The following is a 72,089-nucleotide window of genomic DNA, read 5'->3' on the forward strand; positions in this document are numbered from 1 at the left end:
GTTATTATACTATATATATTATATATACTATATAACAAATAGTACATTATTATCTTAATTTATTTTAGGAGAGACTAATGTGAAAAGCTAGAAAGTTTCAAGGTTGTATTACCAATATATTACTTGGAATAAACTAAAGCTGTCTTTCCCTGTCTGCATTGTATTCCAAAGACATTTAATAGTTGAAGGTGGTGACTCCTTAGGTCATGTAGGTGTAACGCATACCTACTGGCAGAATGGAGCTTTCTTGATAACCGATCAAACTAAGATTTACATATTTTGGCATAGAAGGCAGTGCACGGCCTAAACAGGACATGAGCCCAAGTGCGTTCGTTACGCTTTCTTTGTTCCCTCCATGTCTGGTTTTTAGTATTGGCACCTGTTTCAACAATATGCCAAAGTGTCTTCTTAAAGCTGAGTAATTTAATTTGATATCAAAAAGACGCAGATCCGTTCCACTCCATCTGTAATCTGTATACTGGAATTCGTCCTAGATAATAATACCTCCCAGACTCTTCTAGGAGTAAGTTTAAGTATATATACGTACATATCATGATATTATACTCTTATATATCAGCGAATCCTGCTTCAAAGCCTTTTAAATTTCATAGGATCAAACAAGATTTTATATACCTATTATATAATAATTATGTTAACCTTGTCACGCGGTTAGAGAATTAAAGCTGTTAGAATGGCAAATCTTTGGATTTTGGGGATCTTATTTGTTTTGACAAGCGCTGAAGTCTACTCTGTCTGCCGAAATTTGGATAATCCCTTTCGATTCGTAATGGATCCCTGAATTTAAGATTATGAAAATCTATCGAAAGCACGAGCTCGCATTAATAACCAGTTGCATATCTGTCAGTTAAAGTAAGATTACGGTTACAGATTAATCTTTGACATCAATAAAAGCTAAGTGGGTTATTCAGTTCACATCCGTGAGTAAGGTTTGAAGTAAAATTTTGATCCTAAATCAGCAAACTTGATTTTTATTTAAAATTCAGTGAATATGAAACTTAAAATTATTTCAATTACAGGTTTAATGTAAAATATGCACTTAATAGAAATAGAAACACAAATAAAAAGTTTTACCTACTTTTGAATCGGTCAAATGCATCTACTATTGGTTCCATTCCAGAGTTTCTTGATTTACTTACGCTTGTTTGAAAGAAATTCAAAAATTTATATTAATTACAAAAATTATATGAAGTTGTCTGTCGCCTCTACTCAGACTGTCAATGGCGAATAGAGGTAATATGCCTCTACATCACCTCCCTACGGAGTAAGGCACAAGAGAGAAAACATAATTAATATTTCATTAAAAATTTAAGTAGAGATTACATTAATTTTTCAGGAGACTCTGTGGAGGCATAGGTACTACCTCTACTCACCGCTGACAGTTGGTTGAATAGCGGTGATATGCCTCTACAGAGTCTCATGATAAAATTAGTTTAATCTCTACTTAAACTTTTGAATTATTTTCGAACAACTCAGCCTAAGCCAGTTATGATACTGTAATTTCAAGTTAATAACAAAAGTTTCTTCAAAACTATGATAGCTACCTAATCTTGAATCTCTTTCCTACTAGGTAGGTTCTATCCCACCAGGTATTTTTAAACAAATGCTGAATTTTAGGTTTATTTGAAACTCTGACAGAAATCTAGCCCGCTTTAGTCCATATGTCTCATGAATAATTCAGGCATGGCAGCGGTTTGTCCCGCGCACAGGCGTATAATATTATGTAGACCGTACATGAGAATTATGTTAGCTTCATTCACTCGGGACCAGACTATATTTTAATCATATTTATATGGAACGAGAGGATACCCAGCGTATGCTGCGACACGAAAAAAATAATGTGCCTTGCTTTAGAGGTCTAAAACCTTCACGTTATCGCCTTTCTAATGAAAAAAAAAATTTAATGAAAAAGTTAGAAGGTGTGCGCGCGGGATCGAATCCCCAACCTCCCAAATGAAGGAGATGGACGTCCTAACCACTAGGCTATCACAGCTTTTTACCTATGGACCAATCAGGATTTACGAGTTTTTTAAAGTTTGAACTAACTACTACTAACTAACTAAGTTTGAACTAACTAAACTACTGGGCCGATTTTGATGAATAAGGTCGAGGAATGTGAGGAATCGATTCGTCGTCAGGGTCCGGGTGACATAGGCTACATTTTATACGAAAAAATTGACGAAAAGGATGTTACATGAAAAAAGTGAGGGTCTCCAAAAATTTTTTTTTGCTATTGTATCGAGTGGGGTGTCAAATGAAAGAGGAGAAAATTCTTAGTTCATAACTATAAATTTACTACAACATTAAAATATACCAAGCGACAGAAAAACAATTTTACTTTAATATTTCAGCTTTTATTAAGACGATCGCAGTCGGGTTTTAGTTTTCAACTTTATTAATCTAAATGAAACTGTAGTGTTCTATAAACTATGTTATCCTTTAAAAAAGACTATCATTATGTTCTAGATAATATAATAAGAACGCTGTAGGTACCCATTCATTTAATTCCATTGGTTTTGATAAAAGATGTTAAGTTTAATTTGTTCATTTTGTATTAACGAAGTGCTCTTAGTAGATTTATTCGACAGGAATATATTTTCATTGAACGGATTTCGGTTTCAATGGGACACAGCCGTCAGAATGCGGGCAATCAATCAGAGCTTTTATGCCGGCTTCCATCTTATCATACTATGAAAAGGTTCTGGTCATTCGAGTGTAGAATCGGATCCGATATGAATAAATTAAAATCGTTTCGATTTTTAAAAGACGAGTGAAAATTTAAAATTTATAACACCCCCGACAAGTGAAGGTTACCGTAACTAGAAAAGAGCTGATAACTTTCAAACGGCTGAACCGATTTTCTTGGATTATAGCTAAGAACACTCTCGATCAAGCCACCTTTCAAATAAAAAACTAAATTAAAATCGGTTCATTCGTTTAGGAGCTACGATGCCACAGATAGATACACAGATACACACGTCAAACTTATAACACCCCTCTTTTTGGGTCGGGGGTTAACAATAGAATCTTAATTTCTAATATTTTACTCTCTCCAGTGGTTGATGATTGAGGATCGTGATCACCATCATGGAGAGTACCTACCTACTAACCTAAGCTTGTGTTGTAATTTCCCATTACCAATCTGCATCCACGGAGTCCTATCACTCACTATACTGAGGACGTCGTAATAAAAAAACTCCTGCTTCTTATGACTTGGTTAGGTCTTTGAATTGCAGAATAATATTATCAGTTTTTACGGGTAGACTGAGCATTGAGTCAAACAGATCTCCTCAGTGAATTGATTCCTGGAAATAATAATAATAATAAGCCATTTATTTCCCAAATTATTACAATTATTTCTAAGTATAGGTGCTTTTTTACATTGTTATTATACAGACTAGTTTTATATGTTATCTATAATATGTTATACTTAATTATATTATATTATGTATATGTTACTATTTATTCCTGGAAATACCTTATATAATTAGGTAAGCATTAGGTATTATTATTTTAAATCAGTCTGTTACATTAATGTTTTTAGCTTTTTACCGCATCATTTTTACCGAACAGAGATAGCTTGCATCCCGGGGATGGAATAAAAGAGTTCCATTTGTATTTTTAAAAAATCTAATTCCACGCGAACAAATCACGGGCATCATGTACTTAGGGACAGTAGGTAATTTAATGAGGATAGATGTGTGTATTTTTACCTCGTCAATAATCTGAAAATACTGAACTCTTTTTAAAACCAAATTCTTACACCATTAAAAAGCTATTTGACTTCGTCTGTGATGGCGTTTGCTGGCGCGCGTGCTGTGCTTGTTTGGAGTGTTTTTTTTTGTTAAGAGTGGCTGGTTTTTGTGTTAGTTGGTGTTTTTTGGTGGTGGACCTGACTGGGAAGCGCTCTAAAGGGGCGCCGCGCGTATGTCAGCGGGCGCCGGCACAGACGGAGTCCATACTTGTATAAATTCAATAACTTGAAAATATCACAAACTAGACATTGGCTAATCAGAGTAAAGCCAGATTTAAAGAAAAAAAAAAGCTATTTTATCCAGAACTAAAATAGACTACTTATATAAATTATTATGTATGTAGAAATAGAAAATAATATATCAAATTTCCCCCGAGCGAAGCAGGGTGAATAAGCGGGGTGATAAGTATATTATAATTTATAATATAACAGTCCCGCAAACATTTCCTGGCTTAGATTTCACAAAGCTTTCACGTTTCCTTATATACTTGAGTGCACTTTACGAGGTTAAAATCTCGCGTGGCAAATATACACGTCAACACGTTAAGTGTTTATGCGTTTTCATAAACTGGAACAGAATGTACGCGAAGTTTCATTTTATAGCAACATGAATTTTTTATATAGCAAAAAATAGTGCCTAATATTTACTTCATTTTAGAGGGTTGGGTATGAGTTTATGAGTATGTATCAGTTTGTCTGTCGGTTCATCGGTTCTTTCGTATTGCAAAATGAGTGTGTTTGCAGTGCAGTGATTTTGATAGGTACCTAAGTGAGATTCCCCATTTCGGCCCAGACTGCTGGATTCCTATGGATTCCTACCAATGTTAAATTGGTTATAATGTTGAATTTCCAAAATGATGCGTCCCATTTTGGTCGATATCCGATCTAACTCGTAACTACATATTTTGTCAAATCGAAATCTGTGTTCACTATATACACATATCAGATAACTGCATATTTTGCGTACGGAACTCCTCTGCAAGTCAGGTTTATTATGCCTCTACCTAATAGCGGCGTTGGTGGAATAATTTAAACTTATACGTAGGACGTAGTTACGCGTATGGCTGCTCAGGGTTATGAGCTCGTTGTGCACAAAATTATTCATCTGAAAAAATTAACATTCTCAATTCAAACGAATAGTATGCTTTAATTAAAACGCATAAACACAATTATTAAAGTTCGTATTCTAAAGAACAAAAACATGTTGTCATTAAGTTTTTAATTAAGAAATGGAATTTTTAATCTCGGCATTTAAAACGTGACCCTTGTGAATTCCAGACCTTTTTGAATGTTACTCTAGTGAAATAATTGGAATTTTATTCATAAAGTTAAGTATTCTAGACTTGTATTTAATTACGTTCAACGATTCAACAGAAAAATTAGCGACTTCTCATTCATTGTTATATTTTCGTAATTCATTCGTCATGCTTGATCACAATAACTAAACCTGACGGAAAGGGATGGTCTGTTAGATGGGACACGTCTTTTGCCTCGTTGAAATACAAGTATGCTAGAAGACATAGGTACATGGAGTACATAATGACAGTTATTTTTGTACCGATTCAAAGCGACCCTCCGATCGTGCCAGGAATGGTTATCACGTTGACACTATGTTAACAGATGTCTCATCACTTACATTTAGTTCCGAGTACGCTGACATGACGCTCACTGCTGCTATTAGGCCAAAATGGCGAAAATCAAGTTGCGTCAAAAACAGGTTGGCAATTGCAGGTCCAGCGTATGTATATTAAATAAAGGTCAGTGGTTTGCCTAGAAGATGTTCTTGCTTTTAAAATACTTACTCGAATTGTAAGTGAGGAAGCACTTATTTCGATGGGAAACAAAGACAGAACCCTGGAAAGATATTCTATATCATAGCCATAATTTAATTATGTATAAAGAATGAAGACGCAAAGGGTTTCGTGCGTGTAGATGGAATATCAATGACGTTTAGAGGAACTCAGCCGGACAGCCTCATGAAGGAAAGAGTTTCTAAACCTGATCTAATGAGGAGGAGATCCATAGAATTAGGTACTTGAGTAAAGTTGTACCTGTGAAGCAATGCATAATACGTACTAATATTATAATGGCGAAAGTGTGTTTGTTTAACTATTTACTTTTCTTGGACTTTAGACGGATAGCATGCTTATTGGGAACAGACATAGGCTACTTTTTCAAATCAAAAATTAAGGAGTTTCCTCGAGTATTTTCAAAAACTTAATACGCTCAGATGTAGTCACAGATCATCGAGTGTACTATAAATACTACCTGGAATAACTGTCTACTACCACATTTCTAAAACCTAATCACGAAAAATACTACGAGGAAAATATTTTATTTAGCATCAAAAAGTTGTACTTAGTAGGTTACAAAAAGTACCTAGATGCTGTGCTTATCCACAGCAATTAGAGTTGTCAATTAACAAGCTAAAGTAAATTCAAAGCGTCCTTGCTTTTGCAATTTATTAAAACCAAATCAGTTGGCTTAAAGCCACACGGTTTAGCTAGTTACAAAACTAACAATATGAAAACACTGATGAATAAGGGTATTTACTTTTAATTACAGCTTGCCGCAATTAGTGAGGCTTGACTTTGTAAACACTGTTGTTTGGAAAATTATTGTTGTTACTAAAACTAACCCAATTTAATGCTTACTTTGTAATAAGTCAAAATATTACAATAGATATTACTTTGAACAGTTTTAGGTAAGCTTTCTGGGTTGAAATGAGAACAAAATAAGAGCACTTTGAATATACAACTGGATTTTTTTTACTTTAATTTTACAAAGTTATTAAAGTTTGTATTACTTTGAAAATAGGTACAAACAGACACGCTTTCCCCATTTAATCCTTTTGGAAAATCCCTTTCATTCGATGGAAAATTAACCCTTGACTACGATCTCATAGGGTGGTACAAATGACAATGTAGTTTAAAATGGAAGCGGGATAACCTGAAAGGGGTGTAGTTTAATTCAATTCAATTCAATTTAGTTTTTTGCAGACACAGGTATTTGCGGATTTGCGGATAAAACCAATATTCCTAATCGGTTAGTACTAGATTGCTAAATCACTGGCGGCATATTTTGGCTGCTGCCAGACCAGACCAGACGAAAGCTAATTTAGAAATTATGAATTTCCAAATTCAAAAAATTCCAGACATCGCCAGAAATCAATACCACTTATAAGACCACCGCCACAACAGGAAGGTCATCTAAAAACGAAAAATACTTACCAACAACTCGTCTTATAGCACTGCTCAAATATATTACGAATTTAAAATGTAAGCTGTGATTCCGCACTGAGAATGCAGCGGTGGAGGATACGCTTTTCATATAAAAATATTCTCAGCAATGCAGAGCTGGTCTTCCTTATTCACGGTGCGCGCACCTGCCACTATCGCAACTTGCGATGAAAATTTGTCGTCCTTTTGCCAAACTTCGCCTTATTTTTCCTAAAGTGACGTTTTATTTTATTTAATACTTTTAACCCCCGACTCAAAAAGAGGGGTGTTATAAGTTTGACGTCTGTATCTGTGTGTCTGTCTGTGGCATCGTAGCTCCTAAAATAACGAACCGATTTTAATTTAGTTTTTTTGTTTGAAAGGTGGCTAAATCGAGAGTGTTCTTAGCTATAATACAAGAAAATCGGTTCAGCCGTTTGAAAGTTATCAGCTTTTTCTAGTTACTGTGACCTTCACTTGTCGGGGTGTTATAAATTTTTATTTTCACTTGTGATCTTGTGTACGCGACCCGTCGAGATGCCAATCGGGGTATGAGGCGGAAGGATGCCCCGCACACCCGTACGTCATTTGCGCTATCCCGCACCGAGTTTGCGCGGGGGCTGTGCGGGTGTGCGGGGTATCTTCATCCCGATTGAAATTTTGACCTTTCGCGTACTATAAGTACCTCTAGCCATTTTTGCGGTTTTGTACGCAGACGCGCATGTGATAGCCTTGCCTAGTGGTTAAGACGTCAGCCTATTCTAGATTATTTGGAGTCGGGGGTTCGATCCTAGGCACGCACCTCTAACTTCAGAGCTAAGCAATCAAATATCACTTGCTTTATCAGTGAAGGAAAAACATGGATCAGACCAGCATAGCGGACTATAGCCCAAACCCTTCTTTTTCTGAGAAGAGACCTACCAGTAGAGGACGGGTGATGGGTTGACCATGACGATGATAATGATCATACATACGCAAACGGTTTCTCACTGTGCAGCATTTCTCATTAAGTTTTAAACCCTTCCGTTAATCTCATAAAGGGGTTTTCTAAGTACATTAGTGCGGGTATGCTGATTATTGGGATAAACTTTTTATCCCGTCTCCAAAGAAAGTGTCAAGATCAACGAATCAACTGTTGAGTAGTTTCTTATTTAAGAATCTTAGGAACTTGGATATTAATGTACCTATATTTTAGACCTGGAATGCTCTATCTTGTCAATTTAATATTAAAGCCAATCTTTCCCATCGTATGTAGGTAATTTTGATACATTTCCTTTCATGCCAGTATTTTTCGCCTACTTCATGGCGATATCATAAGGGGCCGGCCCTTAGCTCCGGTAGTAAAGTCGAACGTTACCAGCACAAGTCTAAATCGCTTTTGACCCTCGGCATTAATGACCGGGTGCCAAAGCGTCGTCGCACATTTGCATAAATAAGCTCATCTGTATTCTGCATGATATAGAGTAGCTCATGCAGCAACATGCGCCATTCAATCTGTGGACCTCCATTATTAATTATTTATAAGCAAATTTATAAGCCAACTAGCTCATACCCATGATTTCATCCGGGTGAACTACACAAATTTCAAACCCCTATTTTACCCTCTTAGGGATCGAATTTTCAAAAATCCTTTCTTAGCCAATGTTTACATCATAATAGCTATCTGCAAACCAAATTTCAGCCCGATCCGTTCAGTAGTTTGAGCTATGCGTTGATAGATCAGTCAGTCAGTCAGCTATTCCTTTTATATCAATCAATAAATATAATAGACTAGTTGGTGCCCGCGAGCTCATGCGTGGATTTAGATCTGTAAAAGCTCCATGGAAACTCTTTGATTTTCCGATATAGAAATAATTTATTTCTCATATTTATTTGATTCTTGGAAGTAAATAATTTACCTGAAATAGAGCTAAAAGCTTTTAAGTAGTCCTCCAAATTACTTATAATAAAGAATTCGGGTTCTATGACTTATTAAAACTTTTCTGAAATATTAAATAACCTTAAGCGCAATTTAAATAAACTCTAGTTTAACGCCAGTTTAAGTTTTTTTTATAAGCCCCTCAGTTTTCGACAGCAAAATTCACATATAAAAAACCTTTCACACAATATTTTCATACTCATACGTATATTATTATGTATAGATAATTAAGTTTCCAGCTATGTCATTGTTTGGTAAACTGTGTACAAAACGACCCTAAAGCTAAAGTAAAGCATGCGAAAATGTAATTAAGTGTAGTAGGTTAATTCCTCTTTTACGTGTCTATACGAGTATCTGAGGTCATAATCCATAATGTAAGTACATACTTCTAGTATCACAGAGTAAAGATAGGATAGTACCTATGCCTCAACTACTCTTGGGGGTGAAAGTTGTCAGACATGGCTTGCTATTGTTTCTTAACCCTCGACCCGAAAAGGTGTTCTAAGTTTGACGTATGTATCTTTGTATCTGTCTGTGGCATCGTAGCTCCTAAACTAATGAACCGATTTTAATTTAGTTTTTGTTTGAAAGGTGGCTTGATCGAGAGTGTTCTTAGCTATGATCCAAGAAAATCGATTCAGCCGTTTGAAAGTTATCAGCTCTTTTCTGGTTTCTGTAACCTTCACGTGTCGGGGGTGTTATAAATTTTTAATTTACGCTTGTAAAAAACTTAAAATCTTTCAAATTCGAACAAAACCTTCGACTGCACCAAATTTGATAATTCTTACCTTGTGTTACCTAACTCCTCTTAAACGGCTGGACCGATTTGTATGAAGTTTTGTGTGTATATTTCAATGTGTTCCTGGATGGTTTGAAAACACAATTGGACCCAGTAGGTGGCGCTGCTGTTGACATGTCAGTAAATTGGATTTGCTGAACAATTGCTTGCCTAGCTAGAAAGAATTGAAAGAATTTTTTTTGGATCCAAATCCTGATGCTGCATCGCCACTGCCCGCCTAAGATATGCTGATTCTGCAACTATTCATAGTAAATTAATATTGTAGGCACCAAGCTACGACTTCATGATTAGACTCCAACTCCCCTTCCCTGATGATTTTTAAGTTTAAAAAATCTGTTAAAAGTATGCTCCTGAAAAAAGCTTATTATACAATCGAAGATTATGTAAATGACAAAAAAGCTTGGATTTGATTCGCTCCAGCAATATACGGCGCTGCAATTGCTTGTATACAGTATGGCATATTATTGTAAATTGTACATTTGAAAAGAGCAACCGCCGAGTTTCTTGCTGGTTCTTCTCGATAGGAACAGCATTCCGAACCAGTGGTAGATTATTTTGACGATTCAAAAGCACTTGTAAAAGTTTAATTGAATAAAAATAATTTGAATTTGAATTCACTCCTAAATTATTCGGGAACTGTTGCTTGTGAAATATGATTTAAGGTACCAAGCGATAGCATTGAATGATTCCTTTTTATTTTTTATACATAGATTTTTAACTTTTAGTAAACGTCTTATTAAAAAAAATCTCTACATATACAGTTTGACCTCTGCTATTCGTCCAATTTGGTCAACATTTTCTGAATTTAGTAATTTAGTTCTCACAGTGAAACGTTTTCAATAGGTCAAATCGACGCGTTGAAATCAAATCAATTGACGGATAGGCAGCTGATTGATTTTGATCGAAATATTTCCAATGGGAGCGATGATTGATGAGTACAACTACAGCAATATAGAAGCCAAAGGTAAACGGGCACTTTACTCTGGCAACCATACCCGTGCCGGCAGACACAAGCGAATTTAACAGTATATATTCAACTAGCTTATGGCCGCAACTTTGTCCGCGTGGACTTTTCAAATTTCAAATCCCTATTTTACCCCCTTGGGTATTGAATTTTCTAAAACCCTTTTTTCCGTCATAATAGCTATATCCAAGCTGATTCTGTAACTGAATGCGTGATTGAATTTATCTCTCGGAGAATACGTTAACTCGCCGAAATCGTCCCATAGTAGGTATTATCCCAAAAACCCTTCACTAATAAATATTAAACGAAATAATGGAAGAGGTCAAGATCCTCCCTATTAACTCACAGAGGAGTAGGTATATTTTGATTATTATTGGTATAACTCGAACACAATAATGATCCATAGAGTTCCAATGTTTACACAAGCAATTAAATATACTCATTGTTCCGCATTCAAATGGTATCTGAATCACATAAAGGGGATTCAAGTAACTCAGCTACTTACCTCCTACTTAGAAGTTCCAATAAATATTATATTCAATACATATACATATACTTCTACATATACTTGACTGACTGATCTATCAACGCACAGCCTTCACCGCTGGAGTAAAATTTTTGCAATAATGGGCATTGATTTTATGTCGTAGGTAAGCGCCTTAGTAAGTGAGGGTGTTTTTAAATTCCATCCCTAAGGGGTAAATAGGGTATGAAAGTTTGTATAAAATTCCATCATTTTTCGCAACCCGTCCTCGTACGATAAGTTTTACCCCTATTGCCATCTTGATCTGTCGCGTACTATATTTATAAAATTAGTAATTGAACTTTTGGTTAAAAATTAAGAAACACGTGTTTCAGGATTTTTGTAATTCCAGGCCCAAGGGGGTTAACGGGGGATGAAAGTCTGTCAATTTTATAGTTATATCTATGAAAATTGGTGTTTGGCTTTCGAAAAATTTGAAGAAGTATGTAATTAAGGATTTTAAGAAATTGCAATGCAATCCCTCGCCAATTTTCAAAATTCCATTCAAGCAAAGCCAGGGTGGATCAGTTAATTATGAAGTAAAATAAATTAATGATCATTAAAGTCGTTATTTAGTATTAGAGTACCGTTATATCGCTAGTATTACGATACTCTAAATTAAATGTTTACCATAACATATTCTAAGAGAATTTCCAAGGAGACTGCCACTTTCAAATAGAACAAATTTTGCTGTGCTGTTAATAGTAATAACGTTAGTGCAAATGGGTAAAGTTTGAACATTTAATAGCTAGACACGTTAGCGGTGCAAGAAAGTGGTTGAAAAGATATACTTACTAATTTCTCAAGTAAGAAACTTACTACACTGCATTTTACATTTAAAAGACTAATACTACACTTTAGACTTTAAAAGAAATACTACAAGCATACCTACTCAATTTTAATAACGAGGCCTAGAATCTATATTAAAACTTGCCTTAAAAGTACGTACTTAAGTTTATATGCAGTCATATAAGTAGCCTATATCGCGAGGTCTTCAAAATATACGTATATATGTATACCCGCGACTTCGTCGTGGATGTACGTGGATTTTAGTTTTTTCAAATTTTGTGAGATCTTTTTAATTTTCTAAGATAAAATTAGCCTATATTGTACGTTGCAAGATATCTTTGTACCAAACGGCAAAATCGATTAAGCGGATGAACCGTGAAAAGGTAACAGACAGACTGTATACAGACACACTTTCGCATTTATAATATTAGCATAGATGAATAACTAAATATGCTAATTAAAATACACCTAATTAGTAGTAAAAACAAAGATATTTACATTGCAAGAGAAAAACGTGGAATTTTCAAAATTTCTGGTAATTGTATAAAAATCTCTGCATTAAAAATTAATCGGTAGGTAGTTAGTTACCTACGCAAAAATAAACAAAGAGTAATACAAAATAAACAAATCCATTCAAAATTGATTATTCGATTTGCTTGATGAATTTACTATGAACAATACTAAAATATTTTTTTTTTTCATTCATGTTTATTGTTTTAGGATAGGCACGAGTACCTTTATGTTTTATTTTCGTTAAAGCACTCTTGATTATTCGTGGCCTACTTGGTATTAAAATACCTATAATATTAATTCATGTACAATTTCACGTCACTGATAGATAGAATTTCCTAATCCAAACGCCCGTATCCGAAGACGAATTGAAAATGATTATTTGAAATCTGCATAAATCGATAGAAACTAGAAGGGGAGGCCTTTAGTGCAAACTATCACTACCCCTATAATAAATGTAAAAATGTGTTTGTTTATTGGTTTGTCCTTCAATCACAACGCAACAGAACGTAACTGAATAACGGATTGATGTGATTTTTTGCAAGGTTGTAGTTAAATACCTGGAAAGTGATATAGAGTATTTTTCATCTCGAAAAAATAAAGTTACCACGAAATTTTATCTATTAAAATATATTCTAACAGGTACTTAATCTATAGATATAAATGAGTAGTGATAATAATCTACTACTACTTATACTTAGGTAAAATATTTTGCTTTATTACCCATAATAAATAGAGATAAAATAGTTTATGTGTTTTATTTCACGTCACTTATATACCTATAGAAAAACTAAATACGTCACTGATAGATAGAGTTTTCTTATCCCAACGCCCGTGCCCGTGTTCAATGACGAATTGAAAAGGATTATCCGAAAACGTATTCCTGCATAAATAGACAGAAACTGAAAGGGGAGGCCTTTAGCGCGTGTCATAACAAATAAAATCCCACTTAATACAGAAATCCTAGGGGAAATTTATGCCACGTCGCACAGCCTTAATGCTGAGGCCGTGACAATGCTTACATATCAACTTTAGTTTACTGGCGTGAAATTCCATGTTTCAGAAGCTTTAGCATTAACTTTTATACAGTAATTAACCTATTGGACAAGTCTGTGTTGGCTTTATTATAGCTCTCTGTATGAGCTCTGTATATAATATTTTAATTAGTGATGCCTACTAATTCTCGCTTGCTCATTGAATGCAGTTCATTATTATTTTACGGTGAGTTCGGAAGTAATATTACCGAATGTTGGGAACAATAATAAATAACTAATTAATGTTAAATTGAAATTCAAATACTTTATAATATTACTATTGTTAAAATAGAAAATAAACCTGAAATCATTAAAGTGCAATATTCCATGGAAACGGAAGCCGTAAATAAAATAAAGAACCTACTTGTATAATACTTTCACTGAAGGATCCAATATACCACCTACGTTTGGTTTGCATTTAATAAAATATTATAAAGTTGTTACTGCACTTTATTTAAATGGGGTCTGTCAGCATGTCTATTTGTATGTCTATCTCTTTCTGTTCAATTTCTAGACGTTTTATTTTTTAATTTTTACCGTAGTATTCATTTTGTATTTTTCAATTTCTTGCAGTGGATAGCATACTTCTAATCGGCGACTTTGCAACTTGTACTGGAACGCTAATTCGGCAAAAACTTACTAATGTTTGGTAGTAGTTTTCTTAGGTAGGAAACTTCTCGAGCAGACTGAAGTTTGCGTTAGATATCATAAATTCCTAAATAATATCCTCAATTAAAAACCTTTTTAAAACAAGTTCTTATTTAGACTATTCTATTACTTATGCCTGCAACTACGTCCGCGTGGACTACACAAATTCAACCCCATATTTAACCCCCTTAGGGGTTGAATTTTCAAAAATCCTTTCTTTGCGGATGCGGAAAGAAGGTCTGTAGAACAAAGTCTGTAATGTATAAGCTGGTTATTATTTTACTCTAGTCTTAGACTCCAGATTTTAACGGAGATAATGAACAGGAGATGAACCCGTACCAGCTTGGTATTACCGTGATTGTGTTTGGACCGTGAATAAATCCGATTGTCTCACAGTGCAAGTGTTGTAGTGTATTCAACCCCCGTCCCGTATAACCGGCATAGTGGTCGTACACCATGATGATTGCATTGTCATGACGTGTTCCAAATTTCGGTTCAATCGGTTGGAACTGGTCTAAACACGAAATTCTTTTGTATTTGATCACATATTATTAACACAGCAAGTTAACAAAAACTTGTGAGTACTCAGCCTGGAACCTGGCTTTTCCTACTTATAAGATTTTAGTTCTCATTGCGCCAGGTAGGTCGAAATTTTTCGGTGAAAGGTGTTTCGAAATATTTTTCCTTTGTTTTTTATGTACAGTGCATGAGGTTATCGCGGTGGCGTGCGCGACGGAATGAAAAATATTGTGCTAACGTCGTGTTTGTTTAAAGGCCGGCAGACACAAAACGCGGTGCGTGACGAGTGACGACAGCAGCATGGCATGGCAACGTTGCGCTGAACGCGTGCGTGGTTTTGAAGTGTATGAAAGCACATCACACTGTTGGAGTTTTTCTTTACCTGTATTTTTTTTATGCATAAAGAATTTCTTACTGTAGAGCGGAATGCGGGGAGCAACACAATTCTATATGCATTTAATTATATTTCCATGCTTTATGTATCGTAATATAATTTTCATATGAGTATAATTTTTTGTATACAATTTGTCAACCCCCAACGCAAAGGGCTTTATACTCGTAAGTTTGATCGCTTTGTCTGTCTGAGGTATTACAGCGCTTAAACGGGTGGACTGATTTGTTTGTTTTTATTCGAAAATGTGTTTAATCGAAATGGTTCTTAGCTATAACTCGTGCGCATTAACATGGCACCTGGCTCGAACACAATTCCTCCTCCCACTTCCCCGCGCGATGCCCCGCTCTCGCCGTGCCGCTACTGGTCTCGCACGGCGCGGCGGCACGGCGAGAGCGGGACATCGCGCTTGGAAGTGGGAGGAGGGTTGTTTTCGAGCCAGGTGCCATGTTAATGCGCACGAGTTATAGGTTTAATGAAATTTAGTTCAACCATTTAACAGGGCTCTCTCCGTCACTCGTTTCCACTCGTTTCATACAATCGTAGTTCCAATTTCATTTGAATATTAACCAACCAAAGTCCATGAAATTTTGCAGACATATTTTAGAAACTAATATCTGTGTCTGTGGTGTTTTAGATTTTTCTAAAAATAAGTAGTTTTAAAATTACAGGGGCTCCAAGATTTGTATGAAAATTTTAAGACCGCGTAACTTTGAAACCGAATATTTTAACAGAAATCTGGAAAACCACAGACATAGATATTAGTTTCTAGAATATGTCTGCAAAATTTCATGGACTTAGGTTGCTTAATATTCAAATGAAATTGGAACTACGATTGTATGAAACGAGTGGAAACGAGTGACGGAGAGAGCCCTCTTAAGGATTATTATTATCAGCTCTTTTTTCAGCCGAGGGGTATGAATCTCAGTCATACATTGATATTCATGCTACTTCCATTTGTCTAATCCACTCGTTTGGTATTTAATCTCGATGATACTGTAATGAAATACCTTGATTTAGGGCTGCAGCAAAGACAGTCTGTGGACTATCTAATTCCTCGATGACTCACAGCAGATGTATGGTGTTTGCGTTTGTTGATTTGATTTTGTCTCGAGAAGGAGGGGGCTCACAGACCAATCAGTGACAAGGGCCTGATTATGGAGCAGGAAGGTGGATCTGCAAACAACATGGGCATAAAGCAACGTAGTGGGAGAAAGGTGGTACTTCGCGGTAAACTAGGTGCGACTGATGAATTGATTGATTGCACAGTAGAAATATCCTCGCTCTTATTAAACTATGCACATTCTGCTCAAAATGTTTACCGGCCACTGTGAGAGGTGTTTATCAACCATGTGTCTCTCATACATTTCACTAGTGGGGCGTGATTAAAATCTTTTATTTGTATTTGTTGTTAAGCTGGAGTCATGGATCCCTGCAGTGTCGCGTTGTGTGTGTCCAAACCTTAAACAAGGTTGAACGTAGGCGCGAGTAATTTATCGGCGGAGATAAATTTCAACCCTACAGCGAGTCGGGAAACATACAGCTCTTATTGGCGGTATCAGCGCAAACGGATGATTTAACTGTGTTGTATACGATTTATGGATTAAACAGTTTAAAATTCCTAGCCTAAAAATCGAATTTTTTAATAGCCGCCCCTTTGCAATAAGCTTGCTTAAATTTGGAAAGTATAGGAAATCAGTGTGCTGAGAGAAAAGAAAACTTGGATTGTTCAGTAGGAAAACGCACTATTCTCTGACGACCTTGATGTTATGCAATGGACAAAGTGTGTGTGTGAGGCCCTGCCTCCTAATGAAGTGAAAACTGTATTTCAGGGGGCAGTGTCCTCCCACAATCTATTGTAACAACATACAACCACTTATTATAATAACTCAATTTGAACCAGGTACTTAATATTGATGGTTATTTATATTTAGTATACTAATAGCTATGTGTATAGTGTGTGTGTGTTGTTTGTATGTGTAATATTATGTGTGTGCGTGTTTGTGAGTGTATACGCGTGAAATGATATATTTAAAATATAACAATTATATTGATTTAATTTGTTATTCCTTTGAAGAATAATCTCTCGACACTCTAATATAATCGTTATCTAGTATACCTAGATAATAAATTCTTACCCACAAATCAAAAATAACTTTCTTTGTTAAACAAATGGGTACAATAAAACTCTGTTTGATTGCCCGCATTTTGTCGTCTCCTTTCCAATCGAATCGAATCAATTCACTGAAGTATATCCGTCCAATGAATTGCAAAAGATCTAGGTACATTTCTATCCCTCGCGTCTCGATATTGTAACTTTTTCTGTAATCTCTCAGGATAAATAAAAGATTATTATTTTAATAGTGGACGTTCATGGACATCCATTTAAAATAGTGTCACAGATGAAAATGTTACATTTGTATGATTTTGACGGTGACAGTATACAAAGAAAAATTACATTTTCTCTTTCTTTTTTTATTCCTTTCATGTGATTACATGAAACATTAAGAGAAGTTAGCCTAGCGCGATTTCCATACGAACGTGGCTGGTTTCTCAATTGAATAATTATAATAAATAATCAATCAAACTCAATCTCAATCAAAAAACTCAATCAAAAATAAATACTCTTGTTTTAAATAAACTATTTGAATGGCACGTTTTCCTTTGTAGTACTTAATTAAAGCAAGAAAGTAAAATCAATGTTGAGGTGCTTGCTGGTGTTTAGAGAGATGTTTGGATTTCTAAGTGGTATTTAATTCATTTAAGTGTCTACCAACACTTAGAATAGAATAGAATAGAATAGAATTAACTTTATTCATTGGATCAACATACAGGTAATACAAAACACACTTAAAATATAAAACTTAAAAAATAAATAAAACTTAAAATATAAAATATAAAACTTAAAAACTAACTTAACTTAAACATGGTGTTGAGTACCTGCTATATGTTGTGCCAACGAAAAGGCCCGACCGAACTCAGCTTAATGTTGTGGGTACACAATGTACCCACAACGCTGGTATTCTGTTCGGGCCCAAACGAAGGAAGTTCTGGAAGTTCTTGTAATCCTGTAAACTGTTAATTCAAAATAAAACTAAAATAAAACATGATTAAAAATAAAAAATTACTTATGATTAAAAATAATAATTTCTCTAACGTAATATTATCTAAAAGTTCTATGCGAAAAAATGTCTTTCAGGTGTATATTGTTCAGACTGCCACAAACTAGCTGACTGACTTTTGAATTTTTAGTAAATGGGCACGATATAATTTTTTGAAAGTAAATTTGGAGCACTTGAAGGAAATTCCTCAATATTTTCATACCTAAAACATCTGCGATCAACAATCAGTTGAAATTTTTTTCAGGAATACATTGAAAACTGCAGTATCGAATTTGTATCTATATTATTTTCAATTCGTACCTATACCCAGATATGATCAAAATGCACTTGATGAATCCAATCCAATCCAATCCAATCCATCAGCCTGTAAGCGTTCACTGCTGGACATAGGCCTTTCCAAAAGTGCGCCACCAAACACGGTCCTCCGCCTTCCTCATCGCTACCTTCTTAAGGTCATCGGTCCAGCGGGCTGGAGGTCATCCCACACTGCGCACTTGATAAATAGTTTCAGATAACCTACCTCCTACATCCAAACCTACTTTCACCGTCCTCTTCATAATGATAGTGTAGAAAATTCTACTCCATTTTAACTACTGAATCTGAAGATGGCACTTGCGCCGTGAAAACTGACATAATTAGAATACTTTTTACTTCGGAAAACGAAGGGCCTCTGCAGGTTTTGTCAATGTAATAAAGTTATTCAATTTTTTAAAGATAATAATATAAAGATTTCATATTGTAGTCACACCATACCTACGTACATACACAGTTAATATTTATTATTTATCAGTTAAATACCTTGTACAAAAATTTCTTGTAATTATGTATTCTCTTCATGACTATAGTTTAGCTTCGATTCAAACTATCAGCTGTTTAGCCGACTAGATTAATTATGAATTAATAGATAGCGTGGTTCAGTCCGCTGAGAATGAAACCGACAAAACATAACACTTAAGTCGGACGGCGAACGGTAAGCCACTTGCTTGAATAATTCATGAAGCATAATATGAACTAGAGCAGTCTGTCTGGATTTCAGGTTGGAGTTTAGGATAGAAATTAGTAATATTTTATTTGAACACGAAAAGAAACAAAATCTTACTACGATCATTCATTGAAAAAGTACAGTGCGCGATAGGTTGAGATGGCAACCAGCCGGGCTAGCATGGGCAGTAGATAAAAATTATATCCCCGTGCTAGCCGGGCAGGGTGAGGACGCCCCGTCCCCGCGCTAGCCCGCTGCGGGTATGGAGGGCCCGCCTCATACCCCGATTGCCATCTCAACCTGTCACGTACTATACCAAGTTGAAATTGACGTTTCAGGCCAAATTGATAACAAAACTAAATATCAGGAACAAACCCAATTTTGGAGTCAATACTTTTTTTTCTGCTTCGCCGATACAGTTTAATCAATCACAACATGACCGACTTTTATTAACATCACGCCAAAAGGGTGCACAATATCACCACACATCGATGTCAACGTTAAGTTGACTTTAACTTAACAAAGTTGGTAATCACACTTGTGGTTAACGTGTGAAAGCTTGGAGCCAAAGTTTCCTCTGCTCTTTCTCTTAAGATCAAAGGAAACTGGCTGCGGCTCAAATTCTCTGATTTGTACGGCTTTGATTGCAACTGGTTACCATATAAGTTATGTTTACAACCATAAAGCTATAGATACTAAGTACTTAGAGTCTCGATAGCTCAACGGTTGAGGAGCGGTCTGAATTCCAAAAGGTCGGCGGTTCAAACCCCACCAGTTGCACTATTGTCGTACCCACATCTAGCACATGCTTTACGCTTAATTGGAGGGGAAAGGGGAGTAGGTATTAGTCATGATTACCATGGCTCATGTTTTTTATATAAAAAAATTGATACTACTACTACCTAAATTAAACAAAATAGGCAAGTCAAGACTGAATAGGTAGGCATGTACTAGGCAAGCGCGCTCCATCTTAGTTCCAAGCACTAGACTATATAAAAAAACTCTATACTTACTTGTGGCCCTATTAGAACTCTTTTTATGCAATATGTCAAGTTAATTTAACTCATGCTAAGTTAATTAACTTGACATAGCGTCACAGAATATATAAATTATAAAAACTGTTATATGTAATAGGGATGGGCAAACGACGTGATTTGACATCTCTAGGCAAAGCATAAACCTGGCTCAGGTTCTTTATAAGATTTTATATCTTGACTAGCTGATACCCGCGACTTCGTTCGCGTGGATGTAGGTTTTTTAAAATTCCCGTGGGAACTCTTTAATTTTTCGAGATGAAAAGTAGCCTATGTGCTAATCTAGGGTATAATCTATCTCCATTCTAAATTTCAGCCCAATCCGCCCAGTAGTTTTAGCGTGAAGGAGTAACAAACATACACACACACACACACACATACAAACTTTCTCCTTTATAATATTAAGTATGAAGTCTTAAAGGGCAAAGTTATAAGTGTTTATAAGATTCCTAACGTAACAAAAACCTACTTCAGTATTCCCGCTTTGAGACAGTTTAAATAACAGTACAGCAAATAAACATCTTGTGCGGTGACAATTTAAATGTCACATCCCCTGGGACAACAACTGACCATGACCGACTATTTTAAATAAAAATAAAGATTCTTTCTTGCTTTCTTTCTTTGCATGTGACACAGATCTAAATATGTATAATAAACTGTTGTTACTAATAAATCGCAAATCACTACTACCCATATTACATTCGTAAATAGTTATATTTTGTTTGTTGGTTTGTCCATAAATCAATCCACAACGGAGCAAGGGATTGACGTGATTTTTTTGCATGGGTATAGTTAAAGACCTGGAGAGTGACCTCGCTTCCTTTTTATCCCAGAAAATTAAACGAGTTCTCACGGAATTTTAAAAACCTAAATCCACGCAAACGAAGTCGCGGGCATCAGCTAATAGATATACATATATAAATCTCAGTATTGGTACCTTTGAAGAATGAGTGTGAATTTTAAAAATTATTATTAGATACTAGCTGACGCCCGCGACTTCGTCCGCGTGGATTTAGGTTTCTCAAAATACCGTGGGAACTCTTTGGTTTTCTGGGATAAAAAGTAGCCTATGTGCTAATCTAGAATGTTATCTATCTCCATTCCGAATTTCAGCCAAATCCGTCCAGTGGTTTTTGCGTGAAGGAGTAACAAGAGCATACACACACACACACACACACACACACATACACACAAATTTTCGCCTTTGTACTATTAGTGTGAAGTGTGAAGTGTGATAGTGTGATAGTGTGCATATAAAGTAGCCTTTGTCATTCTCCAGGTCTTTAACTATAAGTAAGCATGTAAAATCACGCTGATCCGTTGTTTAAAGGACAAACCAACAACCCAATAAACCAAAAAAACAAACACTCTTTCACATTTACAGCTACATATCATAAACTGCATCGTCACTTGACACCAGGTGAGAACGCAATCATACTAACTTGTAATGAAATAAATAAAACTGGATATAAAAATAAATAAGTAGGAAAACTCATTAACTTGCTACCTAGGTACAGTTCCAATTTACTTGGTTGGTACTATTTACAAATCGTTTATGAAAATCATTACATTTTTATCAATTATAATCAAATATAATATACTGAGTCGCGGTTTTCACCAAAATTGCGAAATACTATCAAAAAGCTATTAATATAATAAAGCTACATTTTATTTACTGGCGTAACCAAGAGAAAATTAAAATCGGTGGTTTTATTGGAATTGGTTTTGACTTGATTATTCTGGATAAGAACTAATTGGATTATTTTTACTTTTAAAATAATAATTGAAAAAAAAATTACAAATATGGCAGCGCTGCTAAAAATGATCTTTTGTGTAGTATTTTCTGATTATGACACAACTACCTTTTTTAACCCCCGACCCTAAAAGAGCGTGGTTATAAGTTTGACGTGTGTATCTGTCTGTGGCATCGTAGCTCCTAAACTAATGAACCGATTTTAATTTAGTTTTATTTTGTTTCAAAGGTGGCTTGATTGAGAGTGTTCTTAGCTATAATCCAAGAAAATCGGTTCAGCCGTTTGAAAGTTATGTCCTTTACTGTAACCTTCACTTCTTCACTTATCGGGGGTGTTATAAATTTTAATTTACACTTATTTACATTACATTTTCTTTAAAAATAATATTTATAATTAGGAAAGTACCTAAGCTACTCTTTCCATTTAGTACAGCAATTTTAGTTTTCGTCATAAATAAACATGACATCAGTGTATAAACATCCTAATTTACAAGGATAAACAAGTTAGTGTGTCGACGAAGATGCTGGGATTTAATGCTAAGCGAGACTACAACACTCCACGAAGTTTCTGCAAAGAGCTTATAATCTGAACATGCAAACTACAGTTTTTGAACATAATTTATGCATGCTCTTAGTGTTTAAATGAATTCTACTGTGCATCATATTCCTCATTGCTGAGGGTAGAGACCCCTTCCTATTAAAAATAATAGTAGGAGTTTTTTTGGGATAATAATGCGGTGGGTTCCCGGACCCTTCCGCAAAAAAAAGATTCCGATGAATTGAGAACCTCCTTCTTTTTTCGAAGTCGGTTAACAACTCGACTAAGAGAATAGTTAACTAGTGACTAAGCTTCTAAATATAGAGGAAAAAAAATAATTCATAATTACATAAGTGTTTAAACAAACTTACAGTACATTCATATACGTATCTGCATAGATGGGAACTCTACTACTCTCTTCCGTTGTATTTGCTCTTCTGTGTACTATACTACAAGAACCTCCGGCAATGGAATAGGTACGTACGTGCACGGAAACGTAGTTTCACATAAAGGTTTATATATAAATAACAATTGTAATAAAAATAAGCCCTAGTAATTAGTAAGCGATTTCACCCTCACCATCCGTTGTGCTAGATTCTTTTTCCAGGCGCAAACTGTGGAATGAACTCCCTTCGGCGGTGTTCTCATTAGAATATAGATGTTCCAGAGGCGGACCAATAAATTCCTGAAAGGCAGTCAATGCTTTGGCGGTTCCTCTGGTGCTGCAAGGTGTTCATGGACGGTGCTAATCACTTAACATCAGGTGACCCGCCTGCTCGTTTGCTCGCTTTAACTAAACTAAACTTAACTTTATTTAAAAAATTGATAAGAACCCCGGATGAACATACTTTGAGTTTTTAATTTTCTAGTTAAGTGCCAATTTTACGGCTCACATTAGCTATATACAAAATTTTGCATAAGTATTATATTATATTCTATTTCAAGAGTGCTGCATTATATCCCAGTCAAGGTGTTTTAAATGTTGTGTATTGAACCAATTCACAAAGAGAACTGAAACAAGGTAAATAAAATTAGTAAACAGACAAAACTGCGTGGATTCGAGGTGCTTTGATTTCGTTCTACCGTTCCGTTTCTGCTGTTTTCCAAAAGATAATAATATGCCAAATAGAAAAAATATACATTAAATAGCATAAGTATCTAACAATATTATTAGGTGCAGCTCAAAAAATATGCTATAAGGTATTTTTTAAAACACTTCATGTAATTTCCGATCACCCCTTGATCCCAGAATAAGTCCATGAATTACGATTGAAACATTACAACCCTTTGAATTTTTTGAACCCTTTGATTGAACACTAACAATTACGATGTACATTCACAGCTATTTTGTTTCTGAAATGTTTATTATTTATGTGTTACTATTCCAGCTAATTTGGTTTCAATACGTACCGTGTTAATCTGTATACCACTCCAGCTAATTTGATTTCAATTATACTAGGTTAATCTTTACAGACACAAAGGGATTATTATTTTCAACATAGACAATATTATGTATTTTGTAATTTCAATTTAACATTAATTATGTTTCCAACAATTACTGGTAGCATCCATGATAAATTAATATTAGTGTCTGAATTCGCCACAAAATAAATGCAGAATCAATAGGTATTTCACAATCAATGGATAATACCAATGATTTCAAATGCAATGTTTTCAAATGTTACATTAATTAAAACATATTTTTAAATAGCAAAATAATTGCGTTAACTATGTAGATATTATTTAATCTGACTGTTTGGAATGAGCAGGGCCTTAGTTTTAATGAAAAGGGGCTAACAAACAATAGATTTTGATTTTAACTAAGAATTACTACTAGTGCTGTCACAGATGTTTTGTTAACAATGTTGAATTCAGAGTTAACTCCATTCAGCAGACGCTTTAGAGAAGTTGCTAGTTGCTAAGTATATTCGTGCCATCAATTATAACTACAAAATTCATGGTTTTTGCATTTTTTTCCTTTTTACTTGTGCTATAAGATATACCTTCCTGTTTTTCGTGATTGTAGGTCAACGGGAAGTAATAAGTATAGACTATAAGTTTTCGCAGACGCGACAATGCACAGATAAAAAAACAATAAAGCGATCCTATAAGGATTCCTTTTTTCTTTTGAGATACGGAACCCTACAATGCGGCTAAATAGAGACAAGCTACTTTGGAGCATCTGAATATTTTATATTTATATAAACTGTAAAACACATTACCTAAGTAATTACTGTCTTTGAATCGCTAATTTTATTATAGTCGGGTAAAAATTAAAGTAACAATTTAATTTGCAAAACCTTACTCACCAATTTAATCGAATAGGACGTTTAAAGCGTACCATAAGTCTTTCATAAGAGCTACAAATATCTATCAGGTGATAATGAATAGCTAGCATTTCTGTGACCTAGATTTGTAGACTAAAAGCGTGGGAGAAACGCTTGGCCGGATTTAGTGCTTGCACGAATGCCGCGTCAGCCTTAAACTGTGAAAACACGGATGCTGTATAAAGCTCTCCGCTTTTCTCCGTCATAACGATTCGTGTTTTGTATGTGAAGCTTTTGCATTTCAATTAGGTAGTTGAAGTAAAAACGTTTTTAAATTCATGCCTGTTTCATTAATGCGTTGCAATATTTATAGCCTCGGCTGATATGAATCTTAATAAGGTTTTACTTTTGCTCGATTACCCCAAAAAAGGAGTGTAATATTTTCAGGTTGTTTGTGAGTTTCTTTATTCCACCATAACTCCTAAATGCCGTAACAGATTTCGATGTATGGGGCATCGTTAAAATCCTTACAGCATTCCAAATATGGCAACTGTATGGCACTATTTCCAAATGTGAAAAGGTTTTTCAGTTCGTTTAATGGTAAGGCGGTTGCTATTTTCATTTTTTAACAAGTGTAAATTGAAAATTAACCCGACAAATGAAGGTTACAGTTACTAGAAAGAGCTGATGATAACTTTCAAACGGCTGAACCGATTTTATTGGATTATAGCTAAGAACATTCTCTATCAAGCCACCTTTCAAACAAAAAAACTAAATTAAAATCGGTTCATTCGTTAAGAAGCTACGATGCCACAGACAGATACACAGATACACACGTCGAACTTATAACACCCCTCTTTTTGGGTCGGGGGTTAAAAATAGAATAGGTTTCCCTAGCATCACTTTAAGGATAGCTCTTTGAGCTCGCTCAAGTCGCAAGAGTAGTGTTTTTCCGCAATTAGCCCAGATTGTGATACAATAAAACAGGATCTACTGTACCAGAGCAAAATAAACAACTTTTAAGGTCATTGTGTCGAGTATAGGCTCGAGATCCTTGAACATACTTATATATAATATCATTTTTCTAGCTTGGCGGACAAGTTTGTCAATTTGTAGAGCGCAGGATAGTGTACTAATCATAAAAACTACTCCTAAATATTCCAAACAGTCAACGTGTTCCATTTTACCACAGTCACAGTTAGCAAGATTAATTAGAAATGACTTGTAAGGTCTAACAGCTATAGAAACATAAACTACTTATCTACTTAGCTACCGGGAAGCTTTAAAAAAACTCAATATAAGCAATTTTAAAACAAAACTTTTCAAAAACTTGTTAAACAGGTGCTATTACACGGTAAATGAGTTCTTTGAGGATAATATCAATACCATAGTATAATATTTTGTTACTTTGTTTTGTCTCTTCTATTGTGTTGCGTAGATACAGCTTAGGCCAGGAAAGGACGAATGTAACAGTCTCTTACCGTTGAGCCGATGCTGATGCAGGTGATAACCTATGGAATCCTGTACGGGGTACCCCAAGGATAAAACCAGCATCAGCATCGGCTCAACGGTGACTGTTACATTCGTCCTTTCCTGGCCTAAGCTGTATCTACGTAACATATTGTAATATCTATTTCTTGATTTTTATGAAATTTGACGTAATGTACTTGACTCCTAATTTTGTTTGACATTAATTTAATTTAATTTATTTTGTTAAGTATCTTAAATATTTGCACACTATTAATTGGTAGAAATTAAGGCCTCTAATTATTATTTTTCATCTTACTTGTACCAACTTTCTGACAAATAAATTATCTTATCTTATCTTACCGATTTGCCCAATTGTCTGACAATGAATTGAAGGGTAGGTACATACACTACGAGTGAGCAAAACCACTAAAAATAAATTTTTCATAAGCGTGTACAGTGTAATTCAGTGCACTGAAAATTGCTGTGAAGTTTTAGTGAACGGAAAAACTGCCTTGAAAATATTTTTGGTACGGTTTGTGTTTCCAATGCTTTCGTGTTAGAATAAAATCTAAAAAAAAACCTTGCTAACGTCATTTGGATCCGAATCGAACCGACAAGTATTACCTACCTACTTACTTGGTTGGCGTTCCAGTTCTTTGCGTTACTATTTTTAGTACCTAGAACAATTTCAAAAGAGCTTTGTGTGTGTGCTTTAAAAGAGCTTTTAGTAAGTATAACAATTTTGGCTTCTGGCTTCACGGAAGACCAGCGCTGTGTCTGCGTTCCTGACACAGGCGCAGACAATGTTGAGTGGAGTCCATTTTGATACCACACACCACGCATCTCATCTTATTCCGAGTTTAAATAATGACTACTATTTTCAGAGCCTCGATAGCTCAACGGTTGAGGACCGGACTGAATTCCGTAAGGTCGGCGGTTCAAACCCCACCCGTTGCACTATTGTCGTACCCACTCCTGGCACAAGCTGTACGCTTAATTGGAGGGGAAAGGAGAGTATTAGTCATGATTAGCATGGCTCATATTCTTTATTAAAAAAAATAAAAATAAAAATTAGTTGGTATAAGTAGTAGTTCCAGTCATTAGTAAGTATAATGGGCTTTTATGTGTGCCTACTATATTTCTAATTTCCTACCCATCACCACTCATATTATTAATGGGAAAGTGTGTTTTATTGTTGGTTTTTTTGGACATTTAGGCTATTTTATCCCAGAAAACCTAAATCCACCACATTAAAGTCGCGGCATCAGCTAGTAAAACCTAAGCAAATGCTTATACCGAATTATCTGCAATGAACGAATACTATGCGCTGATCTTTGATGACTTCTGAAGTTGTGTATACTTATATGAATTTAACTAGGTTTTCAGTATTTACACGATCTTGATAAGTACATATTTGTATTTGAAATACGTGTATAGGTGAAACACGATTCGTCATAAAAGTATAATAATAGTGGGTCGGGGTTGCCGCAACAACAGCGGTGACCTACAGCGCGCGCCGCCGCGGCAGTCTTCAGTCGAGCTTTCTAATGACCTCAGGCGTTCTGTGTTGCGCGATAAAACATAATATACTCACTCTCAACTGATAAAAACTTGTTCATAATTGAGCTTGTTACTCGTGTGGTGAACCTTAACTCCCCAAGGACAGGCGCACTCGGGTCCTTCGGGCAGTTGCGTCACAAAAATGAACTCTAAACACTGAAGCGTAACTTTGTTTATAATTATCGGAATATAGGTAAGCGGGTTTTATTTATAGTTCAAGTGAATATCTAAAGTAAATATGAGATTTGATTAGTTTTGCTATGGAATCAAAAACATTAATGTAAGTTGACAGGATCGAAGACGTGTTTACTGCAGTGCGTCGAAATTGTTTGCTAGGAATAGGTACATCAGTTTCAATTTATTTACTTTTTATTACAAGTTAAAACATTATGTAGGTTATTTTAAGGTTTATTCTTAAGCATAAATACCTTTTTAGGTCAGATTTTTTAGAATAAAGACCAGATGAGATTCTTTGATAAAGAAGGAATACGATATTTTTAATCGAGCGATATAGGTACCTATTCGGGAGCAAAAGTTATTAAGTTGTATTTATGGAATTTCAGCCATTAGAGTAATGAATATAAGACTACAATTGAGTACTTTATTTCTATGAAGTTTCTGCGGTTTAAGATTTTTTGGGAGCGGCAGACCGCATAACACATAGGTACCTGCTAGTAGGTATTTCAATAATATACTTATTTTGTTAATAAATTAAGAAAACCTAATTTGACTTTTACTACGCTAAGCAGCTTTCTCCGGCTTCAAAAGTTTGAAGAAACCATAAATAATAATATTATTATATCTACCTATATCTAATAAAGGAACCTGTTCAATGGAAACTATCCGTACACTTGAAAAACATCCGTTTGCTTTTTGAGATGCTTATGTTCTTACAACTAGAGAGGTAGGATAGGTTTAACTTTGGATAACAACAAGTATACTTTTTCACCTTTCCACGGTTCTTTGTTGCAGGTATAACAATGCGACGGAGGATATGAAAAAAATAATTACAATTATAATGTAATTATGAAAAGGATTTTCCGTTTGGAGACAAAGAGAAATGAAAATGGCGTTCTTCAATTTTTTTCATTGTTTCTGTTTTCACTTCCAATTTACGGAGCTCAAAATACCTTGGAATGTTCTGAGATGATACAAAATAATAAATGCACATGTTATATTTTTGAAAATGGTAAGAGCCGTTGTGTTTTTTTTTTGTTTACGAAGGAAATGACCACTTATGAAGACCTGCTTTTTTTCAGCTGTATATCTTGATTGCCAAGATACAAGCATAAAAGATATAAAAAATGCACTAAAACGTGTAACTGATGTGCATACTTTTTCTATTTATGACCTCGACGTTAGCGAAGAAGATTTGGGACCACATTTTATACCACAAGGCGCTTGTATCAAGCATATTCACATATCGCGAACAAACATAAGAGAGATTGACGATGAAACATTTATGCCGCTGAGAAAGTGCCTTGAAACATTAAGTATTGTATCGAGCAAAATTAAGTTTATACCACAGAAAGCACTCTCCGGTATGCTTAAGCTAATTTCAGTTGAACTTATTTCAAACTATATCGAAGAGATTCCAAGCTATAGTTTTTATGGACTTCCATTAATTAAATTAAATATAAAAGGAAATATCGTTCGTCATATATCTGACACTGCTTTCACAACTTTGGAGTTATCACTAACAGAAATAGACCTCAGTGAAAATAATCTCACTTCATTCCCAATAGTTTCAATAGCTAGTTTAAAACACCTCAGAAATTTAAAATTAGCATGGAATGAAATTTTTTCAATTGAAAATCCAGATAACACAAACCTTATAACATCCTTGGAATATTTAGATTTGAACTCCAACAATTTTGAATTTATTTCAGAAGACTGCCTTAAATTTAGTCCGTCCCTGAAAGAGTTATCATTTCATTTTAATTTCATTGCAAATGTGCATCACCGAGCGTTTTACTCACTTATGAATTTAAAATCTTTGGACTTGAGCCACAATAGAATTAAAATATTACACACAAATATTTTTCAAAACAATAAAAATTTAGAGTTGATTGATTTAAGTCATAATCATTTGCACCATATTCATGGCCTACTCTACAATATGCCGTCTCTTAGCATTGTATTTTTAAGTCATAATAATATTCTTGAAGTGCCAATAGATTCCTTTTTTAATTCTAGTAAAATTAGCGTGATACAATTGGATAAAAATTGCATACATAACATAAATAGTGAGAGCTTTAGTGATTTAGAAAACTTAGAAGAACTGCAATTAGATTTTAACTATTTAAATGAAGTGCCACATAGTATATTGATGAATAATAGAAATTTAACGAAATTAAGATTAGACAATAATAATTTTAGTGATATAAACAACAGTACTTTCACAACTCTTAAAAATCTTAAAGAAATTAGATTAAATAATAATTGGCTCAAATTTATTTCTAAACAAATCTTCAAAAATTCTATTGCTTTAGAAGAAATATACCTAAATCATAATAAAATAAGTTTCATTGAATCAGGAACGTTTGCAAAAATGTTGCATTTGAAATATATTGCTTTGCATAACAATAATCTAGTAGATATTACCGACATATTACCAAAAATAAACTCAAAGTTACTATTAGTATACCTTGAGTTTAACCAACTATCTTCGGTAAATGATAAAGTATTCGGATCACAGAAAAGATTACATCAATTAAGCTTGAAAAATAACCGCTTAAAATTTATCACAAAAAATACTTTTAGCAACTTAACATATCTAACACGCTTAGAGCTTAGCAGTAATGAACTTTTAATAATTGATGATTTCTCATTTCAAAGATTGAACTCCGCGCGATATTTAGATTTACAGAACAATATGATAAAAAACATCACAAGCTACACATTTTTTGGCCTAAGTGAATTAGAAGATTTAGATTTATCACGCAATAAAATAGTATTTATTTTTGATATGGCATTTGACACATTAAAGAAGTTAAGAATTATAAACTTGTCCTTTAATCCATTGAAAATTCTTCACAAAAACCTATTTCAGCACGGACTACCACTTAGTTCACTATTGTTAGATAACTGTGAAATAGAATTCGTAGAAAACGGTACATTTCATGGTTTGAACAACTTAAAACATCTCTCTCTTAAAAATAATTCGTTAAAATCAAACGACTTACTATGTCTTGATATACCAGGAATAAAACACTTGTCTCTATCATACAACATACTTGATTATCTACCTGTTGAGGTATTTCTAAATTTACCCCTTTTAGAGATAATTTTTCTAGAGCATTGTAATATTGAGAAAATTATTGAAGGTACTTTTATTAATAACAAAAATTTAGAGAAATTGAATCTAGCACAAAATATTATCAGTCATATTCCAGAAAAATTGTTTAGTGCTTTTAATTCTGTATCAGAGTTGAACATAAGTAATAATTTTCTTGACTATGTGCCATATGATATGTTCGATAACTTTACATCAATTGAAACTCTTGATATAGCTGACAACTTAATACCAAAAATAGAACTTAGCGGTTTCGGGAAACTAATCAAACTAAAATCGTTAATATTACGTAAAAATGAAATACAACTGATAACCAGTAGCAAAAGAGTAATTTTAAAAGAATTAATACTTTTTGATATAAGTTACAACAGACTAGATCATTTACCTAAACAATTATTTGAAATTTTTCCAAACATACAGAATATTAATATTTCCCACAACAACATCATGCATTTTGACTTTTTAATGTCTTACAAAACATTAGGAGTGTCACTAATTAATATAGATCTCAGTAAAAATCCTTCAGTTAGTTGGACTACACCGAATAATATACAAAACAATACACTTGTCACCAGTTTATACGAGTTGCATATTTGTTTTACGAATTTAACTATCATAGAAGATGTCACTTTTGAATTATTTACGACCTTACAACATCTTTATTTAAATTTTAACAAAATTCGGCGTTTATCAATAAGCCCATTTTCCAAATTAATGTTTTTAGAAAATTTAGATTTGAGTTTTAATAGAATTACTCATCTTAAAACCAGTAACTTTCGCGGACTTATGAAATTGAATACTTTGTGCCTATCCAATAATAATTTAGAATCAATGGAATCTTTTGACGAAGATTTAAGTAATTTAAAACTTTTGGATCTTTCTTATAATAAATTACAAAATATAATAAATGAACATTTCATTTATTTAAAAGAATTAACTGTTTTAAATCTTGCTCACAATAATATTAAATATCTATCAGCCACTTCATTTGATAACCTAAATAAAATCATACAAATAGACTTGGAGCATAACAAACTCCAAACAATACCCCTGGAGTTACTAACTTCAATAGAAAACCATGTACAAGATATCTCAATAAAAGGTACGTATTGATAGTATTGGTTACTATTTATTTTTGAAGGTGCAAAATTAATAATTCAAATATTTTTCTGCTTATTTCAGACAATGTAATAATTTGTCGATGCCAAAAGAATAATACATGGACATGGATTCAAGATCATCCCAAAATAATAAAGCCTTACTCAGTAATTTGTTTTAACGATGATTATCCAAAGGAAAAGTGTGATTTTCCTCTAATAGTTCATTTATCTATTGACAAGCACAATGATAATTCTGTCCTAGTAACATGGCTAATAAGAAATCGCACAGCATTGAAGGCGCTTAAAATTTTATACTATAATGAGAATGTGGACTCTAATGTAAGTTTTATTTACCTAAATGCTATACACTAAACGTAAATGTTTGTCAGTCTATTTGTTTGTCACCTATGCATTCGTGCATCGATCATCCGATTGAGTTGAAACTATGTTTATATTATGTTGTTGGCGCTTGGGTGGAGATTCTTGACATTGTACCACCAGCGTATAATAGGTGACATTTGCTACGCATATCGGGGATTAATTAGTATGTATATTTATTGTTATGAATTTTGTAGTCAAATCTAAAATAACAGACAAACAACATCAAAAAAGGAATTTTGATCTAGTTTTAATTATACCTGACATTATCATACAAAGTTTCTGTTGCCTGTTTGATTTAAAGTTGGTAGGAGTAAGATAAGTTATACAATACATCCTACAAATACTGATACCATGTGGTTTATTTGATGTAACAAATACTTGTTTTTTCATAGGTAAAAGTAAAACACGTGAATAAGAATACTGTGTCAACTCATATCACCGACCTGCAAACCAACATGCATTATATAGTTTGTGTATTAACAATGTATGAAGATTCTGAGATTTTCGATGAAGATAATTTTGTGTCTCTCAACGATACAGATATAGAAACCAATATCACTTCAAGTATGGATCGTAATGTTATTAATGCTTTAATCGCGCAATCGCCTGCAAGTGAATGTGTTTCTTTCGACACAATGAAAAAACCATTAACTGTAAAAACGAAAACAAATAAGGGATTTAAAATGTCTTCATTACTAAACCGACGTACAGGATTGATTGTTGGATGTTGTTTAGGTTTTGTAGTATTTTTTATTATGGTCACCGTTTTACTGTATACCAAAGTAAAAGAGAGAAAGAGAATTGCCAAGTCCGATCCTGCGTGGTCAGAAATGAATGATTATCATTCTATGCAAAGTAAAGAAGACATTCAAGAATCTACAACCGCTTCAACTGACAACATTTTATTAGGAATGGCTAAAAATCGTATATCCTTTGACAAAATGAAATAAATATTTACCTAATCTTTTAAATATATTTATCATAATTATAGTGTTTCTAATGCGTGTTTCCTTTGGACATAATAGTTAATAGTTAGAAACTCAAAGACAAAAGATGCTTATTATTTTGGTGCCTAGTAAATTGTAGGTGATATTGTTGCAAAACGTAGTTTATATTATATAGATAATTGTGTAGGTAAGTTATTTAAAAGTTATGAACCTAATTATTTGAATTGTTTATCAATTGAGTAGGATGTAGGTGAGAAGTATTTATTAAATTGTTGCTACATAACATGCCTTTTTTGTTTTATTAGTACTTAACCTGTTCCGGGCTCACAACTCACGAGTAAAATCTTTTCAGCACTCTTAAGCGGGTATTACACTATCAATACCGTATCCTGGTATCGTGATATTATTATCGCGGCAGTATTGATAGTAGGCTTTCAAACTATCAATATTATTCTCATCAGTACTGTGTTCGAAATCGTAGAGGACAGTCGTGCCACAAACTTAAATGGCTAACAGAAAGAAAACAGCTGTCGCTATAATATTAGCGGTAGCGTTTAAATTAAATAAATAAAAGACAAAGACAAAATCCATAATATCTATACACTAGCTCATAAATACGGAAATGTGTCAGTTTGTGTTACGAAACAGTTTGACGGCCCTCTGTTCAATAAATTTTGACAAAATTTCGTACAGAGAAATGTTGCATCCCGGGGAACGAGTAGACTTAAGTAGGTAGATACGGGAAAATTAAGATTTGATTTCAAAGCGCAAAATCAATACGGACGAATTGCGGGCATTATCTAGTATGGGAATATATAATTAATTTTGTGAGATGTTTATACCTACATCAATTTTTTGGCAAGAAAATTTTGAAATCCATCAATATTATCGCGATACCATCAAATACCATCAATATTTGCATACAATACTGATAGTCTAATAGGCCCCTTAGAGGCATTGTTTTCGGAGAGCCAGACACAGTGGTACACTTTATCCTTGTAGTCATTTTGAAGAATCTATTTTCATATTCTTTACCTTTGTATTATATTTACTGTAGGTAACTTAGATAAAGAACGTTCTTACAAAGACTTTCATTATAAGCAAGTACAATGCAGATCGCCCACGCTGTTCAATTTGAACTTCTAATCATTCTTATTGTAGAATATTAATATTTTGATACTTATTTTCTCTTACAATATGTACCTACTGTTTGACTTCATCAACAATATTACAACTTGGTAATTAAAAGAGTTCCGATAATATTTTTTAGCTGCATGCTTGTATTGTATAAACAGTACTCCAACGTCAAATAGCAATATTGCCTATCGAGTATGTACTTACCGAGTAAATAAATACAAAGTTATAGTAAAATTTAAAAAAAATACTTGTTTTTAAAAATTCTATATATTACGTAAACTTGGTGTAGCAGTTATTACTACACAATTATAGGCTAGCTAGAAACCGAAATAGGCTTGCGACTCCTAAACTTCGCCTCAGGAAGGTCCAAAAGTCATTTGTGGGAATGGGTATAATCTTTTATAAAATTCTGCAATCGATTTTGGACTTGCCTTTACAGAAGTTTAAAAATGTATTAAAGTTATACTCCTGGAAAAAGCATATTATACAATCGAAGATTATGTAAATGATAGAACTACGTTGCAGGCAGTTACACTGGATGCGCACGTATTATATATACCAATATATTTTGCATCAAAAAAATATATGAAAAAAAACATTTTTTAACGTACTATAAATAAATATATATAATATATAATAAAATACGAAGGAGCTATTGAAATATACGATTTGATATGAGCATTAAGCAAATCACGTACTGCAGCGTGTACTACAACTATATTGTGTCGTATGCTTCAGTGTAAACGCATTCATTCAAGGTTATAGCTTCCACGAGCCGCATTCACTGCTGTAGCACCGTCACGTGTATATTTCAGGCATATTTCAGGTTTTCAAGTTAGGTAGTCATTCTAATTGACACAAGAGCTCATTCACACGGGCTGCGTATGCGTAGACGTAGCGCGTACCATTGTGTTGTAATGTATGGAACTGTATGAAATATGGCATACCGCTTGCGTGGCGTGAACGTTCACGTAGACGTAATGCGTGCAGTTACGTCTATGGGTTCACGCGCGTCACTACGCAGGTGTCACGTGTACGTGCTGCATACGCAATTGGTGTGAATCGGCCATAAGAGCTTACACCATGGGAAATAAGCTAATGTACCCATTTACTACTGATGCCTTGGATTACCAACATGACATTTAACGTATAAGCCGATAATGGAAGTATCTAGTTCCAAATTGAGTGTTAGCTGTTAAGGTAGTTGTTATATTGGGTATCGGATGTTATACTAGATCCTTCATAAACTTGTAAATGAAATTTATACTCGGGATTTCACCTAGTTCTTACAGTTGATTTAAGCATCCTAAAAAAAAATTAAAAAATTGCCGCTTACTTATAAAATAATGTTGTAGTAAAACGATAGGTATTATTAAATTAAAGTGTATTACAAGAATTTGTAATACACTTTAATTTAATAATACCTAAATATAAATATAATAAAATAATAAAAAAAAAATAGAACTCTGTGGAACAAGACTTGACAAAATATTTTTACAGGATTTTCTACTGCTCATCGAGGACAAAATATTTTTTCCTTAAGGAACCTGTCCAAATCGTGGAAAAATGGTATTAACTTACATGTTAAGTTGAAGCCTGCTTGAAGAGTACCTCCGTATGATGAAGGAAGATTCCTAAATGTAGCTCCTGTATCAGCAAATAAATAAATTGAATTAAATTGAATAGTGTTGAAACGGTTTCTATTGTGCAATGTAAGGTCTTGCCTGTTGGGCATTCAATTCATATGGCACTTATTTTTCTTTCTTCATTCTGCCGATTCGCAAAGTTGGCATGTTTGGTAGACCCCTCCACTCAGATGGACTCGCAGAACGAATCCCAAGTAAACGCTAGATCAAGGTGGTATGTGTGGAAGTTCCCACAAGAGACCTATGTCTAGCAGTGTGACGATGTGTACACTAACTGACAAAATAAATGCCCCTCACGGTTGTGTGTAGCCAGGAGCTCAGATTTCCTGGCCCTAAAATATCTGTGAATAAACCTTAATTTGCCTGTGCGCATTGGTGCCGTAACAAAGTTTTTAGTCTGTGATTTGTAGATATTTACCTACTGAAAAGATTGTATGGATCCCATACTAGATAAACCCTTTTTAGTACTTATTGATCTCAAAAAATAAATAGTTAAGAAGGAAAAAATAAAGAAGGTAAGTAGCTATCAAATAAGAAATGTTCAAAGCACCAGAGCTTGTGTTAAAACATTTTCTTGGACCAGGTCAGATTTAATTTGTGCCTTATATAAGTCAAACTCGACCTACTTCGAAACCTTAGGTACTCTCATATTGCTTCTAAGATTTTATGTCTCTACGAATATGCACCTAGAGATTATTTTTGTAAGTTTTATAACAATTCACGAAACTAAAATATGAATAATATTATTTTAGTCTACTTGTTGAAAATCGATTCTATTCTATTCTATGAGGGGTTAAGGTTAATGGGTCGTTGTACATTAGATCAAGGCCATGGCCAGGAATCGATTTCGGGATGAGAGAATAACATTTTTTCGATTTGGAAGTAGGAATACCTGGTTAATGAAATTTTACCTTTCAATTTGACGACGGTACGATAGAATTCAACAGCAGATATGAGCGCTAGTGCAGCGACCGCAATTTTTTTTGTTTTTGTAGAGAAAAATTTTACCGAATTAAAGCGAAAAGGGAACGAGTAACAATAACTAAATTATTATGTTTTTAAAGCACCTTTTAAATGAGAAATCCATATCCAGACTAATATTATAAATATGAGAGTGTGTCTGTCTGTTATATTTTCATGGCCTATCTTCTCAATCAAACTAATAAGTATACAGAGATAGCTTGCATCCCGGAAACAGGCATTGTAGGTTACCAGCTATTTTTTATCGAAATAAATGCGAGCGAGTTCGAAATTGTTTACATATTTCCAAAAAAAAGTTTTAACTCAACTTGGCTACATCGATAACCAAAAAGACTTATACCATCAGATGGAAGTAAAAGCACGTAAAAGCAAGCATTGGTTAGTTAAAACTCGGTGACTAGAAACGGATTCATGGAAAATCTTCTGTAAACACCCAGACCCACAAATGTGCTCAAGCACCAATGATAATAATAAAATGAAAATTATGTCTTTTTAATCTAGTTAATTTAAGTAATTTCTTATCTGTTTTATTCTAGGTCGAACATGGAAACCGCATTTAATTTCTTAATTACATAATTCCTATTGCAAAACCGAATTTACCAAACACATACAATCACATCAACGTCTCTTCGAAATGCAATATCCGTTCAATCTGTTTTGATACCTATTGGTTCAAGTAATAGAAGTTTAGCACGCATGAGAGTGGGAGCATAACATCGATGCCGATCTTCTATCTCGTAGCTATCAGCTAATAGATTCATTTGTATTCAGGCTGCAACTAAGCACTGTAACGAACATCGAGGGAGCTGACGTTCAGAGTACAATTACCAGTGTTAATATTTACCAACTGATGCCAGCGACTAATTGGTACGGCAGCCACCGCGCAGTTTACCTTTGTGCTAAATTGTCCACTAAAATCCTCTGTTTAGTACTGGTAACTTACCTATTTACGACAATAATTAAGTACTATACCTACTAGCTTTTTCGAGCAACTATGTCTGCATGGATTAAGTTTTTAAAAAATCTTAATTTTTGTGGAATAAAAAGTAGCGTTGTACATAGTAGATAAGCGAATAGAGAACCTATGCCCGAATAGTTTCGAACTAATCACGCGAGTTTTGAGAGTCTGTCTATCTGCTATGTATGTAAGGTACAGGTATTAAAATCTCTATTTTTGATTCACGTTCTGAAAACGTAATTTTATATTTTGCCATGAACTAAATCAGATAAAGCTCTGAGGCAGCGGCCATTCGCTCGTCTCGTTAAATTTTCACATGCACTTGACGGCTTGACCTCGGTTACATTAATTATTAAATCTCATTTTGGAGTGAACCTCCAGCTGAGTTATTACTCCTGAAATGAAAGTTTGTGACAGATAGTGAAATTTTATTAACCTAATTCAACTAAATTTTTGTCCGAATTTTACCACATTTTAACTTTTGTGGTCAACGAAGATAAAATACGGTTTTATAATTTTACTAGCTTGTAACTTGGTTGGCATGGACTTACTTTTTTTATTGCGATGCCCTCTTTTATATATAAGTAACCATAAATTTAGTAACTTTTACTCAAAAATACTTTTGCCAAGCAAATGTTCAAAAGTCATTGTTCAACCCTTTTCGCGCGCTTGATTTCGGTGAAAGTCATCGTAACGCTCACCCAAAACACTCGACTCGGCGCGGATGGTGGAGGGAAGGGCCAGCCGGCGCTTCTTTATGCCGGGGATCTCTTTCTCACACAATGTTAGGTTAAATAGCAAACAAAGTACCCACGTGCGCCGGTAATTTCGGTCGAGCTTACAGCGTCACCTTAATGTGATACACAAAACTTTTTTATTTTCAACCCCAATGTTTGCACAAAAGATAAAATCAAACATACCTACATGGAACAGACGACGTGATACCGGCGTCGATCGCGATCTTTGCTCTTTCGGTAAATGGATTCATTCGTATTCAGGTTACAACTGAACGCTGGAGTAAGGCGGGGTTTCCATTGTGCCACGCCGGGTGTCTTTCACGACTGTCTCAACGGGAGAGTTGTTATTACTAAGAGATCATTGGCCTTAGAGGACTTCTTCATTAGCAAAAGCATAACGCCAACAATATTGCCTTTATAGTTTTTGTCTCACAAGTTACAACTTCAGACAGGTTTCCGTCGTGCGTTCTTAATCAAGCTTAACTATTCAATCACAGTTCCAATCCAATCAATCTATCAGCTCGTATAAATAAAAGAAAGAAAAAACTTTTATTTTTGAAAGCTGTGCCACACATTTCCACCTACGGGTTAGGTAATAGGTTATCCCGGCGCTACTAATACTTGAGCATTAAAGTCAAAAGATCTCAAGCAGTATGCATCCGCTACGGGACATAGGCCTTTTCAACAGTCCTCCACCTTCCTCAATCCTCATCCACCCACTTCCCTGCACCTTCCTCAAGTCATCGTCATTGTCGGTCCAGTGACCTGGAGGTCATCCTGCACTGCGCTTACCGGTACCCGGTTTCACTTTCGTAATACGTCTACCTCTTCGGCCGTCGCGTCGGTTACGCGACAAACAGGACCCACCCACTGCCACTTCAGGCTAGCAATTATTTGAACGGTGTCGATCGCGTTTGTTATTTTGCCCTCATTCTGGATTTTATCCCTGAGAGATACTCAACTCGCTCCATAGCGCTCTGAGCGACTTTTGATTTGTGCACGAGGCTAATTACTGTCAGTGTCCACGTTTCCACTCCATACCTACGTCATTACAGGTAGGTCACATTCACTATTACTGTCACAACATACTATGCCCCAATGCAGAGGTTTACAAAGCAGTGAGCTGAAAAGGCCTGATATTTTATGATCTCCACGATAGCTTATTATGACAACATTATATTTATGACTTGATGATGCCCGCGACTTCTTCCGCGTGGATGTATGGGTTTTCAAAAGTTCCCTGCGAACTCTGATTTTCCGGGATAAAGAGTGTCCTGTGTCTATCTCCAGAATTCAAGCCATGTCTGTACCAAATAGATGCTACCCGCGGCTTTGTCTACATAGGTTAAGATTTTCCCGTGGAAATTCTTTTATTTTCCGGGATAATAAGTAGACTTTGCCTATTCCTGGGGTGCGAGCTATTTCTGTACCAAACTTCGTTGTAATAAAAAGTTACGTTTCCAAATTTTCAAGTGAGCAAAATATTATGAGTACAAAATTTACTCAAATATGATCCGTAAAATATTTTAAACGTGTAACAACTTCAGGCTATTGAATTTCATCTGAAAGTTATTAATTGCGCGGATATTTTCTGAAACAATATTATGTTAGGGTTTATTCTACCATAATATTTAAGAGTGGGCACACGGTAGCAAAGCTCGAAGCATACACAAGAGTCGCAAGACCCGCAACAGCCGTAAAACAGCTACTTATAAACTCAATACTTACAGTAAATTAATTTATAACACCCCGGACAAGTGAAGGTCACAGTAACTAGAAAAGAGCTGCTAACTTTCAAACGGCTGAACCGATTTTCTTGAATTATAGCTAAGAACACTCTCGATCAAGCCACCTTTCAAACAAAAAAAAACTAAATTAAAATCGGTTCATTAGCTTAGGAGCTACGATGCCACAGACAGATACACAGATACACCCGTCAAACTTATAACACCCCTCTTTTTGGGTCGGGGGTTAAAAATTAGCACAAGCAATAAATAAAACATCGAGTGCGCTGTCAAAATGTGAGATACCTCTTGCCAGTGTTAACGACTGCTGCCCACATTGCCATTTCTTCATTGATCTATAATTACTAAGATGACAGGTCACGAACAATAACTCATCGCTCAAGTGGTCAGATTTGCATACATATACACACACATCTATGTTTCTTATTAGGAATTGTAGGATTTTTTTATAATATTATCAATATCTTTATCAGTATATAAACTTTAACACTTGAACATAAAGTTTGCAAACTGAAAAACTTGACGCGCATTGCCTACTTCCTGATCAAATGCTTTTCAGCACCTGAAGTGGCTGATTTTTAGAAGTCCAAACGCATTTCATAGTATTTTTAGCTCGCGTTAGCCACGTTATAGACTTTTGAGTTGTGGTAGACAAATACTTTACCAACGTTTCGGATTGTATTGAGAAGAACTAGCAAGAAACTCAGAGCTACCAATTAAAACCTTAAATATGAGAGGGAAACGAGAATCGACATCGATTCCCTAACTCGGCACTTTAGCTAATAGAATAATTCGTATTCAAGTCAGAATGGAGTCCTGTAACAAACATCGCGGGTTTGACATTCGGTATACAATTATGGGTGTTAAATATTTACCAACCGACGCCAGCAACTAATTGCTTCGTCTGCAACCTAATGTGAAGCTTACGTTACGTCTGCGTGCCATGTAGAGAATCTCAATGCTGGAGGAAAATTGTGTCGTTAAAAGTGCTTACCTTATGAAAATGATATTAATTGGAACACTACGTTCAAAGGCATCCGCCAATATACTAGGTACAGCTTTCACTTTTTTGAGAGCTAGAGGCCAAATTAAAAGTGTAAACTTTGTAGGTATTTATTGCAAATAAAGAGATTATTTATTTATTTTATACTAGTTGATACCCGTGACTTCGCCCGCGTGGATTTAGGTTTTTCAAACATCCCGAGGGAGCTCTTTATTTTTCATGCGCTACATTTCCAACCTATCTTTGTCAAGCCATTTTTTCGACTAACCACATTCAGTTCCTCTAGAATATCATTATACTATAAAACCACCTTCACACGACTTCAACACCGCGGGTTTTTTTGCAGCATGAATCTTACAGAATATCTATGTAGTCGCGCATGAATTTCTATTCTGTATACATGAATGAATGAATGAATGAATGAATATACTTTTATTTTATACCACAAAATTAGTACAGAAAAAACACATACATACCATAACAAGTAGCTACAATTTGGCGGCCTTATCGCTACCTAGCGATCTCTTCAAAACATCTCTTCGAAATACATACATAAATAAAATAAATACAATATACAATATACATATATAAAAGGAAAAGCTGACTGACTGACAGATCTATAAACGCACAGCTCAAACTACTGGACTGATCGGGCTGAAATTGGGCATGCAGATAGCTATTATGACGTAGACATCCGTTAAGATAGGATTTATGAAAAAAAATCCCTAAAGAGGTGAAACAGAGGTTCGAACTTTGTGTAGGCCACGTAGATGAAGTCGCGGGCAAAGCTAGTTCAGTATAAAACTGATCAAATCATCGATGTATAATTAAAACTATTATTGTTTCTGTAAGTTATGCTTTACAGAGATAATATGTTGGATATTGAGAAAATAAGGCTATTGAAACATATCCATGTGATCAAACTTTGGCTACCCACTCACGTTTAATTCAATTGGAAATTTGCCAGTTTCCGAATTTGCGCGCGTCGTGTCTTTAAATAATAGAATAAGCGCCACAATAATTTAGAAATCTCCGCCATGTTTAATTTTACTTTAAAATAACTTATGTGCTTCAAAAGCATAATGGAAAGCCAAAGCGCAATAGCTGCCATAATCCGCTGGCTAAGTGCGGATTGGCAGATTTCACACACCTTTCAGAACATTATGGAGAACACTATCAGGCATGCAGGTTTCTTCACGTCTATGTTTTCTTTCATCGTTAAAGCAAGTGATATTTTAATAGCACATAACTCCGTAAAACCTAAAACACCCGACCTCCCGAATAAAAGTCGCCACCACTAGACTATCACCGCTTCTTTTAAAATAAGAATTAATGCGGTAAGTACGTGTATCGTTTAGCAGTTGAACTCGTAACGCTGTGACCGGATAAAAAAAACGGTCAAGTGCGAGTCGGGCTTCGCAGTTTTAGGGTTCTGTACTAAATGTTAGGTTTGTTACTCTTTTCATTTCCGAGCTAGAGACCTGTGACCCGCGGTCAGATAGACAGACGAACAGACAGACAGAAAGATAGACACATAGCAGAGTGACATTAATAGGGCTCCGCTTTCACCTTTTGCGTACGGAATCCTAAATGTAGTACAAGAACTTTAAGATTTCATCGGAAAAAATGAGTTCAACAGACTAACCTAAACATATTGTTATGTTTGGTTTACTTTAGCTACGGTTGACTTACATGCCAAGTTAAAGCCAACACAGCGTTTTCAGGTGCAGGGTGCATTATTACATAGGTATTTTTATCTATTCTGTGACCCTAATTCGAAATCGAGAATAGGTTGGAACGAAAAGTTACTATGGAATTTGTAACACCTGATTTCTTTTTAAAAAAGCATAAAGCTCTTTAGGTAGGTACGGCATTTTCTTTTTATTACTAGTGAACCTCAACTGCTTGTACTGCAGGTAGTTATGGTTCTTAAGTACACTAAATTCATACACGTTAGTGTACCTACTTCGTAGTTAGTATTAAGTATGTGCCTAATATGTGTGTATCTTAGACGTATACCCTATATAATATTAATAATATAAGTTCACCATAACATCAGTACTGTATAGGCTGCGAGTGAGTAGATAACGCAACTGAATCAACATGCTGCATACAGTGAGATGATAGTAATATTATAGTGGTTCAATATTAGTTTATGTACTTAGCAGCTCTTGATTCATCCAACATTGACGCTGTTTAAATTATAAGCAAAATATATATTAAACTCCGTTGTTTTTGACTGTGGCTTGGATAATGCAGTCTAAGGTTAAAATCTATAGAGTAAAGTAAAAGTAAGAGTGTACTTTGACTTTGCTTAGACTTAAGTTTCTGTTAAAACGAGACAGATTTAGACCAACGGTATAACGCTGTCTCTTTTTAACCGAAGCTTAAGTCTGAAAAAACTCAAAGTGCGCTCTATAGATCTCAGCCTAAGATGCACCACACAAATCCCAACACCACTCGAAACGCGCGTCGAGTGGTGTTGGAATTTGTGTGGTGCTGCATGGTGGTGGTGCGTGTGGCTTGCTTGGTGGCTGGCTTTTCCTGCATGTTTATCAGTGGGAGGGCGGGCGGTGCATGTCGCATGCTGCATGTTGCACCATACAAATTTCGTTGGTTGGCGGATTATAGCAAATTAAGCTTTTGGTTCTTTGTATATCATGGACTTCCACAAAATAACACCTGCTTCTATAATAAATTAAGAATAAGTATGGCAATTTAAACAAAGCCATACCCCAGCCTTCGCAGATGTGATAGTAAATAGCCCCGGAGGTATCCTCTCACCAGACTAAAGTCCAGAGCGAAACTATTTAGAAATTGTAAATTCCTAAATTGATTTTGCAAAAAATTGAACCGTTCTTACACGTATCTCGCTGGTTATATGCCTACCTACCATAAAAAAACCGGCCAAGTGCGAGTCGAACTCGCGTACCGAGGGTTCCGTACTCGGGTATTTTTTTCGACATTTTGCTCGATAAATCAAAAACTATTATGCATAAAAATAAATAAAAATATGGTTTAGAATGTACAGGTACAGCCCTTTCATATGCTACCCCACTTTCGGATTTATTCCTTTACTTGTGCTATAAGACCTATTTACTTGCCAAATTTCATGATTCTAGATTAACGGGAAGTACCCTATAGGTTTTCTTGAAAGACACGACGGACGGACAGATAGACAGACAACAAAGTGATCCTTTATGGGTTCCGTTTTTCCTTTTGAGGTACGGAACCCTGAAAATATCGTAATTTGTTGTGGAAACTTTAAGTATAGTCTCGATAGCTAAACGGTTAAAGGAGCGGAGTGAAATCCGAAAGGACGCCGCGCGCCGGTTCAAACCCCACGAGTTGCACTATTGTCGTACCTATTCTTAGCATAAGTTTTACGCTTAATTGGAGGGGAAAGGGGAATATTAGTCATAATGATAAACTTGCCTAATATTCTTTTTTTTTTTTTAAGTATGATATTCTTAATCAGACAGATATAAGTGTCAATCTTGTGTCAATATACAGTGTTTGTTAACATTTTAGTAAGTAGGTAATTTTGAGTGAATCGTGTGACAGTAATTTATTTATTTTTAACTTGGGAGGTGACAAAACTTCAACAAACGCATAAAAAAAAGATCTAATAACGGCAAAAAAATCACTTTCAGGAATTTAATAGTAATAAAAAATGAAGCCTGAAAAATCTGTCAACGGTTCTCATCTATCACTCTGCTGAGCGATGTCTTCGATATAAAATTATACAGCTCACAGCCTTGACGAAATGAAAATAAAATAGCGTGCAAGACCACAATGCGCCGATGTCGCCAATATTAAATTCCGTACTTAAATTATGGCTTGTTTCTTTTATGCTTAGAAGAGCTTTTCATTTTCATGATTTAATATACTATGTACTTAGCTAAAGCAAGGGTTTCAATAAAATGTTTTCGTAGTAAATACGTGCTTCGATTTAATATCAGCATTTTTGTATGCTTCAATATTTACTTGTACATGGCAATAAATATTTATACTGCACGAATTTATTATCACTTGTTAATTTTCCCCGTATCAAAAAGTTCTTGAATAACAACCATCCAAACTTACAAGCTCTCGTCTAAATAGATAACAAATAAAATATAGTTAAAGGAAGCATAGATAAAAAAAAAATCTTATTCTTGTCTGGCTGTCTTTCCACGAAAACTATGAGTGGTAAATGCATGAGACGATTCAAAAGTACTTGTAAAAGTTTATTAGAATGAATATATTTCTATTCTATTCTATTTGATTATACTTATTCTAACCTATTATATTCTTACTCACTTCTGTACTCGCGTCGGCAGTACATATACCTAAGTAGGTATTCCTAGTTTGCGTATCCTAAAGCTTCCGGTTCAAACAGTTTTAGTTTCATAGGAAAAGCTTTAATAGTGTTTCGAATAAAACCTTAGTTATTATAGGCATAATTACCAATAGTATAGAATATGGATTCATGGAAACACTACAGTCGGAATTGCATCACTACACTAATTAAATAAGAAATCAAAAAGGAATGCAGATTATTTTAAAACCAGTAAAAACTTTTCATGTCAGAAGCCATTACTCAGACGTAGGTTCGCTCTCAAATGAGATTTCATAATTAACGTAAGCCAGGTCGAGTCGTCAAGTGCATGTGAAAATTTAACGAGAGAAGCGAGTGGGTGCCGCCCCAGACCTATCTCAGTGTCATTGCTGTGAAATATATTACGAATTCATGCTAATTAAAATAACAGCCTGTTTGTGAATCTATTTTCTAAAGTTTATTCATAAAGATCTATAAATAAACCAGACTCTTCGTAAAAATTTTACTAGTTATTATAAAATGAGAGTAAAGACAGCGTACGTTCGTATATTCGTAGCATATTACATTCGCAGTTAAAGTCAAGGTTATTCCTCGCATTGTTTGAAAATTATTCTAGTGTATTTTAAACAATAACTAATATTACAAATGCGATAGTGTGTTTGTCCGTCTGTTAACTTTTCACGGCCCATCCGTGTAAACGATTTTAACGAAATTTAGTTCATAAATTGTTTAATTTAGTATTTAATATATTTATTTAGTACTTACATCGCGAAAAAAGACGTAGAATCACTTTTTATCTCGGAAAATCAAAGAGTTCCCGCGGGATTTTTTAAGGCCCATTAATGTTTAGTATTGAGATAACTCGTATCTCGAAGACGGGCATAGGCTACTTGTGTCCCGGAAAATCGAAGAGTTCCTACAGGATTAGCACATCGAATCTGCTTTAATTTTTTTAAATCTCATTAATTTTTATATACCCATTTAGATATTGGGCAGCAACTTTGGGCAAAAAATTAGTTTGGCCATCCAAAGGGATACTGCCAGCATCCTGAGTACAATACCTCGATGAGGTTTTAGATTTAATTTAATTTAGTTTTCAATTTAATATTTTTTTTAGTTCTAATTTAGATTTAAGTTTATTTTATAGAATTGTTAGTTATTATCTATACCTAATTCTGTATGTTGATACTAAATAAAATAAAATAATTATTTATTTAAAAAAAATTGATATTTCAAACATGTAATTTCAGAAAAGTTATCATAATTTAAAGGTACATAGTACGTTGGGAAAAAGCTTTTTGCCGCTGGGTGAACTTCAATTGGTAGCTTGGCTGCTTCCCAATTTTTGTGGGGCAAGTCCTTTGCAAAGTATTCAGCTATGTATTATCGAAACAAAGCAGTCATAATTTCGAGGTCTCTGAAATTCACACCAATTTCTTCGTTTAGGAAATATTGTTTCAGTAAAAGAAGGCACTTTCAAAGTGCTTAATCTGTACCATCAAATAAATTTCAAATGAAAATAAATAATATCACCTTTTAAGTAGGAAGTATCTTAATTACAACGTCACTAGACCTTACAATCCCGGCGATATTTTGCTATTCTTATACGTGAAAAATCAAAAAGATCTTACGGCATTTAAAACAACAACAAAGAAACATAAATCCATGTTGATGAATTTGCGGTGATCATTTTGTATAATAAACGATTTTCCAATCCACCTTGGTCTATGTATTTACTTATAGCTTCTTAACCCAACCTAAGTTGATTGCAATACAATTTTCACCATTATAATATAACGAGAAATGTTTTAAGAGGGGTCTATCCGTCACTCACTCTATACAAACGTAGTTCCAATTACATTTGAACACTAAGCAACCAAAGCCCATGACATTTTACAGACATATTCTAGAAACTAATATCCATGCCTGTGCTTTTCCAGATTTCTGTTAAAATATTCGGTTTCAAAGTTACGTGGAAAAGTTATTAGAAAATTATTTAGAAATCGTGCAGTTGTAATAATATACACGAATTTTCATTTGTCAGTTTAAACGTATGCAACTCTTTAATAGATATTACGAGTAGGTATATCAAGGTAGGTTGCTCACGCATCGAAAGAAATGTGATATAGAATTATGTACGTAGGTTAGGTTAAGCAATAGATTAAATTGAATAGATTTTATAATTATTGATTCATAAGCCGGCACTTAGTAAACAGCATCTTTCACCGTTACCGTATTTAAATTATCTAATATATACTAGCATGACTAGCATCAACATATTAGTCAGTTACAATTTTATTAGTAATGGATATATTATATCTAAAACTACCATAAAATCTAAATTGAATCGAATGCATATTGAATTTTATTCGCTTTGTTAAATAGCAGATCATTAGTGAAATTTTTCCAGAAGCTTATGATCTTAAGTTTTCACAAAAGGAACAGTTCTATTAAAAGTCGACGACGCTAATTTTGAATAATGATTCTTCTTTCATTTTGGATTCAAACCAATCATGGAGTGTTTTATATTTAAGTTAGCTATCGTCAGCGGTGGGATGAATTTTCGTGAGGTTTTAAGTTGGTCTGACATAGCTACTGTGCTCCCTCGTGGCCAGTGGTATCCATACTGTGATGGTACGCTGTGATCGTCTATACTAGTGGTTAAGATTAGGCATTATGAAGAGATAAAATAAGAAATAAACTCAGCTGAATTATAGAAACACCTAGGTATTTAAGTCATGAGTTATTTACAAGTAATTAATTGGTACAGTACGTTGGGTGAACACGTAGACTTCTCGACCAGCTAACAGGTTTACACGGATTGAATTATAAAAAATTAATGTAAAATTTCAACTCCTCAAAATAGATATAATGAGTGGAGAGATTTGCTAATTTAGAACGTCCTGTTAGTGTGGAAAATCAGTTGATACGTGTATTTGCCTTATTTAGGCCATCGGTTTGAGACCAACCGGCATTCCTCAAGCACGGGGGGAGCCCTACACTGAAATCTCAGTCTTTTAGCATTGTTATCGGGGCACAGCACTTGGACTCTCCTATTTCGCTGCGAAGCGGTTTCAATTTGCCTAGGTACGGAAACCTAGGTTCTTTTCAATGAGCTCTGGGCTCGCCCCAAAACCATGGTATTTTTGTATATATATATATATTTGTTTGATTGATTGTCAATAAATTGGCCAATTTATTAGTTCGGAGAGTCCAGCTGTATAAAGACATGACGTGTTTGCTTTGTGCCGGAATCTCGCTGCTGGTACGTCACCAATCAACCATGTACCATATAATATCAAGCAAAGGAATTACAAAGTACAGCAAAACTAGTATTTTTATCTATTCAAAAACTCGGTGATTCACAAATTCAGCTGGCGTCGGTTTTAACAGATAATGTTACCTAAAATGCTGTTTGGGAAAGATCGGTACACCATAAAAAAAAGGTACCTACCTGCCTCGCCATCTGTCCTCCGGAGGCAGCGTGTATTCCATTGTCTCGTTCAGGGTATTTTAGTAGGTAGATGAAATTTAGCTGTTACTCGAAAGTATCCTCGACAAGGTCCCTTTAAGGTGTCTTTAGCCTGGGATTCGAACCCAGCCAACCCTATTATCTTTAGTAGTGGAGAGCATTCTTGGTATATTAGTACTAATCGTTTTGTGATAATAAAAGTATAAGGAAAAACCATCGTGAGAATTTCACATAATGGTATAAAATACCATATGATGAAGGTAAACTTGATCGAGAGTTCTCTATGAAGTCCGCGCTCAGTAGTGAGCCGGTGAAAGCTGTTCATGTTGATGAAGACGATGTTTATACCGCGGTAGCTAGTAGTTTATAGCACACCACCTTATTTTAGCTATTGAGTAATTTTTCTACCAAATCTATAATTGTAACGACAAGTGTCATTCCATCAGACTGCATTAGACTGCTAATTCAATTTTATTCCCTATTTAATGCTGAATAAGAGCTAGTATTATAAATAGGTGCACTGCTGAAAAAAAAAAAACCTAACCTAATTTTTACTTAATAATAGGAATTGTGATTGGTAAATAGGTCATATGAGAAAATCTTAATATTGGAGCTCAAGTTAGTTCGATACATGGTTTCTTCGTATCTTTGGCTTTGTTAATATTACAATACGATAGTCTAGCCTCCAAACAAATTGAATCTCCATTATTAAATGTCTAGGAAAATGTATCTAAATATAGCAAATAAAAGATGATAGTTATACCCAAGTGCATTTATTTCTGGTAAATAATTGTTTATTTACTCATACAGTTGAGTATTTAGAAAAAAAAAGAGAAACTGAATTTATTATTTAGACTGGGAATTAAGTAACTTTATTACATTAATTAATTCTCGGCCGAATATTTGCTTCCTAAGCCATACTAATTATTGAAAGGGAAAAGCAAATATTCAAACAAAAAAACCCTTTCGGCTTTATATAATATTATGTACACCATTTTATCTAAAATACACACATGCCCACATAATCAATAGAGATATTATCTATAATTCTTATTTCCATAATAAAGTAAATTTTAAGGACACACATTATGCGTAAATTATAATATATTCATTATTTATTCTAGATATATTTGAATCCTAGTTCCACAAAGAGAAATGTCCCATTTCTATAATTTTGGATGCAAATCTAATAGTTATACACAATATTGTAACACCTCCTAATATCCAAATAATAATATCATCTCTAATTTAGTTTGTAAAATAATTCTTTACTCAAGATTTTTGGAACTGATTTTCAAATAATCTAGTTTAAAATTAAATGTAAATTAGTACATCACCATATATCAGCTTCTGCTGGCCCGGATACACACTATTTTATTCTATTTATAATTTTTCAATTATTAACTATACAATTGCAATATATTTCTACACTTAATTAATATTCACTGTTAGGCTCTACTGCACGTTGAGCCAGACCTCAATCGAATGTCCCCCTCGGTCCCCCAGTGTAGACTTAAAACGTCCACACGGATATCTTTTGTTCACGCCCATGATCTGAAATGAAAAAAAAAACCAGCGAAATTTCGGTTTCTGATTGGTTCACTCTTGCGCACAGAATTACCCTGGCTGATGGCTAATTGGCTGAAAATAAAATGTATTTCGAACATCCCTTAATGGGCCGTACCTTTTGCTTTCTCACGCTCTTGCCTTGCCTAGACCACTCGCATAACACGTGATTGCAATTTTGTACACTTGTAGAGATTTCTAAGTTAAAATTTACGACTTTTATCTAATTTATGACCGACCCTAACGCAATTTAGCTTTAGAGCAATTTATTTTGTCCTTTTGTTTTTTTATACTTCCTTTCCTACAATTACTCAGAATCTTAACTAATTTATTTCTTTTCGTGCGAGATTTTTGTTTTTAAGAGCAAGGCTTCAAATTTCCGACAGTCATAAAACCGTATGACGGATGGCAAGGCCATCTCACGCTCCCCCAAAATAGATTTTTAATACACGTAACTCCTTTTGTCCCTGCAGCTGTACTAGTCGTTTCAAAATCTATTTTTCCCCTTATCTGTATTAGAACGCTAGTATCAGACCTCCTACGCCTATCTATTATACCCTCGGGCATGACCATAGCTATTTAACTCAGGTATCTCTTTGTTTAGTGTACCCCAAACTACCTGTTTTCTGTCCCTTTTAATACTCTAGTTTTACCTATCCTTCTAGTTATCTACATAGTACCTAAACAAATGAATGGCATTGTAGTTACCCTTAACTTTACCAGTATGAACGTCTATTAATGTATATACATTATTATATGGAACTGCCCCTATTATGTACGGTCCTTCATATGAGCGCATGAATTTTTTTGTCAACTTTTTATCCGCATCTGACTTCGTAAAAGTCTTAAGTTTCACTAAATCTCCGATTTCGAATTGTATTAACTTATGATTTTTGTTATAATGTAATTGCCTACTTTCGGCCGCCTTATCTATGTTTTGCCGTGCCTGCTGTCGAATCTGTTCTAACGGTTCACCCTGTAAGTCTGCCCTCACCGATGAGTCAGTGTTGAAATCAGTCGATAGCAGAGTACGTTTTCCATATATAATCTCGTTTGGCGAATATCCCGTTGTAGTATGTATTACCTGATTATAACAATCTTCTATATCCGATAATAGATCTACCCATGAACGATGCGATTTGTCGCAATACGTCCTGAATAATCTACCTAACTCTTTATTAACCCTCTCTGTCGAATTTGGCCGCGGATTTCTAACTGATGTGTGCGTTAATTCGATACCTAGTTGGCGAATACCTAACTCGAAAACTTTTGAAGTAAAGTTCGCGCCTCTGTCTGAACATAATGTCTTAATTGTGACCTGCTTATGAAACTTTTTTACACAAGTTAAAGTAGCCTTCCCACTAGCCTGGCGTAGTGGGTATAGTCTGATTAACTTACTATAAGCATCTTGCATTACGAATATGTATTTAAAACCAAATCGTCCTGCCGGTAAAGGTCCAAAAATATCGCAAAAAACTCTTTCTCCTATTTCCTTCGCTATTACAGTTTTTATCGGCCCCGTGTGCGTTTCCAAAACATGTTTTGACTTTTGACATGCCTCGCAAGCTCTTACAACACGACCTATTATACGAGACATATTTGGGAAATAATATTGACGTTTCATCAGAGCATAAACCTTGTATCGCCCGAAATGACCTACTTCTTCATGTATGCTAACTATCAAATCCCTTAGTATGTTCTCGGGAACATATAACCTTAAGATATCCCCTTTTATGTCTCTTCTATAAAGAATCCCTTCTTTAAGCACGTAGTACTTTGATTCAGAAGTGTCTGCTGTTTGCACGCGTCTAATTATCTCACTAGCAGTCTTGTCGCGACTTTGATAACTACCTATCTCTCTCCATCGCTCCCGCACTAATCGTCCTAATGATGTTTTAAATAGATTCATTTCAGGCCCCGTGACCTTGTTAGTTAATACATCGGTGGTCCCCTTTAAATGTCGAGACAATACGTCTGCTACAATGTTTAGTTTACCTTTCACATGTTCGACTGTGTAATTAAATCGCCCTATATAATGTACCCAACGTATCATCCTAGCGCTCAATAGTTTGCACGTCTGCAAGAAAATCAGACTTTTATGATCAGTCCTAATGACTAAATTCGCTCCTCTCAAATATGTTTCAAACTTTGACAAACTGAAAATGATGGCCCATAGTTCTTGTTCAGTAACTGTCCATTTGCGTTCTGTCTCTGTCAATGCTTTACTACAGAACCCTAATATTTGTTCTTCACCTGCTTCATTCAATTGATAGACATAACCCGAAACCCCCAAATTACTGCTATCGGTTTGTAAATAATAAGTTCCCTTAGGATCTGGGTGTACAAGAAGTATCGTGTCTATAAACAATTTCTTGACCCTTTCAAAACAATCGTTAATTTCCTCTGTCCATGACCATTTCGTATTTTGTTTTAATAGGTCACACAGTGGTTTAACCTCTTCGCTATATTTTGAAATAAATCTTCTGAAATAATTTATTAATCCCAGAAATCCTCGTAATTGTTTTATAGTCCGAGGTATAGGGAAGTCTAATATGGCTTTAACCCGTTCAGGATCCATACGTACCCCGTTAGTATTTACTATGTGTCCTAACAACTTTACCTCTACACATAAGAATCGACACTTCTCTAACCTTCCAGTTAAACCTGCGGTTTCTAATTTATCTAACACTCGATCTAAATGTTCTAAGTGTAACCTTATGTCCCCGGTAGTGAATATGACTATGTCGTCTAAATAGTTTACGCAAAACTCTCGTACTCCTACTAGGATATAATCCATTGCTCTCGAGAACCCTGCTACAGAAGTTTTTAAACCTTGAGGTAAAACATTATAAGTATACGTCTTCCCCATGAACGAGAACCCAGTATACTTCCTAGAATCTTTATGCAAAGGTATTTGAAAATAGGCATTATTCAAATCAATTAAACTGATATAATTTACTCCATGAAAGGATTGTAAAATCTCAGATGTGAGTGGAGGCGCGCCCGCGTCACCTACCATTTTCTTATTCAACTCTCGTGCGTCCAATAAGAGTCTTATTGACCCATCTCGCTTCTTAGTGAAAGTGAGAGGACTACAGTAAGGAGTCGCTTCCTGTCTGATCACGCCTAGTTTTTCTAACTCTTCTAATTCGGTTTTTACCTGTTCTCTATACGCCAAAGGTACCGGATAACTGTGTTTTACAAAAGGTGTTTCGTCTAATAGCTCAATAACGTGTACGTACTTGTTTGTCAAACCTAAACCTTCCGTAAATACCTTACAGTGTTTGTTTAACACAGGTAGTAATAATTCCTTTTGTTCATTACTTAAGTTCGCGTCATCTAATTTTAATCCCTTAAATTTCTCATTATCTAAATTCATGTCTGATACACTTTGTTCCACTGGCCTAGAGTTTTGATTTAATATTAAATTAATCGTGGCTGCGTTCGTCTCTCCCCCTAACCTTTCGATTTTGCAGTCCGAATTCAGCCTAACACAAGACCTAACGCCCATATGTTCAATAGTCAAAGTGTGTTCACCATTACAGTTCACTATTCCTTTTACCCGCTCTAACCAATCGTATCCTAGTATCAATGACCTAGGAAGACGTCGCATAACTAGTACAGGTGCTTCAACTAAAGTACTACCTAACTGAAACTCTATTAGTACTAACCGATTTGTGCTTTCACTTCGCGATCCAAACGCGCCTTGTATTTGAATTGCTGGAATAGCGATCTCTGGCAATGTCCCATGTTCTCTTAGAATAGAGTCGTACAATTCCCTAGTTATTCCACTAATCTGACTTCCCGTATCTATGAGTGCACTCATACTTCTTCCATACAATCTAACACATACTTCAGGTAACCTAGGTAAAGAATAATCAACACTCACATCGGTTTGTTCATCTAATTCATGATACATTGTGTACACATTCAAACCTCTCCTCATACAAGTTTCACAAGTCACGCCTAACTCATTACACTCTGTTACATTTTCAAACTGGTTTTCCAATAAGATTCCTATACTCCTAATTTCAAATTGACTACTATACTCGTTATAATCAACGCCGCCTCTTAATAACCGCTTAAGTCCCTTATCTCCGGTCCCCAAACTCTGTCCTGGCTTCCATCCACTATTAATTAAGATCCTATAGACTACACCTGTCCTTTCGTGATCTGAGGTCTTTCTGACGCCCGTGCCACACAAGACTAACTGACTTGACCTCGTTTGTGTTGGGCATTCTAGTTTTTTGATGAACCCTCCCCCACATTCTTAGACACAGTAAGATCCTCGCCCTCTTTTACGAACGTGATTGCCGGCCTAATTTGTTTAGTTTCGGATACCGTAGGTCTGTTAAAGTTAACCCTAGAACCTAATCGACCACGATAGCCGCGTCCCCTCGTCGAATTTCCCCTAGCTCTCCAACTTCTTGTTGACATTGTTGCTACAATAGGTCGTCTCGATGATGACTCATTGTATCGTCTACCTCTGTAATTATTACTAACAGTACCTCTCGTAATTTGCCTAGGTTTTTCAACAATATTTTGCTCTATGTTTCGAAGGAATTTCGCTCCGTTCATGATGTTAACTTCTTCTGTTCTAGTAAACCATAATCGCTGTATATCTATAGCATAATGTCGCATAATAGAATTGACCAAATCTCTCTCACTAAACGCAATAGTTAATGACTGCATTGATTCTGCTTGCTCAGCAAAATGTTCGGACATCGACATTCCCGAATCGCTTGAATATACCGCATTAATCAATTTATATCTTATAGATTCCTGAATTTGTTCGGTCCAATAATTTCGTCTAAAATCAATCTCGAAGTCAGCGAACGTAGTCCAGCCCTTCGAATACAAGTCCATAACCTTCCGAGCATGCCCCGAGATGCAACCTAACGCTATATCTATTTCGCGATCTAATCCATTTACCGCCCTTATATATTTCTTTAATCGTTTAAGAAAAACGATGGGGTTAGTGAATGGTTTTCCGTCGAAATTTGGTTTAGTTACTGACGGCTGTACAACATATAAATTCCGGGTCTCAGATAATGTACTTGTGCTCGCGGTTTCAAGATTCGACCCCTGCCTATCAGATTTTTCATTTTCATTAATCCCGTTCGACTCGTGTGAAGAGACGCTCGCGATTTCATTTGAACCGGTATTTGAATTTAACTGATGTAATTTTGCTTCGAACTCGGTGATTTTTTTCAAAATCAACTCTAATGTAGCATTCCCTAAGGTCGTTGTTTGCTCGCTCGATTCTACGGTACTAACATCACTTTGCCCCGCACCTACTTGCTTTGTTCTACGTCCTTTTCTACCTGAAGACATCCTTTTTTTTTTTTTTCAATTTGACCCTATTTCTTTTACCTACTTTGGTACTGTTTTAAATTTTATTTGAATAACTTTCATAAGTCGCGAAGCCGTATTTTTAATACTAATATAATACTGATACTAATTGCAATCACATGTTTGGGTCTGCTTCGATTATATGTATTCTCAGAGTTTGAAAAAAATTAAGTCTGAGAAATAAGCAAGGAATAATAGCTCGATCTCTGTAGTATCTTCTGAAAACCTGTAAATTTTACATTTATAAGACATACAGCTTATTTCTGCTCTCCTGCTCCCCCTATACATAAATAAATGTAAATGTACAACATATAAATATAAAACAACATGCAGTGTGTCCTTAAAACTTATAATTTATAAATAGCAATGTAAGTTTATAAATTTTTCTCTCTCAAATACCCAATCACAATTTCTACGTTGTGTTATTTTTATGTTAATGTAAATCTAGTCATATCGTTATTTCGAATACGTACATAGATCCCTGGTCACTCGGCATCAAATTTCTGTGATGGTACGCTGTGATCGTCTATACTAGTGGTTAAGATTAGGCATTATGAAGAGATAAAATAAGAAATAAACTCAGCTGAATTATAGAAACACCTAGGTATTTAAGTCATGAGTTATTTACAAGTAATTAATTGGTACAGTACGTTGGGTGAACACGTAGACTTCTCGACCAGCTAACAGGTTTACACGGATTGAATTATAAAAAATTAATGTAAAATTTCAACTCCTCAAAATAGATATAATGAGTGGAGAGATTTGCTAATTTAGAACGTCCTGTTAGTGTGGAAAATCAGTTGATACGTGTATTTGCCTTATTTAGGCCATCGGTTTGAGACCAACCGGCATTCCTCAAGCACGGGGGGAGCCCTACACTGAAATCTCAGTCTTTTAGCATTGTTATCGGGGCACAGCACTTGGACTCTCCTATTTCGCTGCGAAGCGGTTTCAATTTGCCTAGGTACGGAAACCTAGGTTCTTTTCAATGAGCTCTGGGCTCGCCCCAAAACCATGGTATTTTTGTATATATATATATATTTGTTTGATTGATTGTCAATAAATTGGCCAATTTATTAGTTCGGAGAGTCCAGCTGTATAAAGACATGACGTGTTTGCTTTGTGCCGGAATCTCGCTGCTGGTACGTCACCAATCAACCATGTACCATATAATATCAAGCAAAGGAATTACAAAGTACAGCAAAACTAGTATTTTTATCTATTCAAAAACTCGGTGATTCACAAATTCAGCTGGCGTCGGTTTTAACAGATAATGTTACCTAAAATGCTGTTTGGGAAAGATCGGTACACCATAAAAAAAAGGTACCTACCTGCCTCGCCATCTGTCCTCCGGAGGCAGCGTGTATTCCATTGTCTCGTTCAGGGTATTTTAGTAGGTAGATGAAATTTAGCTGTTACTCGAAAGTATCCTCGACAAGGTCCCTTTAAGGTGTCTTTAGCCTGGGATTCGAACCCAGCCAACCCTATTATCTTTAGTAGTGGAGAGCATTCTTGGTATATTAGTACTAATCGTTTTGTGATAATAAAAGTATAAGGAAAAACCATCGTGAGAATTTCACATAATGGTATAAAATACCATATGATGAAGGTAAACTTGATCGAGAGTTCTCTATGAAGTCCGCGCTCAGTAGTGAGCCGGTGAAAGCTGTTCATGTTGATGAAGACGATGTTTATACCGCGGTAGCTAGTAGTTTATAGCACACCACCTTATTTTAGCTATTGAGTAATTTTTCTACCAAATCTATAATTGTAACGACAAGTGTCATTCCATCAGACTGCATTAGACTGCTAATTCAATTTTATTCCCTATTTAATGCTGAATAAGAGCTAGTATTATAAATAGGTGCACTGCTGAAAAAAAAAAAACCTAACCTAATTTTTTACTTAATAATAGGAATTGTGATTGGTAAATAGGTCATATGAGAAAATCTTAATATTGGAGCTCAAGTTAGTTCGATACATGGTTTCTTCGTATCTTTGGCTTTGTTAATATTACAATACGATAGTCTAGCCTCCAAACAAATTGAATCTCCATTATTAAATGTCTAGGAAAATGTATCTAAATATAGCAAATAAAAGATGATAGTTATACCCAAGTGCATTTATTTCTGGTAAATAATTGTTTATTTACTCATACAGTTGAGTATTTAGAAAAAAAAAGAGAAACTGAATTTATTATTTAGACTGGGAATTAAGTAACTTTATTACATTAATTAATTCTCGGCCGAATATTTGCTTCCTAAGCCATACTAATTATTGAAAGGGAAAAGCAAATATTCAAACAAAAAAACCCTTTCGGCTTTATATAATATTATGTACACCATTTTATCTAAAATACACACATGCCCACATAATCAATAGAGATATTATCTATAATTCTTATTTCCATAATAAAGTAAATTTTAAGGACACACATTATGCGTAAATTATAATATATTCATTATTTATTCTAGATATATTTGAATCCTAGTTCCACAAAGAGAAATGTCCCATTTCTATAATTTTGGATGCAAATCTAATAGTTATACACAATATTGTAACACCTCCTAATATCCAAATAATAATATCATCTCTAATTTAGTTTGTAAAATAATTCTTTACTCAAGATTTTTGGAACTGATTTTCAAATAATCTAGTTTAAAATTAAATGTAAATTAGTACATCACCATATATCAGCTTCTGCTGGCCCGGATACACACTATTTTATTCTATTTATAATTTTTCAATTATTAACTATACAATTGCAATATATTTCTACACTTAATTAATATTCACTGTTAGGCTCTACTGCACGTTGAGCCAGACCTCAATCGAATGTCCCCCTCGGTCCCCCAGTGTAGACTTAAAACGTCCACACGGATATCTTTTGTTCACGCCCATGATCTGAAATGAAAAAAAAAACCAGCGAAATTTCGGTTTCTGATTGGTTCACTCTTGCGCACAGAATTACCCTGGCTGATGGCTAATTGGCTGAAAATAAAATGTATTTCGAACATCCCTTAATGGGCCGTACCTTTTGCTTTCTCACGCTCTTGCCTTGCCTAGACCACTCGCATAACACGTGATTGCAATTTTGTACACTTGTAGAGATTTCTAAGTTAAAATTTACGACTTTTATCTAATTTATGACCGACCCTAACGCAATTTAGCTTTAGAGCAATTTATTTTGTCCTTTTGTTTTTTTATACTTCCTTTCCTACAATTACTCAGAATCTTAACTAATTTATTTCTTTTCGTGCGAGATTTTTGTTTTTAAGAGCAAGGCTTCAAATTTCCGACAGTCATAAAACCGTATGACGGATGGCAAGGCCATCTCAATACCTACAGATTTCCTTACGAAAAAAATGCTTCTTTAAATTGAGTGCAGGAAACACGGACTCAGATTCTCAGATTCTACTGAAAATGTACTCCCATGCAGTTTACATTTAAAATGAAATGAAATATAATCAAGATTCAAACATATCAAATAGTTGACGTTGGCGAAGACTCTCCTTTGTTGGCGAAACTTCAAAGTCTCGATCACCGCCGTAAGGTCGCCGGCTTATCGGTGTTTTACAGGATATATTTCGGAGAGTGTGCACAGGAACTTTTCGATCTTGTCCCTCCTTCACCATTCTACCACCGCACCGCAAGACGTCGGGCGAGTTTCCATCCTTATGTCGTCGACATTCCATCTACACGCACGAAACGTTTTGCGTCTTCATTCCTCATACGCATGGCTAAGGTTTGGAATACTCTCCCGCGATCTGTGTTTCCTACCAATTACAATCCGGGTATCTTTAAAACAAGAGTGAATAGGCACCTTCTAGGTAAACGCGTCCCATCTTAGACCACATCATCACTTTCCATCAGGTGTGATTGTGGTCAAGCGCTTGCCTATAGTGAATAAAAAAAAAAAAAAAAAAAAACGTGGCCGACTGAGACGTTCGATATTATTGATACTTCTTATCAATATCTTATCAGCATCTTATTGACATCTTATCAGCAGTATCCACTATGTGATGAAAGTCGCGGCACACACGGCACACACAAATTGATTTTCAGTAAGAATCTCTCGATATGCAAACACAACGTTACACGACATATTGCTTTTCTGTTCCTTTTATGAACCTACGCTCTGACGTTTTATTATTGAATCTTTTTTTTAATAGAAATGGCGAGAAAACGAGCAGGGGGTTCGCCTGATGTTAAGTGATTATTACCGCCGCCGTGTACGTTTAAAGCTTGAGGCTTATTATTTAATATGACTCTAAGATAACAATCATATTATCTAATAGACTCTCAAGCTTTTTAAATGTACTTAAGTAAATATATTATATATATAGCTTGTAGTGCACTAAGTATAATCTTAATTGGGTCTTTTAAAAGCTTTTAATAAACGGATGTGAGTCTTCTATTGAAACGTCTCTTTTTAAAGCCTGAAAGTGTAATTAACAGTGTCGTTGATAGAGAGCGGACATTATATTATTTCCAGGAAGGAAGTCTTGGAAACGATTTCCGTACTTAGTTCACAGAGAATTCGATATGAATGACGCAACAAAGTAGCACTTACACGCAGTTCAACTTGGCCGGCAAGTACATCGAATTATTATACATTACTAGCAACCATCGATGTAGCAACCCGCACCGGCTTCGCACGGGTTGCTTATTACAATTATTTTAGTAGGGATCTCTACTCAATTTTTTTTTTAAATAAAATGTAACCTATGCCAAGCATTTTTCTTTATATCAGTCAACCAATTACTCCTTTTTAAATAAGGATAGGTTGATACAATATAGGATTTCGTAACACACATTTAGTAACAACATTGCGAATACGAAATGCTGCTATTTAAAACTTCCTCAAAATCTTTCTATATGAAGGTGCAAATCAATGACTTCTATGTACATAATGATTACTTACTTTTAATATATATTATTATAATATAATATATAATATCATTTCACTAACACTTCAGATAATATACCTAACTTTTCTACCTACTGTCGAAGAGTTTGTGAGATAACATAGGTAATAAGCCATTCTAACAATCTGCTTCAGGGGTAGCTGTGGAGATTTATAGAAACATTCAAACATTAAAAACGCATTACGAAAACATGACTGTTTAGGGCAAATTGAGCGGCACTTTACTTAACTTCGTGTTGCCAGTAGGTAGTTAGGGTACAGAAATTGCTTGTTCTTAAAACTCCTTTATTACATTCGTCTTGATTAAATTTTTGTATGTACCTTATTATTTTATTAAATCGTTCACACTTGATGCCGCATACTGGCAATTATTTTTTGAAGCGGTGATTGAGATTGCTAGTTGTTTAGACATCGGCCTTCTAGTTGGGGGTCCGTAAGTTAGATCCCGGGCACGCACCACTAACCATTCGGGGTTAGGTACGGGGTTTTAGGGAAACATCGTGATGAAACCTGCATGCCTGAGAGTTCTCCATAATGATTTCAGTGGTGAGCTGATGATGGGTTGATGGTTATGATGCTGATTACTTTTTGGGCACTTAAGTATAATGTTCGATTTATTTTATTAAAAAATCGGAATTTTTTAAAGTATTATATTAAGTAGGCTAAGTTCATTACATTTATAGATACCGGATTTTTAATTTTCTATAGAGGGGTCGAGTCTGTAACGAAATTAAGAGACTGTTCACGTCTCGCCCCTCAAAAGCATGACGGTGAAAGATAAACTTTACCTTCATTGTCAATTTCCCAAGCCTGAAGAGTTAAGAAAACCCCTGAAACATTTATAAAATACCTTTTAGCATTAAATATTTTTTACTATTTTTTATTATGTACAGGTGAACAGTTATTTTCATTAATGAAAATGAATGTACTTACTTCTAGAAAAGCCGCAGCTAAATTTTATTGATACAGGAGTTTAGTTTGCACATCTCTTCCAATTGGAGTAGACCTTTGATTAATTTATTATTATTATTTAAGACAATCACGCTTCCCATTGGTAGGTACTTCAAATACATAATAATGTAAAAAGTTAGTCAAGTCTCTATGTCCAGCATGATTAGAAATTGCTATTTATGCCTCACCTCAACGTTATTGCCCTGTAATTAATATAGAACGATACTTCTGTCTTCCATGCCAGAGAAGCCACAGCGATTTAGTCTCTCAAATTGTGTTTAACCACCAGTTCTTCAATCTACTAGTGCTTAATCTCCTGTATGCTAGGAAGCACTATTAAATATTTGTAGTCAACATCACATTCCAGAGAGAAAGCTGGAAATCAATTTCCGGAATTTGAAGCAAATCCGATATGTCGGTAACGCTCGACCGACGAAGCTGGAGTCAAACCACCTCCAGCTATTTTCAACGGATATCCTGAAAATATGATTTTGGATAGATAACTTATTTACCTAATGTTTTTATTATTATAAGTAAGTGTATGAGTGAAAGATATGGGATGCGAGATATAAAATAAGAAGCCCAACAGAGCCTACAAAATGCGGTAGTTGGTCTAACGATGAACCGATCTTCTTAATACACGTAATTTGATTACGAGGTTTGGTCCAAAAATGGTTATTAATTATATAATGCACTTAAGTAAATCCCCGTGTCTGGTGGTTACAAAGATACATATACAAAAAGTTGTATTTTAATAAAATGACCCTCAGTTCTTCAACTAAGAGTGATTATGATTAGACTTGTTTAAAGTAAACGTAAAGAGAGATGCCAGATTTGGCTAAGGTTAGGAATAAATGCAGAAATGTTGGAGCTTAAAAGCTACCAAATGGAGTGCTACATATCTTTATAGAAATCACGTGCAAGTGCTATATAAAAAGTGTTTGAAGCGGAAAACGTAACCGCTTAACTTTTAAACTGTATACGTGATTCAATTTCGAAGTTGTAGCCCTCGTCGTAAGCCCGAAACTGTGTCTTTGCACCATTCAACTTTCTTCCATATTTTAGAAAGATCACTTCTTAGTTCTTGGTAGTTGCCACTCGTATATATACAAATCTTTCCGTGATTTGATGAAATTTTTTACTACCTAGTATTCAGGAAAGTAATAATTGCGATATTATTCGAACTGTTCATCATGCTTGCTCTCTCTTTAAATTAACTAGTGACATTGAATTTGGTACGGGTTTTTCTATAATAACAAACAATAAAAGTCTTAAAAATGGATGTATGTAATGTAAATTAAAAAAACTTAAAGTAAATAATCTTCGACAATGCATGGTACAGGACCCTTCATATGCGCGAGTCGAGTCGCACTTGACCGAATTTTTTGGAGTTGTGCGCTCCGAGAATTCGCGAAAACTCAAACATTGAAAAGCCGACAGTAAAAAACGGCCAATGCAATTTCTATACTATTACAAAACTGACATTTATAGAAACAGACATTTCTCGGTTTATTTTTTTGGTCGCGCGTCAGGCAAAACCCGCTGAACCAAATTATTTTTTAGACAGAATTTTTGCGGCTTTAGAGCATTTTTCGACTGAGTGGTTATATATACATTTGGTAGATAGGTACATACCACGCAAAATTTAGAAACTTTCGTAAATGTCGTGAAAAATATTGTCAGACTCGCGCGCCGAGGATTTCTTATCTTCGAAGGATACCTACGTGTAATTATTTTGTTGCTTATATATCTCCAGCTGTAAGTTTTTTTTTGTTATGGCGTGATATAACGGCTTTCGGATTTTTCCCTTTACCTGTAGGTATTGGGGATCTTACTTCTTGATTCTAGCGATTCATGACACTATTTTCGAGAGTCGAAATATGCGATTATTTTATGAAGCTTGATTTTTTACAGCTCCAAGGGATCACAGAGCTAAGTATTTTATATATTTCAACTTGATATAACTCGGTCGCGCTAAGTTTGCACCTCGCTGACATGCGGTGCCTCTCCCACTTCCCCGCTCACCTCCCCGCGGTCGTCTTGTCGCGTCAGTACGGTTCGCATGTACCATAACTAAACGTCAGTATGACGTAATCGACACGAGGTGCAAACTTTACTTGAGGACTTCGTCTGTATTGGTGTTAGCTGGCGGGCGTGCTCTACATTTTTGTAGTGTTTTTTTTGTTAAAAATGACTGGAAAGCGCTCTAAGGGGGTGTTGTGCGTGTGTCGGCGAGCGCCGGCACAGATGGGGTCCATACTTGTATAGTTTTCCTAACTTGTTACAAATAACTACAAACTTGACATTGGCTAATCTTTGTAAAGCCAGACGAGAGAAAAAAAAAAACTTTGCTTGAGCGAGTAGTAAGGTACTACTCGCTCAAGCATTCCTGAAAAAAGGAACATGACAGATAGGCAGATGGACAACTGGTGATCCTATAAGGATTCCTTTTTAAATACGGGACCTTAAAAATGTTTTCTTTATACCTAGTTGTTTAATCAACACTAGACGAGACAGTGCAAGCCGCAATAAGGTTTTGTAATACTGCTTTTCGTAATAAAAATAATACTGCAGAAAACTTCAATTTAAATCAGTACAATTTTTTTTTGTGTATTCTTATCGACTCTAAGCGCTCGATTTCGAAAGCTTCTTTTTTCGTTTCTCTCTAGTTTGTTTGCTGTTTCTAATTAAAAGTGGTGCTTGTGGTGCTTGTTTGCTTTGAAATACGGAATAGCTACTACGAAATTGAAATTGTAACACTTTATTTTAAAACTAAGATTTATACAAAAAAATTAATGCAATAGTTATGTTTGTATTGAATACTGGACGATGTCAGCGTGTATTTTTGGCGGAATAAAAATATAACACAAACAAAGCAACCTTAGAATAAAAAGCGTACTCGACTAAATTTCTTATGAAGGCACAGTTTAGCTTATTTTATTTACGTGAAGTAATTCCTTATCTCAATATAAATAATTCCAAATAAAGTAAACGCACCTAATGAAAATGTCTTTCTTTTTAATTAAGTTAAATTTTTCACGTCAGTCGACGCTGGAATCGTGACCAAATAACTAAGCAGCCAGTACAAACAGGTTCGATCGACAAAACAATTATTAAAACAACGTCGTATCTTCCGTGCATACCCAATTAGCTTTTACCCGTTGCCCTGGGGTGAATAGGTAACGCGGTGTATGGGGAACTACTGACCTTGTTTCCTAACATTATAATGATTAATTATGCATAGATCTGAGTTGTATTCAAACAAGGAACTCATTTTAATATGTGTTTCGATTGTTTTTCATGGGTTTTTATATTAGTTACATATGGTTATAAGATAAGGCTTCAAGATGCTATATTAGGAGTGGTCGTAGGCAAAAATAAAACTCTTGAAGTTTTGTTCTTAAGCTCGGTATACTTAGTTTTTTCTTTATTTTGTGTTGTTTTTACCCGACTGCGACAAAGCCAAAAGGTAGGGTTATGATTTTAGCAGTCTATGTATGTATGTATGTATGTATTTATGAGTGTGTATGTATGTGTGTATGTTTGTATGCAGATTCTGTGTGTTCCACCGTAGCGCCTAAACTACTGGGCCGATTTTGATGAATGAGGTGTCAATCGATTCGTCGTAAAGGTTTGGGTGACATAGGCTACATTTTATACGAATAAAATTGACCTAACGGATGTTACATGAATAAAGTGGGGGTCTCCAAATTTATTTATTTTTTTGCTATTGTATCGAGTGGGGTGTCAAATAAAAGAGGAGAGAATTCTGAGTTCATCAATATAAATGTACTACAACATTAAAATATACCAAGCGACAAAAAAACAATTTTACTATATAATATTTCAGCGTTTATTAAGACTATCGCAGTCGGGTTTTAGTTTTCAACTTTATCTTGTCCTCTATTGTAATCTTAGACCTTATGTATGCAATAAAGATTTCTAAATAAATAAATGATCGCATCTGCTGAGTACCTATAGATAGAGTCAACCATAATGTATCCCATCCAACGTTTTGATAAAGATGAAAAATTGTTTCTTCCCGAATAAGGGGTTTCTGGCGACGATTAATCTTTCTACAAACCTATTGTTAATCTCGGTGGGTAGAACTTTTGTGTTCGGGCTGTAACTCACAGCAATAGCTTTCGCTGCTTGGGTAGCTGTGATTTTTGTAAATCCTTTTACCTTGTGAAAGGCAAAAAGTGTAAACTTGAATATAAATTCACCAACTTATAGCTACTTGATCCCAAAAATAGTTTAAAATGTACTGATTTTTTGTGCATATCTTTTTGTTTTACAATCTCCTAAGAAAGAAGTAGAAATAAATAATTTTGACTTTAACGACTTCGCTCCCAGGTCTAACTTTATACTCATGTAAAAGTTTAGCTACCTTACAATTTATACTTTTTATCAAGTAGGTACCTCCTCAATTCCCAATCTCTCGGCCCGTCTTGTCTCTTCTGTACGTTAATACTATTTCCATCGGAATAGTAAATATTTTGTATAGGAAATGTTACTGTAGTTCTCTACTATTTTGTAATAATGAACGAATTCATTAAGAGGGCTCTCTCCGTCACTCGTTTCATACAATCGTAGTTCCAATTTCATTTGAATATTAAGCAACCAAAGTCCATGAAATTTTGCAGACATATTCTAGAAACTAATATCTATGTCTGTGGTTTTCCAGATTTCTGTTAAAATATTCGGTTTCAAAGTTACGCGGTCTTAAAAAAATTCATACAAATCTTTGAGCCCCTGTAATTTTAAAACTACATATTTTTAGAAAAATCTAAAACACCACAGACACAGATATTAGTTTCTACAATATGTCTGCAAAATTTCATGGAATTTGGTTGCTTAATATTCAAATGAAATTGGAACTACGATTGTATGAAACGAGTGGCGGAGAGAGCCCTGTTAAGCATTGCAGCTGAGCACAATATTTCACTGCTCTACAATTTCCGCGATGACACTTTTGTTGCGCATAAAATTAAATCGCTGTTCATTTAATATTGATTGTAACAGTTGTGTTTATCATGAACTGCACGAAAATAACTTTTTATTTGACTATGTAAAACAATATTGTAATAATAATATGACGGAATTTTTAATGCCAGTTTTCCATCTCTATTAGCATACAATGCTTTCATAACACTGCACTGATGAAAAATAATAATAAAACAACTTAAATAAATCGAGGTTTTTAACAATTGATACATTTCTTAGTAACAAAATTTGCCAACAAAAACCACAACTAATGGTGTAAATTACTTGTTATATTGATAAGCTACATATTGCATCATACCGGGCATCATCTAGTGATATATTAATGATAATAAAATATTATGATAACGAATAAATTGTACTAATAATTACCCACAGGTAAAATCTAGCATGTACCTAATTACTATAATCATTTCCATAAACACCTCGTAGAGTTGGACTATTACCATGATCTGGTAACTACAGTACTAAGTAACTACTAACCACAGTTGATTAAACAAAGGTGACAGTGATTGTACATTAAAGTACATTGCATACGTCCTCTGCAGTATATCTGTAATTTCAGTGCTGTAAATATATGTATCTGCAATTATTATTGTTATAAACAAGAAAACTTTAAGTGTATTGGTTAAAATTTTAAAAATATATCCTTTATTTTTTTAGGCTACATAATATGTTGGAAAGCGTATTCTACATAAGTACAGGTTGATGTTAAGCATATATTTTCTATAATGTATTAATCCATACTAAAAATATAAATGCAAAATGTGTGTGTCTGTCGGTTAGTTTATGTGTCTGTTTGTGTCTTAGTTGTTTTAGTTCAAGATCCTACTGCTGCTAGACGTTACTTATTTTTTGAAAAACAAAATATGTGGAATAGAGTAGTGCTAGTATGCAGGTACTTTTAATGTACGCATTTTTGCTAGCTTGTACCTTGGACCAATTTACAGACATCAGTTGCGTGCAAAGGCACGTGAAAAATTACTCTCTTTTCTTAGTGCTGATTTTTATGTATATATCCTGAGTATTATAATATAAAAAATACGACTCAGACCATAAGTAAGATAAATTGTTGATTTTTTGCGAGCTGTAAAGCGTCTGGCGGAAATTATCGCCAACAGGAAATGTTAGTCATTTAAAACATGACTAACATTCCCCTTTCCCCTCCAACTAAGCGTTAAACTTGTGCTAGGATTGGATACAACAATAGTGCAACGGGTGGGGTTTAAACCTCAGACCTTTCGGATTTCAGTCCGCGCCTTTGAGCTATTGAGGCTATGAGTACTGAATAATAATTAATTACAGTATTCTGAAAAACATACATGAAAATCAGCAGTCAGACTTTAGGTAGGTACTTTTAGTAGCTGATACCTATAAATTGACCAACGGAACATGCTAGCAGATATGAGTACGTTAATAGTACAACTAACACTACTCTATCCCACACATTTTGTTTCTCAGAAAATAAGGAAGGTCTGGCGGCAGTGGGATCTTGCACTATTTGATACAGTCATGGGGTACATGCATAGCTTGCATCACGGAGATGAATATAGGCTTGAATACCGCAAAAACATGAGTTCTCACGAGATTTGTAAAAAACCGAAACTTTTGGAATGTGTTCCACGCGGGAGAACACATTCCAAAAGTCCAACTGTCCTATAATTAAAGCAACATTTTTAAATCAGAAAAAGCCATGATATTTTTGCTGGTGATTTCAAAATAGGCCCACTTTTAGAAATATAGTAGAACAGTGATAGTGATATTTTGTTGTGGTCTTCACGGAAAGTTATTGTTGCCGCCAGGCAAACTTTAAATCCAAGCTTGGCTTCTGCCCAATTTTTGTGGGACATAGCCTTTGCAAGGCGTTTAACAATGTAATAATTGTATCAGAATACAACAGCAAAGTTCGTGACAAGGTGCAGTGACAAAAACTGTTGTGTGTCTGAATTAACAATATACATAACCGGACAATTTTTTAACATACTATTATAACAGCAAAGCCAAAAGGAAGGGTTATGATTTTAGCAGTCTATCTTTAGGTTTGTACTTATGTGTGTTCCACCGTAGCGCCTAAACTTCTGGCTATATTTTATAAGAAATAATACGACCTGACGGATTCATCTAAGCAAGTGGGTCTCCAAAATTTTTTTTTGCATTTTGTCGAGTGGGATATCAAATGAAAGAGGAAAAAATTCTAAGTTCAGAAATATTTATTTTGTACTATATATAAATATAGTACAATGTTAAAATACATCGAGCGACAGAAAAATAATTTTATTACATCTATCTATCGCTACCTTTGCGCAGTTCGCAGGTAGAAGTCGGGTTTTAGTGTTGTTTAAGTTTATCTTGTTGTTTTATAGATTTCATTCTCCCTCCCTATATGATTTCGTGTCTTTTGCGACACTTTTTTGACAAGTGTAAATTAATCAAGCCACCTTTCAAACAAAAAAAAAACTAAATTAAAATCGATTCATAAGTTTAGGAGGTCACACGTCAAACTTATTTTTGACGTGTGACCCCCTCTTTTTGGGTCGGGGGTTAAAAAAGAATTTGAAGTAGAATTTGCAATTTTTTATTTATTTATGGTCTACACATTGGCACATTCTAGTGAGCTTGAAATTTATTGGGCCGCGAATGATGGACCAGACTCTCGATGGCTGGCTGCAGAATTTTTATTAGATTGAATTCCGTTTAATAAATTATTACAACGGCAGCGCGTAAATTAATGCAATTTTTTTCGCAAAATAAATTGATAATTGATTGAATTGGTGAAATAAACTTATGAGATGAGCGACGTCAGACAAATATGTACCCTAATATTATAAATGCGAAAGTGTGTCTGTCTGCCTGCTAGCTTTTCACGGTCCATCTTTTTGACGGGTACAGAGTAATTTGCATACCAGGGAGGGACATAACTACTTTTGGTTCCGCAAAATCAAATGAATCACATAAACGATTTTACGGGCATCATCTAGATACTTGTTACAGAAAGAGACATCCTAGAGACGGACATAGACTACTTTTTATCCCAGAAAATCAAAGAGCTCCCACGGGATTTTTAAAACTCTAAATACACGCGCAAGAAATTTCAGGTGTCACCTAGTATAAAATAAAAACCGGCCAAGTTTGAGTCAGACTCGTGCGCCGAGGGTTCCGTACTCGGGTATTTTTGCAGACATTATGCACAATAAATCAAAAACTATTATGCATTAAAACAAATAAAATCTGTTTTAGAATGTACAGGTAATGCTCTTTCATACCTCACTTGCTATAGTTATCTTCCTTTGAAAATTTAAACACATTTTAATTTTTTTTAAATGATGTAACCACAAATTCACGTTTTTCGGATTTATTCATTTACTTGTGCTATAAGAACTCCCTACCTGCCAAATTTCATGATTCTGGGTCAACGGGAAGTACCCTATAGGTTTTCTTGACAGATATGACGGACGGACGGACAGACAGACAGACAAACAGGCAGACGGACAACAGAGTGATCCTTCTATAAGGGTTCCCTTTTTCCTTTTGAGATACGAAACCCTAAAAATCTAAAAAGAATACGCCTAAGATTAAAAGAAACTGTAGGTAGGTAGATATAAGTTTAGGTATTTAGAGATGATTCATATTACAGAGGTGACCGAGGGTCCAGCCTTGCTTAGTTTAAGATAAAATATTCTGCTGCGATGTCGTCGATATTAAATTCCGTATTTAAATTACGGCACGTTTCTTTTGTACTTAAGGATTCTACGGCCTTCTAGGCCTCCGTATAATATAACAAATTTTGTCACACCTAAATTGAAATATCAAATAAGGCGATATAAAATATTACCTCATTAAATATATAGTAATTTAATTTCCTACTCGTTTTTTGGAAAATATGAAGACGCAGACGACGCACTTTACGTGCGATGTACTTCTCGGTATAAAAAAGTATGCGTGTCATATGTACAACAAGTGTAAATTAAAAATTTTCAACACCCCCGACAAATCATTTTCAAATAAATAATTATGTATATCTAGGCAACGTCCATCTTGACAGCTTGACATTTGTCAATTGACATAATATTATGAACCTAACGGTTATGTAACCTTCTTTTCTACAAGAAAACTAGAAAAGAGCTGATAACTCTTAAACGGCTGAACCAATTTTTTTGAATTATAGCTAAGAACACTCTCGATCAAGCCACCTTTCAAACAAAAAAAACTAAATTAAAATCGGTTCATTCGTTTAGGCGCTACGATGCCACAGACAGATACACAGATACACAGATACACAGATACACAGACACACAGATACACAGACACACAGATACACAGATACACACGTCAAACTTATAACACCCCTCTTTTTGGGTCGGGGGTTAAAAATGCGTGGCGTGGTTTTCACTGACTCAAAATGTTGCTTGCTGACAAAATGACGTTCATTTTGTCAGCAAAACTGTAGGGACGGAAAAGTCACTAATGATCGCTGACTGCAGTTTAAGGGTCTACGCAGATCAACAATTGAAGTACGCCATGGATAAGTCGTCGTCTGTGGAAACCCGTATACTATTTAATTCATTCATCATGAAAATAAGAAATAAAAATCCGTATGGAAGCTAGATGCCCATTTTTACTAAGAATCAATTACACTATGATGTTGTTAACAAGGTTTTTGCGGAAAATCGGGAAAATTTCTCAATTAGCATCATCCTTTCATAACAGAAGCGTCATATTCAGGGAGAGTTATGATCGACATAAATTTCCTAGGAC

At 34.9% G+C, this 72,089-nt stretch overlaps 1 protein-coding gene across 1 annotated transcript; it reads left to right on the plus strand.

The window, feature by feature from the left end:
• The first annotated feature begins 27,783 nt into the window (after positions 1-27,783).
• On the plus strand, positions 27,784-33,821 carry LOC123867348 (protein artichoke-like). Its single transcript, XM_045909346.1, has 5 exons — positions 27,784-28,004; positions 28,784-29,000; positions 29,071-32,208; positions 32,289-32,545; positions 32,980-33,821. Exons 2-5 carry the CDS (start codon positions 28,838-28,840, stop codon positions 33,535-33,537), a joined length of 4,116 nt encoding a protein of 1,371 aa, XP_045765302.1. The 5' UTR covers positions 27,784-28,004; positions 28,784-28,837; the 3' UTR covers positions 33,538-33,821.
• Positions 33,822-72,089: the final 38,268 nt, after the last annotated feature.

This window comes from Maniola jurtina, chromosome 8 (genome assembly GCF_905333055.1).
Source record: "Maniola jurtina chromosome 8, ilManJurt1.1, whole genome shotgun sequence".
NCBI classification, from domain to species: domain Eukaryota; kingdom Metazoa; phylum Arthropoda; class Insecta; order Lepidoptera; family Nymphalidae; genus Maniola; species Maniola jurtina.

What these genes read in the sequence shown, in the direction of transcription:
- LOC123867348 (XM_045909346.1), top strand. Translation starts at nt 28,838, where the DNA reads ATGAAAAGGATTTTCCGTTTGGAGACAAAGAGAAATGAAAATGGCGTT. An exon ending in ATGTTATATTTTTGAAAATG is followed by an intron (nt 29,001 to 29,070) that starts GTAAGAGCCGTT and finishes GCTTTTTTTCAG; the next exon opens with CTGTATATCTTGATTGCCAA. An exon ending in ACAAGATATCTCAATAAAAG is followed by an intron (nt 32,209 to 32,288) that starts GTACGTATTGAT and finishes TGCTTATTTCAG; the next exon opens with ACAATGTAATAATTTGTCGA.